Here is a 72,089-nt window from a genome sequence, read left to right as displayed (position 1 = left end):
ATTTTCGGTAGATAGTAGGTGGCTTGATTAGGCACATTCAGCTATTTCAGGAAATGGTCCCCAGTGAAAATATTCTTCTGTAACAAGGCTTGGGGTACCTCCATTTCAGCATCCCCATGCAAGTTGATCTGAGATTTGTGAGTATATGAGCTGATTTAGGTTGTCCCTGGGCTATACATCTGCTAGCCATTTTTTGCCTACTTGGTCTATAGACTGGGTTTTTTTTTCCTTTCCTCTCTGTGGTTCCAACAATAGAAATAATCATTTTTTAAAATGGAAACGAGTCCACTCCTTTTTCATAATCTCAGCTACAAATCTGCTTTTGATTCTGCATGTTTCATTTTGTTCCCTGAAGGATAATTTGGAGATTTGAGTAATTATCCCAAGACTCATAGGAGACTGTCTTTGGAAGGCGGGCAATTCTGCTGTGGTGGAGTCGGCTGCTGTCAAGCATTAACTTCTTAATAATGAAGTCTTTCAGGCCCTCAGCTATCACACAAAGATGCACTTGAAACCAGTGGCTTGGCGGAGTGTAAGCGGACCACTTCTATTCTTTCCCCGGACAAAATAGTCCTCTTGATCTCTGGGTCGGAGCTATTTTTATTTTAGTTCACTCCTTTTTTGCTTTTTAACTTGCCCTTGGTGGGCAAGTCTTTCACTCATATTTTGATCCACTGCTTAATCAGTTACTTTTTTTTTCTGCAAGAAGACCTGCAAAAAGCAAGGTTTCCAATACCCAGCAGTGTGCTCCTCCTTTCAGTATATTTAGAATCTTCCTCTTTTAAAGAGCAATGACTCAGCTTCTGAGCTACATGCACATTTGCTCCTCTGATCACAGTACACTTCCTGCTATTAACATGTAATGTCTCCGGCACAGCACTGGGGACAATCACACCTGCAATTAACAACCCAGTTAGAATGCATCTTTGCTTGGCAAGCGGGATCCACCAGAAGTTCAAGAACAGCTGCCACCCTCCCCTCTGATTCTCTCTCTGCTTTTCAAGCTCAGAGCAGCAAAATGAACTAGAATTTGGTTTTCTGTGCTATTTGCTAAGTCACTTCAGTCGTGTTCGACTCTTTGCGACCCTATGGACTGTAGCCTGCCAGGCTTCTATGTCCATGGGATTCTCCAGGCAGGAATACTGGAGTGGGCTGCCATGCCCTCCCCCTGGGGATCATCCAAGTTGTGTCTCTTATGTCTCCTGCATTGGCGGGTATGTTCTTTACTGCTAGCGCGACCTGGGAAGCCCCGTAGACCCTACAGACTACTGCAAAACTACATTAGTCCTTGTGAATAACTTGTTTCATCAGGCAGAAAAATCCAACAATGATATAATCCTCTATTTTATCGATGGAGATACTGCAAATTATTTATTTAATACTTTGCTAAAATAATGACATTCTGATTTTCAGAACCATAAAGCAGAAATGATGCTTCTATAGTTTCCATCTACAATTTAATATTACATGTCACATATAATTTTAACATTACGTGACTGAGGACTCATATGTTCTAACTCATTGTTACATTTCTTGTAGAGGCAAAATGTTTGAGTCTAGGGCAATGAAGTTAAATTTTGGTGACACCTTAGAATCAGTAAAGATAATGGTACTACACTGATCATAATAAAGTTATAAGCATGGATGGGACCCGAACAGGTCATTTCTTCAACCCTGTCTCCACTTAAGTCAGGCCTCAAATCTATCTTCATTTCCCTTAGGCTTTCCTTTTTCTGTGTGTAAATGACACCATTTTTTGAGTTGTCATGGACTTCTTAATTTTTAAAGTTTTAAGAACAGTGTCCAATTCCATTTCCTCATCTAAATTTGCCTTTTGGCCCAGATCTAAAGTAACTGGGTCTCTGATAAGTACTTAATGGCTAAGGGGATGTACAGAAGTGTGAGTCCTGCTCAGGAGCCCAGGGAAGGGCTCTGGAGCTGAAGGGCTCAGGAGCCCGGGGAAGGTACCACATCCCCTGACCACATTAATCAGCCATGCCTGTTACTATAATAAGCCTCTGGAGATATTTTACCAGGATCACAGAATCAATCTGTGATGCCCAGAGTGGAAGGAAAAAAAAACCAGCTCAGCTTCATAAATCTCACAGAAAGGGACTTTGCCTCCTTTACAGAATCATTCTTCTTATAATTTGATTTTTTTCAAAACCAGAACAACAGAACATATAAATAAAGCCTCTGTAACTCAAAATGAATTATGGAAATGTATTTCTCTTCCCAGTTGGGTAATTCAATTCAGCGTTCTTGTCCTTCAACAAAACCCTTACTATTATTAGCTGAAAGCGTGAGTTTATAATCATTTTTTTTAATTCTATGGATCTCATCCATGGAATTTGTTTGTTCTTCAATACCATCTTTCCTCTCAGGGACTCATTACTCATTTACACATCTAGAAAGTAAATAATGTGCCATTTACTGAAAAAAAAAATGCAGCCTCCAATTCATGGCACCAGGATATGCTTTTTCCCCCTCTTTCTCTCTCTCTCTCTGTTTTAAACAAGACAAGCATTTGGAAACAGAATACTTTAAAAGGAAAAGATCAGAACTTGTTTTTCAATGAGTTGAGAACAACAGGCACCATTGTAGCCCAAAGCAAGGGTCTTACATACAGTTCAGGGGCTGAAAATTCTTAACAGACTATTATATGTAAGCTCAAGATTTAGATTAAATATTCTTAGGTTCCAGATGGATTCCAATTTCTTTCTTAATGTGTATATCTATTTCCAAATTTAATCATGACTTTTTTTTAAGACCTCTATATTCTGATAAATTAAAAACACTGTTAATAATCATTTTAACTAGAAATGGGGGCATATTTTCACCACCACAGTTAACACCACAGGGAAAATTCTTCCCAGCATCCTCTGAGTTGGGGAACTAGGGCACAATCTGGTTTCATCGAAAGTGTATGGTCAAGGTCTACTCATCATAGCATCTACTCGGGATCTGCATAGAGGGCAGCGTGAACCCTGTCTGTGTATGACATCTGTATCAAAGGACAGGCATCCCTGGGCATACAATCATTAATCTTATAAGCATCTTCCGAGGGCAGATGACTGATTCCACCTGTGCTGATTGAAGCTGGCTCCACTGGGCTTCCCTGGAGATGAGAGTAGGAAAAGAGCTGCTGAAGCTGCCAAGCTTTTGTCTCATAGAGGACCAGGGATGAAGCGAAGAAGGATGATCCTATTAATAACATGAGGGCATATTCATTTCATGCTAGGCTCTGTTTCCCTCACTCTGTGCATATGAACACATTCCTAACAGCAATATCAGGGAGGCACATGAATATTCCTATTTTCAGAGGAGGGAATGGAGACACAAAGAATTAAAGCAATTAGCTTGAAACCGAGTAGTCTGACTTCAGAGGAGCATTATTTACAAAGAATATAATATGGGGCCTAGGTAATTTAAAATGATCCTCTTTCTCATTTTAAAAAGTAAACCAAAATAGATGAAATTAATTTTAATATGTTTTCTTTAGTTCCCTGGAAAACGGAATGGCTACCTACTCCAGTACTCTTGCCTGGAGAATTCCATGGAGAGAATTCTACAGTCCATAGGGATGCAAAGAGTTAGACATGACTGAGCTACTAACACACATCCCAGATTTTACTATTTCAGCGTGTAACAATATAAGAATTATTAATGAGATATGTGACATTTTTAATGTAACCCTTTGCCATCCACTGTGTATTTTATACTTATAGTACACCTCAGTTTGGAGTAGCCATGTTTCAAGTGTTTGATGCCACACATGGCTAGGGTCTACTATTATTTTTTTTAATATATTTATTTATTTAACTGTGCTGGCTCTTAGTTGCCATACACAGGATCTTCAGTCTTAGTTGTGGCATGGAGATCTTTAGTTGCAGCATGTGGGATCTAGTTCCCTGAACTTGGATTAAATTGGGCCCCCACTCCATTGGGAATGAAGAGTCTTAGCCACTGGACTGCCAAGGAAGTCCCAGGGTCTACTATTCTTAAGTCAACTTTCTAAATATTTTCATTTTATGGGTGATTTGCCCTGCCCTGCAGTATTATTATTACTCTCTGTGATTGGAGGTAGCTTCTAAATGCAGAACATAGTGGAGATAGGGATTGGTATGCAGTTTCTGGGAGAAACGGAAGAATCAGATCCCTTGCATATATTTGGAGTTTCTGTGGATGTTAGAATAAAGGCTGGCTCTGGGATGAGTCAGGCTGACAGAAGCAGCCCTCAGCACATGCAGTGGCCCTGCATCTCCTTCTCAAGCTCCCTGTCAGCTCACTGAAAAGACTCTGCATAAGACAGGAACACAGAAGAGGCTGCCCCTACAGACAGTTCTTGGTGTGGGCACTTAGCGAGGTTAGGCAGGTCCACCCTGGGGTTTCTGTTGGGAGGGAAGTGAGAGCAGGATCTTCAGAAGGCATGTCATGGGCTGTCCCTCTACCAGCAAGAGATGGTTTTGGAGAGAGAAGGATGTTCTGTGGGCTTATTACTGATGGCATGAGAAAGACACAGAGAGAGAGAGGCAGTCTCCAGACTACAAGTCCCAGGGCTGTGTAAGTTACTTATGTTTCTTCTGTCTTTCCCTCTTTCTGATGACAGTTCTCTCTAGGGCTACAGTTTCAGTATCTCTTTTACTCTGTTAACAAATATCATGAAAAGCTCACACACTGTTCTGCCTTCCAGGTGGATTGTAGACATCTGTCTCTCCTACCCAATCCAGGTGAATGGTAGACGGCGTTTTCTCCCCCCTGAGGTCTTGCCTCTGCAGGGAAGCAGATGCTCCAAGTGATCAGGTGGGCTTCAGAAGCCTCAGTAGTGGCCAGGGAACCAGGGTGGTCCCCCTAGTCTCCTGAGTGGCCAAGGGTTGTCTAGTGCAGGGGAGTGTCGCAGGGCTGTTGAGAGGGTTCCTTCTCATCATACAGAGTAGGACCTGTTACTGGAAAACCAGCTATTTCACATCCAGACACGCTCCTTCTATTCTGCTCTGAAGTTGTTTTGGAAACTGCAGTCTTGCCCACGATAGCCCACTCCTCAGCCTTGCTCAGGTTTACAGATGGAGGGCCGGAGCAGAAAGGAAAAGAGGATTGGGGTAGATGTATGTATATAGAAACATTTCTGTATTTGTACCCCAAAGAAAGCATTTTCCCATAGAAATCACAAGTCAATGTCATTCCAATTTCTTTGACCATAATTCACTGTGAGAAAAACATGTAACTTGGTACAACTACTTTGATATTTACCCAGTGGGGATATGTACATATGTACATATATCTAACAAAAGACACATGCTAGAAAGTTCACAACAGTACTATCTGTCATACTAAAAAACTGGAAACCCAAATATCGTCCGCAGGAAACTGGTTTAAAAAGTTATGTGTGGTCATACAATATATAAGAATGAGCAGACTACAGCCACATTGATTGTTCTCTCAAAAATAATGTTGAGTAAAAGAAGCCAGACACAAAGACATGAAAGATTATATGCTATACCATTTCATTTACACAAAGCTCAAAAACAGGCAAAACTAACCCGCGGTTTAGATATCAAGCTACTACATTTTATCTTTCAGTCGACGACATGAAGCACATGTATAATGAATCAAAAGGATAATGAGACAATTCTTATTTTACTGCACGTAGAGAGAGCACTTCTTTTTTTCTATTCTGTTTTTCTAAAGCCTAATTTGTTGTTTGTTCTTTAGTCGCTAAGTCATGTCTGACTCTTTTTGTGACCCCATAGACATAGCCCACCAGGCTTCTCTGTCCATGGGATTTCCCAGGCAAGAATACTGGAGTAAGTTGCCATTTTCTCCTCCAAGGGATCTTCCCAACCCAGGGATCGAACCCCTGTCTCCTACACTGACAGGTGGATTCTTTACCGCTGAGAATCCAGGAAAGCCCAAAGCCTAACTGCCACTCACTAAATGGATTTTATAATCTTTAATGAATTGTGACCTGAAAACACTGTTACTAATGCAGGTTAGGCTCTCAGAGTAACCCACAGGCTACCTAATCTCTCTAAACCTGTTTCCTCCTCCATAAAAAGGAGATAATAATGGTACCCACCCCACAGGGTGGCTGTGAGGATAGGATGAGTTAATGCATCTTAAGCACTTAATGCTAACAATACCTGGCACATGTTCACAAACATGCACACGCACACACAGAGGCCTGTTAATATTAATATTTTTATTGCCCAACACTGCCTGGTCTTTCCTTGGGCAAATAAACCTTTTAAATCCCTGCTCAATACCCATTGATCATGTGAACCGATCTTCTAGCAAAGACACAGAGTGACTCATTGCTACAGGGAAGCCAGGTTCCTCGTGATTAAGACTTCTGGCATTTCCACTAGATGTGAGCTTCTTTAGATTGTTTCTGTATTGCCACCCCACGTTCCATTGGACTGTTTGCTCTGGTCTTTTCGGCAGGGCCTGAGATCATCTGGGCATGTACAGTGTAGCTGTATTTGTACAATCCTTATTTTCAAAAAGTCATTTTAGCTTGGGAAGTGTTGGCCACTGCAAAGAGCAACCGTCCTATTTGGCCAGGGGGGGTCTGACCAGCCCCCATCGCTTCCTCCAACAACAAGGGCTTTATGCGCTCATGCAAAAAAGACCAGCTGTCAGCTTAAATTTCCCTAATCCAGCCAGATCCCAACTCGGCCAATCAACAGCCCCTATCTGGGGAAGCCCATCTGTGAAATGCAGCAGTCCCCTTACTGGAACGACATGTCATAAAAATTAGTTTGGGCACTAATCTAAGGAAGCTTTGTGCTGAGTCGAGGGACTGCGAGGTCCCCTTCAGTGTCCTTCTCTTTGCCAAAGAGCTGGACCAGATGAGCAGTGCAGGGGCTGAGATCATCTGGGCATGTACAGTGTAACTGTATTAGTACAATCCTTATTTTCAAAAAGTCATTTTAACTTGGGAAGTGTTGGCCACTGCAAAGAGCAACCATCCTATTTTCCTAGCTGGAAAATACAGCGAGCACCCCCACCTCTTGCCCCCTCCTATATGATGCTATCCTTGGGGCTGAGGGAGGAAGTCCCCACTTCCCAGAGCCCTTTCCTCCAGGCAGCTGGCTGCTCTGTCACGCAAAGGGGCTAAAAGGATGGGTGGAAGGAAATACATTGCTGGTGGGTTTTGTATGGGTTTGTTGTTGTGGCTGGCTGTTGTTTTCTGTCTGCGAGGTTGCATTACTAACCTTGTTGTTTAACAGATTTGTTTAAAAAGGACATACAAACTCATCTCACTAAGAAAGAATCTTTTAGTGTGAATTGTCTGTCTCACCTCTGGAAGAACAGTTGCTCCCCAAACATGTTTTTTGAACTACTGAGAAAATAAAAAATTCAGACTTCCATTTTATGCTGTGCTAAGTCACTTCAGTTGTGTCCTACTCTTTGTGACCCTGTGGACTTAGCCTGCCAGGCTCCTCTGACCTTGGTGTTCTCCAGGAGAGAATACTGGAGTGGGTTGCATTTTGCTGTATGTTAATGGCACAGGTAATATTTTTCCCCTCAGCCCACCTATCCTGACCTGTTTGCTTCCTCTCATTTTATACCACACTCTCCCACAACTTTTTCTTTTCTTTTCTTAGACTCTTTCCTCCTTTCAGCCCCATCACAGGACCACGGAGAGACTTGCTGCTGCTGCTAAGTTGCTTCTGTCGTGTCCGACTCTGTGCGACCCCATAGACGGCAGCCCACCAGGCTCCCCCGTCCCTGGGATTCTCCAGGCAAGAACACTGGAGTGGGTTGCCATCTCCTTCCCCAATGCATGGAAGTACAAAGTGAAAGTGAAGTGGCTCAGTTGTGTCCGACCCTCAGCGACCCCACGGACTGCAGCCCACCAGGCTCTTCTGTCTGTGGGATTTTCCAGCAAGAGTACTGGAGTGGGGTGCCATTGCCTTCTCCAGAGAGACTTGAGATGGGTGAATAACAGCTGGGCAGATGGCAGAACCAAAGCTGGCCTGCAGAGCGGTGCCAGCTCTCCTCTCAGGCCTGCTGTCTTGGGGCAGAAACTGACGGCGACCTGACTTCAAGGATCTTGCAGGGTGGGGTAGGGAATTGTTTGCCCACTTGTAAAAATTGTTAACCATTCACCCTAGAGTATGAATGCACACAGAAGGCACAGCATAGCAAGGGTTTGGGACCGCCGGCCCAAACCTAGATACAGTGTCTGGCAATTTTGTTTCCACTACTTCTCCATGTTTGAGAAACATTTATTCAGCTTTCCAGTGATTCTTATCGAGGTCCTCTTATGTACTCTACATCATTCCAGGTGTCTAGGGAAATGCTTCGTCAAAGACCATTCACCAGTCAGGCTACCTGCAAGTGTGCACTAGGCTGACTTTGACCAATTAAAATGTAAACTTTATAGACAGGCACTCAAAGGATCTGGAGCAGGTCTCTTTACATCCTTAATTGACTGAATAATGTGCTTCATCTGTGCCATTTTAAAAAATCACCACACCATGGATTACAAATTTTGAATAGTGTTTTCAAACAATCATGTAGACATTTTCACACTTGCCCATTTTTATGTAGTTTAACTCCTGCTTGAAAATATTTTGGAACTTTTCCTAAAAGTATAGATCTTGTCCTAGAAGTTTAGATGTGTGAATTCTATAGTGGAGTTTGGGGTGAGGGGGAATGGAAATCTATCACATTTTTATATTTTAAAAAACTATAGATTTTTAAAAAAATATATTTTTCTCATACTAAATAGGAACATTTTACGACTTATTTTAAATTTTAAAATAATCTTTGGTGTAAAGGGAATCAATGTATTGGCTGCATCTTTCCGCCAAGGCAACATAATTAATCAGATTCCAGTTTAGGTCAGCTCTGAGGGATCTAGAGAGTATTTTCTAAGAACTCTGTACACACGTTAAGTTAGACCAAAAGAAAAGCAGTCGTGTCTGACTCTTTGTGACCCCATGTACTATGCAGTCCATAGGGATCTTCCCAACCCAGGGATCGAACCCAGGTCTCCTGCATTGTAGGCAGATTCTTTATCAGCTGAGCCACAAGGGAAGCCCAAAGAAAAGCAATCAATCTGTTATTAATAGTTAAAACCACATGCTTATGCAATTTTACATGGTGAAATTTGTCTATTATGCCATTTAACAGCAAGTCATGAAGACTTTCTGGTAGAGGAATACATGGAGAGAGATTATAACACCCTCTAGGCTGAAACTCCAATACTTTGGCCACCTCATGCGAAGAGTTAACTCATTGGAAAAGACCCTGATGCTGGGAGGGATTGGGGGTGGGAGGAGAAGGGGACAACAGAGGACGAGATGGCTGGATGGCATCACCGATTCAATGCACATGAGTTTGGGTGAACTCCGGGAGTTGGTGATGGACAGGGAGGCCTGGCGTGCTGCGATTCATGGGGTCGCAAAGAGTCGGACACGACTGAGCGACTAAACTGAGCTGATCTGAAAGCAGTGGTCCCCAACCTTTTTGGCACCAGGGGCTGATTCCCTGAAGACAATTTTTCCACGGACCAGCAGGAGTGGGGGATTGGGGGCAGTTGTTTTGGGATGATAGAAGTGCACTGATCTAATGCCACCACTGATCTGACAGAAGGTACTGCCTTGTGGCCCAGAGGTTGGGGACCCCTGCTCTAAAGCAAAATTGAAATGAATTAAAGCAACAGAAAGGGCGTTGAGGAAGAGGAGAGAGCATGGTAGAATAGAAATCACAGTGAGCTTGAAAAAAGTAGATAAAAAGAAAATTTTATTCATTCATTTACTTGTTTGCTTCTTCATCAAATACCACTAAGGGCTCATTAACACAGTACCAAACGCTGTACGTGCATGCAAGCGTGCTCAGTAGCTCAGCCGTGTCCAGCTCTTTGTAATCCCATGGACTGTTGCCTCTGTCCATGGGATTCTCTAGGCAAGAATGCTGGAGTGGGTTCTAATATTTCTCCCAAGCTCATGTGATCCCTTTAAAACTACCTTTCTACTCTTCTCTATTATGTGGGACTCTCCTTCCATCCCAGTGAATCCCTTCCTCAACACTTCACACCGTCACTTCTAACTGCCTCCTTGGTTTCACCTGTCTTTGCTTCATTATTATGCAGTCCATTTCCCCAAACTCATCCTTCTTTTCCTAATATCATACTCCAGTACTTGCCTTAAACTAATAAATAATTTGTGTTGAGCTCCAACATGGAGCTGTGAGATTTATTGCACAAAACGAAGAACAAGATGATACAAGGAGCTATGATTCATGCTTACAACCCAGAGAATGTGGATAGCGCATCAAGGACCATTTGGCTGCTCCATGCAGTGAGTGTTATAGGAGTTTGCAAGATGGAAAACCGCTGGAAGTTTCTTAAGGAACTGAGACTGATGTCTTGAAAACAAGATTTAGTAGATGTAAAAGAGAGCAAAGACACTCCCCAGGGAGTGTGAAAAGATGCCCACCCCAAAAAAGCCCACCCCTGTGGCCATTGACTACTTGCTGCTCTGTGAGCGCATCCTGGGTTTAAACCTTCTCTCTGTCTTGAATGTATACTCTTAAGCACAGGCTTAAAAAAACAAGCCCTGGTGGCTCAGCTGGTAAAGAATCTGCCTGCAATGTGGGAGAACTGGGTTCGGTCCCTGGGTTGGGAAGATCCCCTGGAGAAGGGAATGGCTATTCACTCTAGTATTCTGGCCTGGAGAATTGCAGGGACTGTAAAGTCCACGGGGTTGCGAAGAGTCAGATACAACTGGGTTACTTTCAAAAAAACAAAGGTGGGTCAGTGTATCTATCTGACTTTTCTTTTTTTCTTCGTCCTATTTATTTTAAGCCTCCTGAGAAAAGGCTCATATCTGATCTTTAGTTTAAAGGGACCGGTGTACTCTGCCTCACTGACAGATCATGAAAGGGCTGGCAGGTTATAAGAATTTAAGGTCCCGGGAATATATTTGTGACAATCAGGTCAGTTGCTGTGAATAGAAAAATAGATGAAAGACTGGAATTGGGCTTTGTACAAAGAAAGTGTTCGAAATATACCAAGTCAATAAGTATTGACTTATCATACTAGCCATAATACAGTATAATTGTTATTTAGTTGTTCAGTTGCGTCTGACTTTCTGCGACCCTATAGCCTGTCCATGGGACAGCCCACCAGGCTCCTCTGTCCATGGGATATCCCAGGCAAGAATACTAGAGTGGGTTGCCATTTTAATGCAGCCACAGAATGAGAGAGAACAGCAAAACAGGGTCAAGATATGCAGTAAGGGTAAGTCGGGTAATTCAGAAGAAACAGGCTGACTGGGTCCGTAAAGGAGAGTCTGGAGTCCCTGGAGCCTGTTGTGCTGGGGACATGAATGGATGAAGAAACATTGGGGAGGGCATCTGCTAGTGAGGCAGGACTCAGATAATACTGAATGATGTCACTGGCAGCGCATCTGAAAGATCATGGGGCTGTAAGGGTGGCTGGGTTCAATTTCCTGTTTAATTTTAGGGTGGTTGATTTTGTGTTAATATCTATATTGAGGCAGCTTCTGTGAAGTAAGGGAAATCTCAACGAAGTTTTCCTATTTTTATTGTATTTATGAAGAGTCTCAACCGTGAAAAACAACTGCCAGCTAACTCAGCTTAATAAAAATAAAAAAACAGGACTCTTGCTAGGAAAGTCTGTGTATTCTTGCATCTTTCTCTAATATTCAAGAAAAATTATCGAGTTGTTAAAAATAAAAAAGATTTCTGTGTGTCTTTTTAATATGCTTGGTTAAGAGTCATCCTACACCCTAGGGGAAGGTAACACTCTCTGTCATAATAATTAGGGCCCAGACTCTATAAAATTAGATATTATAGAAAACTGATACATTGCAAATGGTTTTTAGAAAAAAAGGTAACTCCCATGGCTATGGCTTTGTTGCCTCATTGTACATTAACCAGTTTCATGTCTAAATTTGTGATCTTATTTCAGAGTTTTCCTTTCCCCATGTTGGCTCTCATATTCCTCTTTGAGTCAGCTTTGTCATCTCTGTCCTTCTATCATTAACAAGTTTAATAAATAAAAAGATGGTCACAAGTTGTATATTTGTATAAGAGATATGCTTTTAACTTTTTAAAAATTATAACTTGACAACTCTGAGAGTCTAATGAATTTATTGATTAACAAGCACCTGGATTATGATGCGACTCTAGTAATATTAAGGACTCTCAAACCTTGTAATTAGCATCAGTAATTTTATACAATATATTTTATCCATGTTTATGCACAGAAACACTGGAAAGAGAGAGGAAGAAGAACTAGCATTTGCAAGTCGTTGAGAAGTCCTGAGTAGGGTCAGCAACGGAACCAAATAATTTTCTAATTTGCAAGAAATGTTCTTCCCCTATGCTGCAGAACTGGTCTTCTGCAGAAGCACAAACCCATGCGATTGTGCAATTCTTGCAAGTTGTCAAGTCAGGAAGCATTTCAAATAGAAAGAGGAACTTAAAAAAATTGTATCCCTGGGGAACAATTATTTTCTCCTCCCCTACTCCAAAAGGACTCATAATTCATTTCAACTGCTTTGGATTTTCATGGCATCATCTTTTTTAAAAATGAAAAATTGAGACCTTATGGAGAGGTGTCAAACATAGGAAAAGTGTAATTTTCTTTTGAAGAGGTCTACCTAACTACTTTCAGTGTTTAAGCTCTATAAGTCTTCATTACTGTGGGAATCCTAAAACATCTGAATTTTTTCTTTTTTCTTAAAATTAACCTGGAATCAGCCAAAGGACCAACACCAATTACTTTAAGAGATCTATGACAGAACTGAGTTAAGCTCCCCAAATATCCTATTTCCAGTTTTTTTAGAACATGGTGAATTTCTTATGGTGTAAAATTACTGCATAATACAAATTCAAATTTGCCATGCATACACACACACACACACACACACACACACACACACGATTGCTGAGTTCCTGCTATATACAAGACATCAGATAGAAAGGTATAAGTTACTTTGTACCTGAAAGGACCTTACAGTTTAGTTGGAGAGGCAACAACCAAGTAATACCCTTTTGTAAAAGGACATAAGAATACCGTTTTAATGTTGCTAGAATGTAGTTTCTGTTTTAGCAGATGTTGTTCATCTTGGGGCTGCAACCAATTAAACTATAGTGTGTTTCACAGTGCTTGTGTGCAGTCTCATCTGACTCTTTTCGACCCCATGGACTATATCCTGCCAGGTTCCTCTGTCCACGGAATCTTCCCTGCAAGAATACTGGGGTGGGTTGCTGTTTCCTTCTCCAGAGGTTCTTCCCAACCCAGGGATTGAACCTGAGTTTCTTGTGTCTCATGCATTGGCAGGAGGATTTTTTACCACTGTGCCATTTGGGAAGCCTTAATTTTCTGGCCATGTCCCATGGCATGTGGGATCTTAATTCCCAAACCAGGGATTGAGCTGGCACTGCCTGCACTGGAAGTGCAGTCTTAACCACTGGACCGCTAGGGAAGTCCCCAAACTATGGTATCGCTCCTCTAATTAGAGTAAGGTGTGGTACAGTAGTCCGCGTGTGTGTGTGTGTGTGTGTGTGTGTGTGTGTGTGTGTTCTACTGTAGGGCTGATTTTTCATAGGGACTATTTGGAAGGTTGGAGAAGGAAATGGCAACCCACTCCAGTAGCCTTGCTTGGAAAATCCAATGGATGGAGAAGCCTGGTAGGCTACAGTCCATGGGGTCACAAAGAGTCCGACATGACTGAGTGACTTCACTTCACTTATTTGGAAGGTAAACAGAAAAAAAGTTCAAAGAAAAGAGTCTAAGACTGGTCATTTATCTCACTTGATCATTTATTTAGTAACCATATTCCAAGAACTAATAGATCTTATGAAGGAGGCAAAGCACCAACCAAACACCTGACACACAGTATGTATTTAATAAACATTCAGTGAGTTAAGTTACAGATATATCAGAAGTGAACTTTGATTTTAGTGAATTTATAGTATAGGAAGGAAGCTGAATTTTCTATTTAGTCAAATAATTATAATACCAAGGAGAAAGTGAATTCCATGAAAGAGATATAGATGAAAAACTTGAAGGGCACAGGGGTCAGCTTGTGTACCAGATTACACTTTGGGGATAAAGTGTCTGTGATTTGGACAAGGATGGGTTGGATATTGACTTATGGTGACAGAGGGACTTTGTAGGTAGAGGAGGAGCATGAGCCAAGACTGAGGGGAAGAATAGTGTGAGACCTGAATAGGTAAACTCAGTTTGGGCATTAAAAGATGGTAGAAAAGGAGCTTGAGAAGGTGCAGTAGGTTTAACTATTGATGGTTCTGATTAACTTATATGCAGAGTACATCATGAGAAACGCTGGGTTGGAAGAAGCACAAGCTGGAATCAAGATTGCTGGGAGAAATATCAATAACCTCAGATATGCAGATGACACCACCCTTGTGGCAGAAAGTGAAGAGGAACTAAAAAGCCTCTTGATGAAAGTGAAAGAGGAGAGTGAAAAAGTTAGCTTAAAGCTCAACATTCAGAAAATGAAGATGATGGCATCCGGTCCCATCATTTCATGGGAAATAGATGGGGAAACAGTGGAAACAGTATCAGATTTTATTTTGGGGGGCTCCAAAATCACTGCAGATGGTGATTGCAGTCATGAAATTAAAAGATGCTTACTCCTTAGAAGGAAAGTTATGACCACCCTAGATAGCATATTGAAAAACAGAGACATTACTTTGCCAACAAAGGTCCATCTAGTCAAGGCTATGGTTTTTCCCAGTGGTCATGTATGGATGTGAGAGTTGGACTGTGAAGAAAGCTGAGTCCCGAAGAATTGATGCTTTTGAACTGAGGTGTTGGAGAAGACTCTTGAGAGTCCCTTGGACTGCAAGGAGATCCAAGCAGTCCATTCTAAAGGAGATCAGCCCTGGGATTTCTTTGGAAGGAATGATGCTAAAGCTGAAACTCCAATACTTTGGCCACCTCATGTGAAGAGTTGACTCATTGGAGAAGACTCTGATGCTGGTAGGGATTGGGGGCAGGAGGAGAAGGGGATGACAGAGGACGAGATGGCTGGATGGCATCACCGACTCAATGGACGTGAGTTTGAGTGAACTCCAGGAGTTGGTGATGGACAAGGAGGCCTGGCGTACTGCGATTCATGGGGTTGCAGAGTCGGACATGACTGAACGACTGAACTGAACTGAACTGAACACCATACAGAGTTTGAACCCAGAGCTGAAGACAAAGAAATAATACTGAAGATCGTTTCCGTTTTTTGAGTTATAGGCTGCTGCTCCTAGAAGAGGAAAATGTTTGTATTGTAAGCTGGATTCCTTTAAGCAACCTCAGTATGTTTGGCAATATTGGTTTATTTTGGAGTAATCATGTCTTAGAATCCTATGGTTCCTTTGTTCACTTAGGATCACCCTCAGTCCGCAGGATTCTCTGATCCAGAATGCTCTGCCCACAAAGGATCCACATCATATCCTTCCAAGAAGGTTGCTGCTGATGTTTTGACTGTAAAAGACAGCTGGGGGCAGAGGGGGGAGTCAGTCATCCTTTCTAGTCTCTCCATGGATGAGACACTTCCCCTCTAGCTTGACTCCTTACATTGGGGTCTCTGACCAGAAACGATTCTTCAGTGATGGAGGTCAATTGTCTTTCACCCGAGGCTGGCTCACTGTGGACCTCTGCCAGCAGTGCTATTGGAGAGCCCTTGATGCCCTTCAGTTACTGTGCCACGCTGATTTACTCTTCTGCTGACTCTTCTCAAGCCCATGGTAATGAAATGTTGATTAAAATATCTGATTGAGAGGTGGCAGCAGCTGCATCGATATTAAATAACAACTGTTACTGAGTACTCACCATGTTCTGAGTTGCTGACAGAATGCAATCACCCAACAAAACTGAGACAAGAACTGTAATCAGAATCCCCATTTACCAAGGAGACAAGAAAGCTCAGCGATTGACGAACCTTGCCCACAGTAATAGAGAGAGGAACAGTTAGTCATTGGACCATGGCATTCTTTTTACAACTTTACTTTCTGAAATTGTATTTGTTTATTTTTAGCTGCACTGGGTCTTTGTTGCTGCACAAGGACTTTCTCTAGTTGTAGTGAGCAGAAGCTACTCTCTAGGTGAGGTGGGCAGACTTCTCACAGCTGGGGCTTCTCCTTTTGTGGTACACGAGCTCTAGAGTACAAGGGCTCAGTAGTTCCGGTGCACATGGGCTTAGTTGCACCAAGACACGTGGAATCTTCCCAGACCAGGGATTGAACCTGCGTGCCCTGAATTGGTAGATGGATGCTTAACTACTGGACCACCAGGGAAGTCCAGACCATGGCATTCTGATGTGAGAGCTTGGGAAGGTGGCCTCTGTGTAGACAGAGCTTTTCTCATTGTTGCCTTTAACCTACCCCTCATCCCCCAGTTTAGTTTCACAGGAAGGTAGATTGCACAACTAGAACACCGGCCTGGGCTTTGGGTTCCTCATCTTATCTGACAGCCAGTTATCACCTGTTTCTCAGGAATGTCTTTCTAGGCCATTGTTTGCATCATTTCAAAACCAGAGAGCTATGTAGTTTCTGTGAGACTCATTCCTGGGAGCTAGAGATTGCAATCCAAGGCTGAAATATGCCTTGATGGTCACTGTCAACTCATTCTTCCCTTTATTATCTACTAGCTTTGGGGGACTTTTAAACCTTTAGGTATATCTTAACCCTCTTTCCAAAGCACTTAACCTTATCAGATCTTCAAAGAACCTTATCAGATCTCTAAAGTAGTTTCATTCTTTCTTTTTCCTTGGCTATCTAAATTTGTACAACTAGAAATGTTTTCTCACACTCAGTCCTTATCACTCTTGGGATTTCATGGTTTTAGTGGATATTTTTCTGAATTCGTCTGATCTTTCCATATATCTCTAGAATTTAGACGATTGATGCCCAGTAATGTCTACAGCTATTCTAGTGGAGACTCTAGCAAGTATGCCCAAAGAAGGAACTCTATGTCCAGAACTAAATTCCTTAGATATGGCATCACATGGTAAATCTAACCTTCCCTGCAGCTCCTCTTCACATCTCTGTCCTTAGGATTCACTGTCATTCTCACCTTTCTTCTTTTGCCAAAATAAGATGGTATTTCTTTAGATTTATTCATTGAACTAATTAAATATATCCATGCCCCTAGAGTAGCACATAACTATACATAAAGGGAGTATACTAAATTAGGATTCAGACTCTACAACTGAAAAAAAAAAATAGTGGAGAACAGGAAGAAAAAATTAGAGATATTTCCACTAAAAGAAGGTCAGATGGAAAGTTGTCATATATCAATTCTGAAGGGTTTGCAAGCTCCTAGTCTGTACCATAAATCCTCTGCTTGATGCATAACACATTTAGAGCAATCGGAATGGGGCTTAGCTTGTTCATGAGATTATAGCCCCAATAAAGAAGGAAAACCTGTGCCGTGCGTATTTATAGTCAATGAAACTCCATTGCAACAGCCGATTTTCTTATAGTCCATGCTAGAATAATGAATTGGGTAGCCTCTCCCTTCTCCAGGAGATCTCCCCAACCCAGGGGTCAAACCCAGGTCTCCCACATTGCAGGTGGATTCTTTACCAGCTGAGCCACAAGGGAAGCCCAAGAATACCCGAGTGGGTTGCCTATCCCTTTTCCAGCAGATCTTCCTGACCCAGGAAACGAACCAGGGTCTCCTGCATTACAGGCAGATTCTTTACCAACTGGGCTATCAAGGAAGCCCATATTCCATGCCATCTGTGGATTAATCAAATTCCTTTCCCTCATTCACTCAGTAAAAAGTTTTACGTGGATATTATTTTCCAGAAGCTGTATGCTAATACTACTCAGTTCAAGTTGGCCATCCTTCCATTTTCTAGAACCTCATAGAATCTCAGTATTCTGAAACCCCTTCTAGATAACATAAAGGAAAAAATCAGAAAAAAAGTGTTTTTATTAATAAAGAGGTTTTAAAGATGTTTCATGGTTGGTTCCTATTCATCATAGTATTTAAAATGTCTTAATATTTGGTTGAAGGCTGAGCACTGAAAAATTGATGCTTTCAAACTATGGTGTTGGAGAAGACTTTCAAGAGTCCTTTGGACTGCAAAGAGTTCAAACCAGTCAATCCTAAAGGAAATCAATCCTGAATATTAACTGAAAGGACTGATGCTGAAGCTGAAGCTCCAATACTTTGGCCACCTCATATGAAGAGTTGACTCATTGAATAAGACCCTGATGCTGGGAGGGATTGGGGGCAGGAGAAGTGGATGACATGGGATGAGATGACTGGATGGCATCACCAACTCGATGGACATGAGTTTGGGTAAACTCTGGGAGTTGGTGATGGACAGGGAGGCCTGGCGTGCTGCGGTTCATTGCAAAGAGTCGGACATGACTGAGCGACTGAATCGAACTGAAGTGATTTTTGAATGAATATCTTCACATTAATGTTTGTAAGTTATCCTCCCTACTGATATGTAATGGGAGGCTGTTTCCACTATTTCCTTTTCATGTGCCCAGCTCCGTTGTCATTAGACAAGGCACTTGGCAGGATTTCACCCAGGAAAAATGTCAGGCTGGACTTAGAGCATGAGTAGGGACCAATGCCATTTTATCTAGCCATACTGTGGCTCCTTGAAGCCAAAAGGTTTTGTGTCACCCTTTATGAAAAGTTTGACAAAGACACAAAGTTGTTAGGTGGGACAAATTAGAGAACTAAAGTTTATGTTGAGGGTGGTAGTTTCATAATGCCAATTATTAAGGTTTCAGAAATATTAAGATAGATTTGAAAAAACTCAAGACAGATTTGAACAGTAAGATGGCATCTAAAGCAAGTATTTTATTAATATGCCTTCTTCAATTCTCTGCTTTCACAGCGGACTTGGGAATTATTTCCTCAAATTATATGTACCAGCTGCGTGGGCCGCTAGTTAAAAACACCAGGCCATTCAATGAGCAGAATGAAAGAAATGACAGAAATAGCTGTCTGGTATCCTGGTCTCTGGAAGAAAACAAGATAAAAAGCCTGGAAGGTACTCAGAAAGCAGAGGTAGATGTGAATTTCAAGAGGGTTAACATCTTGTTATTTCCATCTTTCTCCAACAGCGATCTTAAATAGACTGACTTTCAATTTCCCTAATTATCTGTGAAAACATTCTTAGGAGATAACCCAAGACTTAGAGGTTAAAAATGCGTTCTGTCAATGGAATGTGCATTGGCAGAAAAATGTTACGAGATAATTTTAGGTCCTGGAACTTAGGTATTATCCTGTGTGATCTTGGAAAATCATCTAACCTCTCTAGATCTCCATTTTCTAACATCGATAGGAATATTTTAAAATTGGCCCATTTGTCTCTAAACATAGATGATGGAGGAGGAGAGCTAATAGAGACCTATTTAAATAGCATATTTTTTTCCTTTTGGGACTCCAGCTCATCTCTGAGTAGAAGTAGTCAATAAAAAAGATTGAAAAGTCAGTTATGTAAAAGTTGGTTTTAGACATAAGAGAAGTCTGTCTTATGACAGGCAGCAAGCCTGCTGCTGCTGCTGCTAAGTCGCGTCAGTTGTGTCCAACTCTGTGCAACCCCATAGAGGGCACACATCCCCAGCCTTTTATTCCTTTTTCTGTTTGATTTTGATGAAGATCTGTTTGGGTGAGGTAACCTTACATGTTTGCTGTGGTAAAAACACATTGTGAAAATATCGTATTCTTTTATCCTGCCAATATGAGAACCAGAAGGAGGAAGTGAAGATTAGCTGGAATGATTTGCATCAGTAGATGTGAGCCAAGCTACTCAGAATCTTCCCAGTAAGTCCTGAAACCTTCAGTATCTATTTTACACACATACACTGTACTACACATATCTATATCTATCCATCCATCCAACCATCCATATATATTCACCTCCCACTATGTGCCAGATGTTTTTTGAAGCTTTCAGGTTATGCAGTTGAATGAGAGATACATGTTTCCTGCCTTCAGAATGCTTACATTCCAATGTGGGGAGAAATCAAATAATGAAGTCAGAAAGTAAATTGTTAAGATAAATTCAAATAATTACATATGCTATGAAAAAGCTCATAATAGTTAACTGGGGCTGAGGTTTGACAACTTGAGATACAATAGTCTGACAAGATCTCTCTGAGAAGTAGACACCTGAATTAAAATGTTAGTATGTAAATGTACCACACAAGGGACAATCTGGAAAAAGAACTGAAAGAGTAGTTGGAATGGCTTAGATGAGGGAAATCTGCAGGAAAATGGAGAGATAAACAAGAGCCTGACTATGTACTCTGTTAATTTGAGATTTATTCTAGAGTGAGTAGAAAATTGAGAGCTTCTTTGATGTGTGGGGCAATATCTTTCATCACCTTTGGACAGTTCTTCCTCATTACCTCTACAGATGTTTCTCTGCCCCATTCTTTCTCCTGTCTATCTGTGACACCAACTAAATGTATATTAGACAACTTGATAATGTCTCACACATCTAGAACATTCTGCTCAGTGTTTTTTCCCCCCTTCATTCCAATAATTTCTATTGAACTGTCTTCAAATTCACTGATACTTTCTTCTCCTGGGTCCAGTCATGTAAACGCACTAAATGAATTCATTTCTGATATGGTAGTTTTCAGCTCTGTAATTTCCACTTGATCCTTTTACAGAGTTTTTATTTCTATGCTGAAGTTCCCTTTCTAGCATAAAGTACTTTCCTAAAACATGTTCATTGAATGAATGAATTGGTTTTGATATCTTGTCAATAAGAAGGATATTATTTAAAATACAGAAAAATAAATTTATTTGAGCATTCAGATTATCACAAATCAGCTATCTTCCACTAAGATTCAATAACTTCTGGTATAAGCAGGTGACAGATATTATTATTTTCATGTTTTGTAAATTTCACCTTACTTTGAGGACAGCTAATGCTGCAAAGCACTTTCATATTATCGGGATTTTTTTTAAATTGAAGTATGATTGGTTCACAATGTTGTATTAGTTTCAGGTATACATATATATGTATATATGAATATATATATTCTTTCTCAGATTATTTTCTGTTATAGATTATTATAAGATATTAAATATAGTTCCCTGTGCTATACAGTAGGTCCTTGTTGTTGATGCATTTTATGTAATAGTCCACCTTTCTTTTTTGGTAACCATAAGTTTGTTTTCGATGTCTGTGAGTCTGTTTCTGTTTTGTAAATAAGTTCATTTGTATCATATTCTTAGGTTCCACATAAAAGTGATATCATATTTGTCTTTACCTATCTGACTTTCACTTAGTATGCCAATATCTAGGTTCATCCACACTGTTGCAAATGACATTATTTCATTCTTTTGTAAGATTGAGTAACATTCCATTGATTATAGGTACTGTGTCTTCTTTATCCGTTCGTCTGTCAATGGACATGTAGGTGCTTCCCTGTCTTGGCTGTAGTAAATAGTGCTGCGATGAGCATTGGTGTGTGTGCATCTTTTACAATTACAGTTTTTGTCTTTTCCAGATATATGTAACAAAGTTCCGTCTGGTCAAAGCTATCATTTTTCCAGTAGCATGTATGGATGTGAGAGTTGGACTATAAAGAAAGCTGAGCACTGAGAATTGATGCTTTTGAACTGTGATGTTGGAGAAGACTCCTGAGAGTCCCTTGGACTGCAAGGAGATCCAACCAGTCCATCCTAAAGTAAATCAGTCCTGAATATTCATTGAAAGGACTGATGTTGAAGCTGAAACTCCAGTACTTTGGGAACCTGATGCAAAGAACTGACTCATTGGAAAAGACCCTGATGCTAGGAAAGATTGAAAGCGGGAGAAGGGAACGACAGAAGATGAAATGGTTGGATGGTGTCACTGACTCACTGGACACGAGTTTGAGTAAACTCTGGGAGTTGGTGACGGACAGGGAAGCCTGGTGTGCTGCAGTTCATGGGGTTGCAAAGAGTTGGACACAACTGAGCCACTAAATTGAACTGAGATATATGTTCAGGGATTGTTGGATCATGTGTTAGCTTTATTTTTAGTTTTTTTAAAGGACCTCCTTACTGTTCTCCAAAGTTACTGCACCAATTTACAGTCCCACAAATACTGCAGGAGGGTTCTCTTTTCTCTATACTCTCTCCAACATTTATTAGTTGTAGACTTTTTGACAATGGCCATTATGACTGGTGTGAGGTGGCAATACCTTGTATTTTGATTTTCATTTCTCTAATAATTAATGATGATGTGCACCTTTCCATGTTGAGCATTTGGATGTCATTTTTGAAGAAATACCTATTTTGGACTACTCCCCATTTTTTTCACTGACATTTGATTTTTTTATATTGAGTTATATGAGCTATTTGTATATTTTGGGAGCTAATCCCTTATCAGTCTCATCATTTGCAAATATTTTCTTCTAGTCTATAGGTTGTTTTTCATTTTGTTTATGGTTTCCTTTGCTATGAAAAGCTTTTAAGTTTAATTAGGTACCACTTATTTATTTTAGTTTTTATTTCTATTATTTAGGACATGGATCTAAAAAATATTGCTGTGATTTATGTCAGTCACATAAATCTGTTTTACCTATGCTTTCCTCCATTAGTTTTATAGTATCCAGTCTTACATTTAAATTTTTAATCCATTTTGAATTTATATCTGTATGTGATGTTATAGAATGTTCTAATTTCATTATTTTACCTGTAGCTGTTCAGTTCACCCAGCACCACTTACTGAAGAGATCATCTTTTCTCTATTGTATATTTTTCCCCCTTTGCTGAAGATTAATTAATTTCCTCCTTTGTAGGTGTGTGGGTGTATTTCTAGGCTATGTATTCTGTTCCACTGATCTATACATCTGTTTTCATGCCAATACCACACTGTTTTGATTATTGTAGTTTTGTAGTATCAGAGGATTATGCCTTCAGCTTCGTTCTTTTTCCTCAGAATTCCTTTCACAATTCTGGGTCTTTCGTGATTCTACATATGTTTTAGGATTATTTATTCTAGTTCTGTGCAAAATGTCATTGGTAATTTGACAGGAGTCACATTATATCTGTAGATTGCTTTGGGTAGTATGGCCATTATATTAATTGTACTAGTTCTTCCAACCCAAGAGCATGGACTATTTTTCTGTTTCTTTAAATCATCTTTAATTTCCTTTATCAATGTTTTGTAGTTCTCAACATATAAGTCTTTTGTCTCCTGCTGCTGCTGCTGCTAAGTCGCTTCAGTCGTGTCCGACTCTGTGCGACCCCATAGACGGCAGCCCACCAGGCTCCCTCGTCCCTGGGATTCTCCAGGCAAGAACACTGGAGTGGGTTGCCATTTCCTTCTCTAATTCATGAAAGTGAAGACTGAAAGTGAAGTCGCTCAGTCTGTCCAACTCTTAACGACCCCATGGACTGCAGCCTACCAGGCTCCTGTGTCCATGGGATTTTCCAGGCAAGAGTACTGGAGTTGGGTGCCATGGCCTTCTCCATTTGCCTCCTAGGTCAGGTTTAATTTCTAGATTTTTTTTGGATATGATTTTTAAAAGGATTTTTAAAAATTTTCTCCTTGTGATATTTCATTGTCAGTGTAAAGCAATGCAACAGATTTCTGCATGTAAATCTTGTATCCTGCTACTTTGACGAGTTCATTTATTAATTTTTGTGGATTGGTATTTTTGTGTTTGGTCAGCTCCTTCTGGAAGCTCAGAGGACTAGACCCACAGGCACATGAACTTTGCTTAATTGTACAGAACTATAGAAACCATAATTAGTGTCTTCCTTTTGTGAATACTTAGAATAAAACCTGAATGTCTTTGAGTTCAGTTTTATCCCTAGAAAAGAAGATAAGCCATTCTGTTGGTAAGACATAGAACATGAGCAGATTACACATGATTAAAATTCTTTCTCTCCAGAGAATAGCTATGGAAAGTTTCTCTAAATGGAACAGTGAAAGGGAAATATGATTTTCACTGGGAGAGGAAAATCCCAGAGGTCTGTCCTTCAAAGGACAGACATTAAAGTGGTAGGAAATTCCAGAATTTAATAGTTCAGATTCAAAAGAAAAGTGAAAGTGAAAAAAATGAAGTTTCATATAGTACACTAAATGTTTCTGGAGAAGACAACGAAATAACAAGGCAAGGCTGTAGAATTCTACAATAAGAAAAACATGAATATACATTTTCCAGAAAGCAATGGACTCACGTTAGTTCAGAGATAGATGCCTCTGTCAGGGGTCATACATAAAGTTGCAATCATTGCTATGTTTTATTAGTGATCATTAATATTGTGACTAAACACAATGCCACCAGCTGCCGTAAGTGTGCTTTAAGTACAGGAAAAAACTGAGAATTCCTTAAGGTGAGAGACGCATATTGACATGTATTATGAATCTGTAACAACACTCACAGGCACACGCACCCCTGCATATACACAGACTCACAGGGGTACTACATTTTATCCTCTCGGTAGATACTGAGACTCTTTCATATTCGTCTGTACTTTCCAGACATTATATAGAGAGACAGACATCTGAATCTGGGCAGTGGCAGGGTTGCCCGGTGATTAATTAGATCAGCGCATGGCTGGGATATGCTGACCTTTCCTGTCCCTGCTAAGCCCAAGGCCTCTGCTTCTGAGTGCTTTCCTCTTTGCAAACTGTAGCAGCGGTGTTCTTTTCAAAGTGCTTCACAAACTTGACTTCTCATTGCCCTGAGGAGAGGCCTTTATTAGTCTCTCCACTTTACTGACTGGAAAGAACTGATCTGCTTAGGCTCCAGTGGGAATTTAGTGCCCAAACTGGAATTACAACTTCAGAGCCTTTGAATCCAGGCCAGAGCAATGGCCACTTAAGACAAATCTGTCTTGGCTCTTTCTCCCTTCTGCTCTGTCTCTGCAGGGGTAACTCACCCCAAGGATGCATTCTTATCAGTCTGTGAGTTTTGGTTTCGACATGCGTAAGGCATTTTTGATGTTGTCAAGTGTATTTGTACTATTCATGATGTGGACAGAGGTTAACTGTTGATTAAAGTTAAGGAGCTAGTCTGTGCCTGGATTTATATATCCCAGGACAAGCTAAAGTCAGACAGTTGGAGAATGCTAGGTATTAGGGAGTAGGATGTGAAGATTGAAAAAATCCTTATGCATGGCTGGTGGGAGAAATATTGTTTTTCCTCACACCTCACAGTAGGCCCATGGCTACATCTCACTGCAAGGCGGTTTTCAAATGTCATCTTCATTTCAGATAGCCACATGTCCAGCTATAATACACGGTACTTTTGCTATAGAAGAAGGAGTGAGTAGTACTGGAAGATAACTAGGAATTGCTGCCTCCCAAACTAGAGGGTTTTTTCCCTCAAATTATTACGAATAATGGAATAAATAACCACAGAGAAAAATGGGGTGGGGATCAGATGAAACTGTCATCAAATATTTACTTTTTTGCAGACCTTAGCATTAAAGGGAATATTTAAGATCTTTCATCGACTTTGTTTTTATTTAGTTTATGTTGTTGTTTAGTCGCTCCAACTCTTTGCAACCCCATGGACTGCAGCATGCCAAGCTTCTCTGTCCATCACCATCTCCCGGAGCTTGTCCATTGAGTCGGTGATGCCATCCAACCATCTCGTCCTCTGTTGTCCCCTTCTCCTCCTCCTGCTTTATTTCGTTACTTCATTTTATTTTACATATTTATGTTCGACCTCAAATAGAGTGTTGATTAAACCATCAGCTCGTTTTGACATTAACATCATCACTCACACCATGCTCGGATCTTGTTTCATTTAAAAAATGTGAATTTTTTTTTGGCTGTGCTGGGTCTTTGTTGCTGTGTGGGCTTTTCTCTAATTGTAGCAAGCAGGAGCTGCATTCTAGTTGCGGTGCGTGGGCTTCTCTTGTTGCAGAGCACGAAGTCTGTGGCATCTGGACTTCAGGGAGAAGGCAATGGCCCCCCACTCCAGTATTCTTGCCTGGAAAATCCCATGGACGGAGGAGCCTGGTGGGCTGCAGTCCATGGGGTCGCTAAGGGTCGGACATGACTGAGCGACTTCACTTTCACTTTTCACTTTCATGCATTGGAGAAGGAAATGGCAACCCATTCCAGAACTCTTGCCTGGAGAATCCCAGGGACAGAAGAGCCTGGTGGGCTACTGTCTATGGGTTCACACAGAGTCGGACACGACAGAAGCGACTTAGCAGCAGTTATGGTGCATGGGGTAGTTGCTTCGAGGCAAGGGGGATCCTCCCGGACCAGGGATCAAACCTGTGTCTCCTACATTGGCAGGTGGATTCTTTACCATGGAACCAACAGGGAAGCCCTCTTGTTTCATTTTTAAATGTCCTCCAGGCAAGTCCATCCCCATTTTAAGCTATACCCTGAATGTGTTTGATATTTATCTTTGAAATTATGTTTCTTTGTAAATTACCTGGTGTTTTTTACATGTATTTTCATTTTATATAAATTATATTGGGGCTTTGGGGCTTTGGTTCTTTTTAGAATGCCCTTCTCCATGCTAATCCACACACGCACACAAAATCTTACATTTTATTCTACTAGCTGTAGGGTATTATCTTCACATTTAGGTCTTTCATCTAACTGGAGTCTCACTTTATATTGGTATGAAGAATGGATCTGGTTTTGCTTTTTTTATATAGCGACACCAATTTCCTATTAACATCACTAAACAATCAATTTTTTTTTCTTATTGATCTGGACTAACACCATTATCATAGATCAGGTTCCCTGATACACCATGGTCTTTCTCTCTCCTCTTGGATTTCCATTCCATTCCATCTATTTGTCTTGACCTCTTGAACTAGTTTCATATTTTTAAGACCATATATAGAATACTGTGCTGAGCTTAGTTGCTCTGTCATGTCTGACTCTGTGACCCGCCAGTCTCCTCTGTCCTTGGGGATTCTCCAGGCCAGAATACTGGAGTGCGTTGCCATGCCCTCTTCCAGGGGATCTTCCCAACCCAGGGATCAAACCCAGGTCTCCCGCACTGCAGGCGGATTCTTCACAGTCTGAGCCACCAGGGAAGCAGCCATCCCCGCCAGCAAAAGCCTTTTCCCCTCTTAACAGGACTATTTAGGTTTCTGAAAGTGAAAGTGTTAGTCACTTAGTCATGTCTGACTCTTTGTGACCCCATGGACTGTAGCCTCCAGGCTCCTCTGTCCATGGGATTTCCCAGGGGAAAATACTGGAGTGGGTAACCATTCCCTTCTCAAGGGGATCTTCCCAACCCAGGGATTGAACCCAGGTCTCCTACATTGCAGGTGGATTTTTTACTGTCTGAGTCCCCAGGGAAGCCCATATAGAGTACACACACACACACACACACACACACAAACCGCTGTATGTGTACAGTGAAGTATTGTCCTAATGACTGACTGAACTAGACTGACCTGGAAAGTGTGACCTGGAAATGTGATAAATGACTCTGTGCACCATATAAATGGCAAGAAAATGGCAAACCAGAAGGAAACCAGGGCTCCAGCAATTATGTTTGCCCCCAAGGTGATGTGTATGATGACTACAGCCAATTGCAACTTGCCTCTCTGCCCTTCTATACTTCTTCTTGCTCTTTGTCCATAAATGTATTTTTCTTCATCATAATTGCTCATTCAACCATGTTTCATAAAAGATTTAGAATGTCTTACAAAAAATGCAATTAACCAAGCAAAATATAATAACACCAAAAGGGATGAGAAAAACAAGCCAAGGGAAACATTAAAGTTGTGCCTATTTTATTTGGAGCCCAAGTTAGTTTATAGTAACTTCAACTGACCTTGATCTTTCTTCCATGTGTAGTTTCTCTCTTTCTGGGTTTCACAAGGATATTCAACTTTTGGGTTTTTTCACTGTGGTATTTAGGACAAGAAAAGAAAACTGCTGGACAAGAGGAAACAGGTTTGGAATAAAGAGCTCTGGGTGGATGGTTGGGGGGGGCGGGGAGGGACGGGGGTGTAATTTCCTAGACCCTGTGAAATTATCTGATAAAGATAGAAAAAGTTTAGTAGAAAGAGCAGAGACTGAGACCCAGAAGGCCTGGACTCTTGTCCTACTGACTGGCTGTGACCTTGACTCAAGCACAACTCTTCCTGGTTTATCGCCCTCAGCTGCCAAGGAAGGAGGCTGCCCTAGGTGGTCCCAAGGTCCACCCACTGCCAACATTCTCTGATTCTGCATGTGTTTTTCCTCCAGGAGAATTAATCATCATCTCTCTCCAGGGACATTTTACAACTAACGCATACCGGGACAGCTATTAGTCCTATAACTGAGAAAGGTCACTCCCAGAAGGCTAATTAGCCTCCTCCATTGGTTCAGAATAATTGCTCCATAATATTCACATCAGTTTTTTACACCAGGACTTCCTATCCTGTGGAAGGCCTAACAGATGTATCTGATGTATAGAAGAGGAGAAATAATAAACGCATTCCACAGCTTAGAGGAAATAACTCCCATAAACTGTAGTTTCCAGTAAATATCCAAAGAAGCTAGTCACAGAATTAGAGAAGACCGTTGTCACCCAACTGTCCCCTGGTGCTCTCATCTTCTTGAGTTATCCCTTTTTATCAACAACCAAATCAACTAACTGCATTGACGGCTAGCATTCAGGCACCTCCCAGTTACACATGAGATCCATCAGGGAAGAGGCTCTGATTATCCCCTAACATTGCTTCAGGGGCTGCCCTTGGCTCCTCTGTCACCCCAGCTATTTCACGGTGCTCTAGCTTCACTCAAGGTGACCATCACACAGAGTGATCTTAGAGTTTTATCAAGGCTGAGGCATGTCAGAGCGGAAATCATGCCCAGAACACAGGAAATGATTCAGGCCTAGAACTACTCAGAGAACCCACTGGCTGTGTATCATCATAGAGATTCCCTTACTGGCTGTGACTTGTGTCCTCTTAAAATTCCCATGCTGAAACCCTAACTCAAAAATGTGACTGTATTTGGATATAGGACAACCAAAGAAATAATTAATGAGATCCCCAGGATGGGGTTAATGACAGGACTATAAGAAGAGAAAACAGAGAACTCGCTTTCTCTCATTCTCTGTCTCTCTGTCTCTCTCTCTCTCAATTTCTCTCCTTTCTCAGTAAGAAAGAGGCATCTACAAGCCAGGAAGATGCTCTCACCAGAAACCAAATTGGCTGGCACCTTGATAGTGGGCTTCTCAAACGCCAGAACTATGAGAAGACAAATTTCTATTTTTTAAGCCACCGATGTGCAGCCATTTTTGTTTTGATGGCCTGAATAGACTAAGACACTGGCTTTCTCTCTTCTTGGCCTAGGTCTGTTGAATCTACCCTCAGAAAAGTCCCTCCTCCATCACTCCTCGTCCTCTGCTTCTCTCAGCTTGGCCTCCAGGGCCCATGTGATCTGATCCCTGCTGTCCTCAGCAGCTTCGTCTCCCACTTATCTCTCCTTCACCCAGGCCCTGCAGCCACCTGGGCCTTGGGTAGTTCCTGGAGAGGCACGCTGGCCCTCCCACCACAGGACTCATGCGCGTGGTGCTCCCTCTCACTTCTGTGCCCTGCTCCTCCTCACCCATCACCTGCTTCACTCCTCTGCTTCATTAGATCTTGCATCAGTCAGCACTTCCCAGAGAAAGCCTGGGTTTAGGTCAGCTCCTTTTCTTACATGCTTGCACAGAACCATGTTCTGTTCCTTGTACACCTTTAGCAACACACAGAAGTCATAGAAAGTGTCTTTTCTTTCATGACATCTCAGGTCTCAGGTGAAATTCTAAACCAGACCTTGGTAGTTAGATTCCTGTGCTTCCTCTAACCTGAGCTAACTGAAAGGTTAGTAAATATTTTTCCTATTGTTCTGCCTTATGGTATTTCTTTGCATAACCCAGTGCTCCAAATGATCATATTTTAATCAATTTGTAGATTTCTGAATTACTGCAGTTCCTAATTATCTAATATTTATGTTCCAAAAGCTATAAAATCGAAATTAAAAGAACATCTTTGCACATCTGGAGAATTTGTTTTTACCTTCCAGTGCTTCTTTAAAACTCTAAATCTTTCATTTTATATACTGAAGAGTTTATACCAGCATGGAAATTTGGCATAAATCATTTAGTATTTTTATTACTATCACTAATTTTTAAAAATCCTTCTTTTTATGTATACTTTTGCTCTTCATTATAAAAGATAGACCAATATCCTGAATCTCCATACACTGTTATTCTCATTACCCATCAAAATCAGTCATCTCATGGCCAATGTGGTTTTATCTACACTCCAAAAAAATACTGTTTTCAAACAGTTTATTTATCTTTAAAACAGGCTATTTTGCTGTTTTGGATCAAAAATGATAATACATCTCTTAACATCTTCTCTTTCTCTATTAACTGGATATCTGCCCTAGGAAGTAGACAACTTAGACTTATCTCTATAGGTCGAAAGACTGAGAGGACTGTTGCTATGAAGGAAATTGAGTCTGGGCTGACACTCCTGATTGCTTAGCAGACAAACAATCCCCCTTTGTCCACTCTGCTCAGGTGTTGGGAGTCAGTGTAGCAAGGAAGAGCAACTGCTCCCTGGGATAAGGGAAGGCTCAGACTGTGGAAGCCTTTGAGGGTGATTCCACTCCTCTGCACCATGATTAGTGTAGAGGGATCATGTGATCCACTTTGGGCCAATCGGGAATAAGGGGAAGTATCCTGAGCCTTCTGGGAAAAATTCCTCCTGACGAATGACAGGAAGTGCTCTGCTCCTTGCTTTCTGCCTTGCGTGCAATTGCTGAGGAGGTAGCACTTGGAGCTGTGGCAGCCATGCTGGGACCAGGAGAGGAGAGGGTGCTGATTTACTGAGGAATGAGCAGTGGAAAAAGGGGAAGACCTGACTCCTTGATGTCTTCATCAGGCCTTGGAAGAATATGGAGAGAAAATTCTTGTGTGCTAAGTCACTTTGGTTGTGTCCAACTCTTTGTGACCCTATGGACTGTAGCCAGCCAGGCTCCTCTGTCCATGGGATTCTCCAGGCAACCACACTGGAATGGGTTGCTGTGCCCTCCTACAGGGCATCTTGCTGACCCAGGTATTGAACCAGAGAGAAAATCGGTTCAGTTCAGTTCAGTTCAGTTGCTCAGTCGTGTCCGACTCTTTGCAACCCCATGAATCGCAGCATGCCAGGCCTCCCTGTCCATCACCACCATAAGCCCCTCTATTTAAGCAACTTTTAGGTAGGTATTCTGTTTCTTGCACTCAAGAGCAAATTGATAAAGAACCAGTACCAGTCTGTTTTGCTTATGAAGATGACCAGTAAACATAGTGTCTGCTCAAAACTGAGCAAGTGATAGTTACACTGGTATCAATGGGAAAAAGAATGTGGCCTGCCACATCAGTAAACACAGGATGTTGCAACCAAGTCACTATGTCTGTCCCAGATGTGAGCCCTGAGGGAACTCAGGAAGGAGACAAATAGACTTCTGGCTGCCACGCCATCAGTCCTACAGCCACACCCACCCCCAACAATGCACCCTGAGGAGACTAAGGATGGGAAAGTACAGGATGCTGGCCCCAGATAGCTGAGGTGCATATCAAAGGAAAGACTTCTGTGAGTCCAGACTTTCATATCTTCCCATATACAGACAAGCACTAAATTCCTTGAGATATCTGGTTTTCCTTAATTAATAGTATCTTGTGAGGTTGCGACTACCTGGTCTTTGTTGCAAAAACTCCTATGTATCCTGGCTCCTCCCTTACCCCTTTGGAACAGCTTTTCCGATCAATCTGAAAGGCTGTGTCCTGGGCTTAAGTTCTCAGTTTTGTCTGCCAAATTCTCAACTTTTAGGTTGTGCGTTTTTTTGTTTTTTAGTTGATAACTTACTCAACATTTACTGAGCACTTACTATGAGTCATGGACTGTACTAGGTACTGGAAACTTGAGTATAAACAAGGAACAATTTCTACTCTGAAAAACTCTTATTTAGTAAAAAAAAAAAAAAAAAAAATTAAAGACCTGACATTTCCAGGGGTTATTGTATTTTCTTGGGAAAATAAGACAGTTCGGCCACCAAACAGTTGGATTTAGGGTGGGGAAGGATGCTTGTAGTGTCAGACTTTATTTTTTTGGGCTCCAAAATCACTGCAGATGGTGACTGCAGCCATGAAATTAAAAGACGCTTACTCCTTGGAAGAAAAGTTATGACCAACCTAGATAGCATATTCAAAAGCAGAGACATTACTTTGCTGACTGAGGTCCGTCTAGTCAAGGCTATGGTTTTTCCAGTGATCATGTATGGATGTGAGAGTTGGACTGTGAAGAAGGCTGAGCACCGAAGAATTGATGCTTTTGAACTGTGGTGTTGGAGAAGACTCTTGAGAGTCCCTTGGACAGCAAGGAGATTCAACCAGTCCATCCTAAAGGAGATCAACCCTGGGATTTCTTTGGAAGGAATGATGCTAAAGCTGAAGCTCCAGTTCTTTGGCCACCTCATGCAAAGAGTTGACTCATTGGAAAAGACTGTGATGCTGGGAGGGATTGGGGGCAGGAGGAGAAGGGGACGACCGAGGATGAGATGGCTGGATGGCATCACCGACTCGATGGACATGAGTCTGAGTGAACTCCGGGAGTCAGTGACGGACAGGGAGGCCTGGCGTGCTGCGATTCATGGGGTCGCAAAGAGTCGGACATGACTGAGCGACTGATCTGATCTGATCTGAAGGATACTTGAGAAGTTATAGGACCCAGAAATAATAAAAATCATAGATAGTGACGTTCCATAAGGAAGGCTGGTCTCAGAAATAGGCTGATTGGAAAGTACATACATGGCATGATTTCAGAAACTCTGGAAAGGGCTCTTACCACTGAAAAATTCCTCCTGGTACCTAAATTCCGTACCTAGAGACTCATCCCCTTGGATCAAGGATTTGTCCCTTTCTAAATTTCAAGTACCCTGGAGAAGCGACACATTACTATTTCCCCATCATTTAAAAGGAAAATTAGAGCCTTCAGGAGAGTTCTGGGAATTGAAGAAAGGTGAGTAGAAGTGGAGGGAGGAGAAATGGGTCCCCTAAGGAGACTAGGGGACAGTGAAGTGACTCACATGTTAGCTCAGGGTCACCTCTGAGCCAGCAGAAATAATCCCCCGAAGGGCAGCTGATCTGAGGTTTTTCCATTCCTTCCTTGACTTCACTTTTCTTTAGGAAAGGTTTGTAGAAAATTGAGACTCCATCCCAAAAAATGTGGAATTTTTTTACATAAAGATCCCATGGGCCACTCTAGCATGGAAATGAAGTAGGGAAGGGTCAGGAGAGAGTCCTGTCCTGCTACTCATAGTTCTTCCAAACGCATCCCCAGGGAAACAATGGGAAGAAGAGAAGCTCTCTGCCTTAGTGACCCAAAACTGAAAATACATAATTATCCAGAAAATGTAAACAAAAAGTGGGCTACTGAAAGGAAGGCCTAAGAGTGGTTTCTCTGTGCTTGGAGATTCTGGTTGGGCACTTCCAAGTGTCTCAAGATTCCTTGTGGAGCACTTCAAGGTTGTCCTCCCCACCACACTTCCTTCTCCCTGACCCTCCCCCCTGGTCTGCAACCCTCCCTTCCTGGCAATTCCCCTTGTTTCCCAAAGAAGCTCTGCCCAGTGTCTCTACCACAGCTTCTGACTTCCTCCTAGACTGTCTGGTCTACAGAGGGGTTCAGTGCTAAAGGTTTCATAACCATGGTCAAACTGAAGTAGAGAGATGAAAAAATGCCCGCATGTGAGGATAAGAACAGCACTGACCTTTCTATGCAAAAGTGAAGTTTTGTCTTGTTCAGTCACTAAGTCATAGCCATCTCTTTGCAACCCCATGGACTACAGCACTCTGGGTTTCCCTGTCCTTCACTATCTCCTGGAGTTTGCTCAAATTCATGTCCAGTGAATTGGTGATGCTATCTAACCAACTCATCCTCTACTTAACATTGCATATCATCTTATGCATGCGTGCTAAGTCGCTTCAGTGATGTCCAACTCTGTGCGACCTTATGAATTGCAGCCTGCCAGTCTCCTCTGACCATGGGATTCTCCAGACAAGAATACTGGAGTAGGTTGCTGTACCCTCCTCCAGGAGATCATCCTAACCCAAAGAACAAACCTATGTCTGTTATGTCTAACCTGCATTGCTGGGCAGGTTCTTTACCACTAGAACCACGTGGGTAGCCCATATTGTCTTATACACCTGAATAATTAATTGTCTTTTTTTTTTTTTTTTGCTTGTCAGGAAGCTCTGACCCTGGTTATTTATTTCCTACTGTAAGTATTTCCCACTGGGTTTCTACTATGTGCCAGGCAGCAAGGTGAGCATGGAAGGCAAAGTGGTAACTCCTGTAGACACAGCCCTGCCTTCTTGAGCGATTTTCATTCTACTGGGGAGGCCACTAAAAGAGTGGGAAAGACTTAGAAATGAAGATTCTTGGAATGTACATCAGGGAAACCCCACAGAATGGGTGATGCACAATTCCCCAAAGAATGAAGAGGTGACATCTTCAGAAGAAGATGGAAAGAAAGATCAGATGACTAAAACAACAGCCAGCAGCTATCTACTGTAGTGAGGGGTTGAGACAGTAAATGTGGACAGATTTAGCTGAGACAGCATCCAGCTAGAGGGCTGCTTCAGGGAAGTGGACTAGAGTTAAGGCAGAGCTTGGCTTCCCCAGAGTGGGAAGGGGAAGCTGGCAAGGCATGGGGGGAGGGGGTGGTGGGGGTGGTGGTGCTCCATCCAAGCAGGAGTAAGAAGACTAAGGAAAGCAGAGATAGGAACTAGCACCTCATAGTGGGGGAAATCGAAGAGGCCTACACAAGAGAATCCCAGGGCTGGCACTGAGGAGCAGTGGGAAACAGTGTGGCATGGTAAGTACAGGCTGTAAAAACTGTTTCTAATTCAGTCCTTTGCAAAAATTGTGTAACTCTTCTTAATTGGGGACAGTATATTCATGACCACAGTGTCTTTTTATTGTTTTAATTGGGATATAGTTGCTTTCCAATGTCATGTTAGTTTCTGCTGTACAACAAAGTGAATCAGCTATATGTGTAAATATATCCCCTCCCTTTTAGGCCTCCCTTCAACCCCAGTCTCATCCCATCCATCTGGGTCATCACAGAGCACCGAGCTGAGCTTCTGGTGCTCTACAGAAGCTTTTTATTAGCTATCAATTTTACACATGGTAGTGTGTATATATGGATATATGTATTAATTTCAATCTCCCAATTCATCTCAACCCCTCTTTTCCCTCTGTGTCCACACATCTGCTCTTTATATTTGCATCTCGATTCTTGCCCTGCAAATAGGTCCATCTGTACCATTTTTCTAGATTCCACATATATGTGTTAATATCTGATATTTGTTTTTCTCTTTCTGGCTTACTTCACTCTGTATGACAGTCTCTAGGTCCAACTCTATGAATGACCCAGTTTTGCTCCTTTTATGGGTGAGTAATATTTCACTGTATCTGTGTACCACAACTTCTTTATCCGTTCATATGTCAGTGGACACATAGGTTGCTTCCATGTCCTGACTACTATAAATAGTGCTGCAATGAACACTGGGGTGTGTGTGTGTCTTTTTGAATTATGGTTTTATCAGGGTGTATGCCCAGGAGTGGGATTGCTGGGTCATATGGTAGCTTTATTTTCAGTCTTTCAAGGAACTTCCACACTATTCTCTGCAGTAGCTATATCAATTTACATTCCCACCAACAGTGAAAGAGCGTTCCCTTTTCTTCACATCCCCTTCAGAATTTATTGTTGTATATTTTTTGATGATGGCCATTCTGACTGGTGTGAGGTGATACCTCATTGTAGTTTTAATCTGCATTTCTCTAATAATTAGTGATGCTGAGCATTTTTTCACGTGTTTATTGGTCATCTGTATGTCTGCTTCAGAAAAGTGTCTATTTAGTTCTTCTGCCCATTTTTTGGTCTTAATTGTTGGGTATAGAGGTATTTGTTTTTTATCTGTGATGACTCACTAACAGTATTTATCAGCGATTTCATTCCCACATACCACAGACTGGCAAACAGATAAACAGTCTCATATTTTATCCTTCCCCTTCGGGACAGCAGAGGGTGAGAGGCGTGGGGAAGCCCAGGAGGAGTAACAGGAGTCCCGCTTCAGCCTGGCCTCTGGCTCTAATTAGCCACGGCCTATCTTTGAGAGATCTGCCTTTTAAAGGAGCATAAACAACACTGTCCAAGGCCCCTAAAGGCCATTAAGACATTTTTTTAACTTGGAAACACATAAAATATGCACATTTTATAAACACTAAGAAAAACATGATGAGAACCAGAACTTTCAGCAAGAAACTCCATTCCACCCTAATGCTAAACTGCCTTTCTAAGAGTTCCTGGATCTCCCGCTCCCCGGGGGAAATTTTCATGAAGTCTGAGTGGGCTTTCCTGCAATATACCTAGAGGTCTACTCTGGCTTCAGGAGTTCATGAGTTAAAGTTCTTTAAGTATGCCTGGGAGAAAGTGAAAGTGTTAGTCTCTCAGTTCTTTATGTTGTTGTTTAGTCTCTAAGTCACATTTGACTCTTTGAGACCCCATGGACTACAGCCCAGCAGGCTCCTCTGTCTTTGAAATTCTCCAGGCAAGATTACTGGAGTGGGTAGCCATTCCCTTCTCCAGGGGATCTTCCTGACCCAGGGATCAAACCCAGGTCTTCTGCATTGTAGGCAGATTCTTTACCATCTGCAACAAGGGAAAGCCCACGTACCAAGCAATGAGAGAAAATTTGCTCTTAGGAAAAGGAATAATCTAGCCCTGTTTCAATTACAGAGAGTTTTTTCATAATTAAACTGCACAGAGGTCTAACTGTGCTACCTGGAGTGCCAGGTCTGTGGGTATGTGGTTCTGTTCTTGCCCAGGACTTTCTCATGGCCTAGGGATTCACGTCTCTTGTTATGTGGGGTTTAAAGTCAGTGGTATTCTTTAATAGGTTGGAGATGATTTGGGGCATTGAAAGGTGATAGGGACAGTGGAGGCTTTGGGGACCTGAGACGGAAGACAAGGATTTCTCTCAGGCTTAGGACACCCTTCATCCCTTAACAATATTAGGTAGGAGACAGGCAAAAGACTTGTGACAGCTGTTTCTGAAGCTGACTCTTCCAGTGACTAGCTTAGCAAGTCATTTCACCATTCTGGGCCTTGTTCCTCATTGAAAATTTTCCTTTAGACTAAAGGATGCTAAGTTTCCTTCTAGCTCTAGCATGTTCAGATACTGTGATCTTGAAGAAAATTTTAGAGATACTGGCAAGAAGGGGCAGCCTATATCCACTCCACCATGAGTGGGCTCAGAACAGGAGGTATTACCAACTGAGAGGCATTTTCAGGCAGTGGGAGTTGGTAAGGCTATGAAACAGATGTAAAGTATTACTAGATGGTGAAGGTTTAAGAAGGCACCTTGCTTCTGTCCTTAAAATGTCCACCTGATGTCTTTTGTGTGCTGACACCCACCTGGGCACATCCAGTGTCTAAAGCAGCCACTCCTGAGGAAGTGGGCATCAAAGGCACCTTTTATAGTGTGAGGGCTCCTGAAAGCGTGCCTCTGTTTCCCATCAGCCTGAAGAGCTTGGCTTGACACACTCTATCTTTTCAAAGGCCCATAAACATCTTCTACCTCCCTCTTCCCAGGCCTGACATTATTATAATAAGAAGACTCCCCTTTTGGAATTATCTCCCTCTGACCCCTCTGAAAACCAGAGAAATACTGAAGACCAAGGTCTCAAAGGGCAGCTGTCACTTTAATGTCAGTCCAAGACCTCAACCCCATTTAATTTGTACTAGAATAGGGCAATCATTTTAATCAGTTATCAGGATGAATATAAAGAGAGTCTACCCCCCATTTTACACCCCCCCCCACCAATTGCTAAAAAAATATTGCAAGTAGAGGAATTAAATCATAAACCCTGGGTAAACTCTCCCGCTGCCTCATAGTTTCCTTATTTAAATCTTTTGGCCTTCTTACTCAATCAAATAAGACCTCAGCCTAGGTCTTGGGGACTTCGCAGGTGGCTCAGTGGTAAAGAATCCACCTGCCAAGGCAGGAGACACATATTTGATCCCTGGGTTGGGAAGATCCCCTGGAGGAGGAAATGGCAAATCACTCCAGTATTCTTGCCTGGAAAATTTCATGGACAGAGGAGCCTGGTGGGCTGCAGTCCATGGGGGTCACAAAGAGTCGAACACTACTGAAGCAACTTAGCATGCACACATGTTAGGTCTTGGCTCTTTGGGGGAGAGAAGACCCCTGGGCCCATATGTTCCCTTAGTGAAACCCAGTGAAGAATCTCCAGTTAGCCACACAGACCAGATGTATCTTCTTTCAGAGGCAGAAGTGTGCACAGGTTTAGGGGCAGTGGTTTGTTCATTCCCCAAAATCACTAGGGTGAGTTTTTATTTTCTATGTGCCTATAATAGTCAATAGTCAATAGTGAAAGTAGCTCAATTGTATCCGACTCTTTGCAACCCCATGGACTATACAGTTCGTGGAATTCTTCAGGCCAGAATACTGGAGTGGGTAGCCTTTCCATTCTCTAGGGGAACCTTCCCAACCCAGGGTCGAACCCAGGTCTCCCACATTGCAGGTGAATTCTTCACCAGCTGAGCCACAAAGGAAGCCCAAGAATACTGGAGTGTGTAGCCTATCCGTTCTCCAGCGGATCTTCCTGACCCAGGAATCAAACTGCGGTCTTCTGCATTGCAGGCAGATTCTTTCCCAACTGAGCTACCAGGGAAGCCGTGCCTATAATAATTAGGCTTAAATATAGGTGAATCCACGGCAGACTGCAGGATCACAGTGGTGGGTGCTGGGGAGACATTTTTGAGACTAAACAAAAAGGCCGCTGCTCCTGAAAATACTTTCACTGCCTCCAACGTTGCTGGGTTGGATGAACCCTCCCCCTTTAAGCCTTTGATCCTCATCACAAAACAATTGCACTTAGGGCATTGTTGAACAGACCTCTGCACATGGGCCAATTCAAGAAAAACAAGATGCTTAAGAGTCAAATACATATGTATTTTTTAAAAAATATATACACACAACAGCAACAGAACTTTAAAAAAAAACTCAGAAAACATAATTTTCTTGCTGCTACTCTTTGCAAGAATTTGAGTTTCATCTTATAGCTAGAATCTCAAGAACCACATGATTAGCCTGCACTGCAGAATCTGACTTTAATATTGCACCTTTAAATAAATTTGATTGCAGAGGAAGACATATTTGAAGCAGGTTTATTTTGTCTTTCCATATTGACTTCATGAACTACTTGGCTCCTCTCTTTGTGCCCCTAAATTTTGTGCTCTCTCATTGTTAAACACAAATGACTACATAACAACATCTTTACTTCCGAAGTTCTTGGGCCCACTTATTCTGAAATACATAATTTTTATTAGTTGTTTTTCTTTTCTTGTTGGCAAGCATGCTGCTGCTGCTAAGCCTCTTCAGTTGTGTCCGACTCTGTGCGACCCCAGAGATGGCAGCCCACCAGCTTCCCCATCCCTGGGATTCTCCAGGCAAGAACACTGGAGTGGGTTGCCATTTCCTTCTCCAATGTATGAAAGTGAAAAGTCAAAGTGAAGTCGCTCAGTTGTGTCTGACTCTTAGCGACCTCATGGACTGCAGCCTACTAGGCTCCTCTGTCCATGGGGTTTTCCAGGCAAGAGTACTGGAGTGGGGTGCCATTGCAGGCATAGCAGGTATTTAAAAAGTTATTCAGAGAAACAGTCCTCTCGATGCACATCAATGTGAATATATTTTTCCTATTTCTCAGATTAACTGAATAGGTCTTCACCACCTTGTGGAGAGATGGAATGTACCTTAGAGTTTCATTCATGCTGCCAAATTTCCCTCCATAGTTGTGGTTCCAATATATGCTTGATCTGTATGCATAAGTGCTCCTGTTTCCTCACATCTTTCTAATTTTTGTTGTTGTTTGTAACTCCCTGATTACTTGTGAATGAAGCATCTTGTCACATATTTATTGACCATTTTTATTGCCTCTTCTGTGAACTGTTAATATCCTTCTCAATTGGTTGTTGTTATCACTGTGCAGTCTTTAAGTCATGTCTGACTCTTTGTGACCCCATGGACTGCAGCAGGTCAGATTTCCCTGTGCTTCACTATCTCCCTGAGTTTGCTCAAATTCATATCCATTGAGTCCGTGGTGCTGTGCAACCATCTCATTCTCTGTATCCCCCTTCTCCTCAATCTCTCCCAGCAATGAGGTCTTTTCCAATGAATCAGCTCTCCGTATCAGGTGGCCAAAATATTGGAGCTTCAGTTTCAGCATCAGTCCTTCCAATGAATATTCAGGGTTGATTTCCTTTGGGATAGACTAGTTTGATCTCCTTGCAGTCCAAGTGATGCTCTAAAGTCTTCTCCAGCACCACAATTCAAAAGCATCAAATCTTCAGTGCTCAGCCTTCTTTCTGGTCCAACTTTCACATCCTTACATGACTACTGGAAAAACTATAGCTTTGACTATATGGACCCTTGTAGGCAAAGTAATGTCTCTGCTTTTTAATACACTAAGTTTGTCATAGCTTTTCTTCCAAGGAACAAATATCTTTTAATTTCATGGCAGCAGTCACCATCCATAGTGATTCTGGAGCCCAAGCAATTTGTTACTGTTTCCAATTTTTCCTCACCTATTTGTCATGAAGTGATGGGACTAGATGCCATGATTTTAGTGTCTTGAATGCTGAGTTTTAAGCCAACTTTTTCACTTCCCTCTTTTACCCTCATCAAGAGACTCTTTAGTTCCTCTTCACTTTCTGCCATTAGGGTGGTCATCTACTGTCTTGATTCCAGCTTGTGATTCATCCAGCCCAGCATTTCACATGATGTACTCTGCATAGAAGTTAAATAAGCAGGGTGACAATATATACCCTTGATGTAATCCTTTCCCAATTTTTAACTTTTCCATTGTTCCATCCCTGGAGGAAGGCATGGCAACCCACTCCAGTATTCTTGCCTGGAAAATCCCATGGATGGAGGAGCCTGGTGGGCTGCAGTCCATGGGGTCACTAAGAGTCGGACATGACTGAGCAGCTTCACTTTCATTGTCATGCATTGGAGAAGGAAATGGCAACCCACTCCAGTGTTCTTGCCTGGAGAATCCCAGGGACGGGGGAGCCTGGTGGGCTGCCGTCTGTGGGGTCACGCAGATTCGGACACGACTGAAGCAGCTTAGCAGCAGCAGCAGGATGTCTCCTAGAGCCTGTGCTCTACAACAAGAGAAGCCACCACAACGGGAAGCCTGTGCACTGCAACAAAGATCAGCCACCACTCTCCACAACTAGAGAAAAGTCTGTACAGAAACATAGACCCAGCACAGCCAAAACTAAAAAAAAAAAAAAAAAAAATTACATTTAAAATGAACTTCTTAAAGTAAAAAAGAAAGTTTCTGCTATTTTAATATAAAAATAACGTTCTCCTATGTTTTCTTCAAAAAATTTCAAAGTTTGTCTTTTTTACATATAAATCCTAATAAAACTGAAATTTATTTTGTATGTAAGAAGACGTAGAGATCTAATTTTATCTTTTCCATCTCGTTCATTCTTGTTTTTAAATGTGTCTTTTTTTTGTGGTTAGGATTTTTTTTTATGTCCTTAATCACAAAATTATTCATGCTAATCACATTATTGATCAAACTATTTGTTATGCCCAGAGTCCAAGTCCCCCAGACTGAGAGAATAAGACGTCCACAGCAATGCAAAAGCATGAAGAGGTTTTATTTCTAGCTCGAGCTAGGGCTCCCACTACATCCAACACGGTGGAGTGGAGCAAGGAGCCCTGAGCCCAGATTTACAGCAGTATTTATAGGTTTTAGAACAGAGAGTTGGCAAGGGCTGATTGGTTGCAGGAGTTTCCTAGTATTTACTAATTGGCTAATCTTTATTGGCTGCAGGGGTTTCCTGGTACTTACTAATTGGCTATTGGCTGTAGGGGGATGTCTTTTATGTCCCGATAAACTCAAACCAGGTTACGGGGAGTATGCTGATTAGACAAGTCCTGGCATCCGCGGGGATGACCTCACTGAGCAATGACTCAGCCTTTCCCATGAGTCCTACCTTAGTCCCTGAAGCCTATCATGGTGTTTGTTAGGTCCCAACAAATCACATTATTGATCAAACTATTAAGTTATTTGAAGTTCTTAGGTCCTAATTCTGCTGTTTGCTTTGTTCCTAATTCTAACTCTTAGACGATTGTTTCCTTGATAGTCTAATTTTAGATTGTGAGTTCATCTTCAACAGAACTTTATTTGTGGATCTGTGTAGACTGGCTTTTCTTTTGCTTCTGTGTGGTACCCCTGATATACCACATGCCTAAGACTAATGTTTAACATAATTTCTCATCCAGAGTTTCTAAGCCTGGATAGGTATAAAAATAGTTAACCTCAAACTTATGAAGTAGGGACTTATGAGTACAGATCATCAGGGAAACTTTGTCTTTTCATGGAACTCTGGCAGAGAAACACAAGCTTCCCTATGCTAGTTGGTGGACTTGTTGTTGTTCATTCTTCCACTGAGATACAACCTTTTGGAGTTCAGACTACTCAGAGTTGAGAATATATTTACAGCAAAAGCACAACCACTTGGTAAAGTGATGGGCACATAATTAAATTACCCAAGGGCAACCTTGATTGATGCGCAATGAGCTAAACAAAGATTTTCTGTCTCATAAATTAAGAACTAGTAATCGTATTGTCAGAAGCCACATTCCATGGCTTATTGCTAAATTCAGAGAAGGCTTGCCTCTTGGTATAAAATGATACCAACATCCGCTTTATTGCTTGAGGATTATGTAGTTTATGGTGGAAGGGAGATGTTTGCACTTTTTGTGCCATCCTCCAGCTTCTCCTCATCCTCCAGAAACCTTCTTCCCCATCTGCCATGCCATGATGAAAATGCTACCAGAAACACTCAATAAGAGGTTGCTTAGGATAAACCTGAGAACCTGTGTCCTTGCTTGGGTATGAGAGAGTGTATACAAGCGGGGCTACCCATCCGACCATCTCTCCTGGAGGTACACTCCCTGTTCTCTTAGGAGCTTATTAATCACCTTTATGCTCTCCTGACTCCTAATCACAGGCGTTTGCAGTGTTGTGAAAACACTGCCTGCCTACATCTGTTTTGCCTATTGGCTTGGGTTCCAGGGAATGTTTGTGAGAGAGGGAGAGAACAAGAGATTGACAGTCTTATGTTGACACTGTGGGGCTGTTTGGAAATGAGAACAATCCAGGTCTGATGTTGTAATTCCTCCTTTTATGGGCAAAAAAAGCAATGTCTCAGCATGAATGAGTATAACTAAACACACAGGGACACACCCGAGACACAGTATGCACTCCCTGGACACTCACCACGTTTTTGCTGTTACCACTGTAGGAAAAAAGCAGAAAGACAATCTTTGCTTTCCTCTCCCAAGTCTACTGCCATTAATGAAATGAATAAAAGATGAGACTTACAGAGAAAAAATTCCTGACTTATGTATATTTCTTTCATTTTCCCCTCCTTCTTTTCAAGCTATAATTCTAATTCAGCTCAGTTCACTTCAGTCACTCAGTCGTGTCAGACTCTTTGCAACTCCATGGACTGCAGCACGCCAGGCCTCTCTGTCCATCACCAACTCCCGGAGTTCACCCAAACTCATGTCCACTGAGTTGGTGATGCCATCCAACCATCTCATCCTGTCGTCCCCTTCTCCTCTTGCCTTCAATCTTTCCCAACATTAGGGTCTTTTCAAATGAGTCAGTTCTTCGTGTGAGGTGGCCAAAGTATTGGAGTTTCAGCTTCAGCATCAGTCCTTCCAATGAACACCCAGAACTGATTTCCTTTAGGATGGACTGGTTGGATCTCCTTGGAGTTCAAGGGACCCTCAAGAGTCTTGAGTCTTCTCCAACACCACAGTTCAAAAGCATCAATTCTTCAGCACTCAGCTTTCTCTATAGTCCAACTCTTACATCCATACATGACTACTGGAAAAACTATAGCCTTGACTACATGGACCTGTGTTGGCAAAGTAATGTCTGCTTTCAAATATGCTGTCTAGGTTGGTCATAACTTTTCTTCCAAAGAATAAGCGTCTTAATTTCATGGCTGAAGTCACTATCTGCAATGATTTTGGAGCCCCACAAAATAAAGTCTGCCACTGTTTCCACTGTTTCCCCATCTATTTGCCATGAAGTGATGGGACCAGATGCCATGATCTTAGTTTTCTGAATTCTAATTACTACTCATAATAATAATGGATTCATTTTAATTATATAAGTAACATATTTTCATTGATAAAAATTAAAACAATAGGGATAAATCAAAACATTTCTTTGCCTACTCTCCTAAACCTACAAAGCTCCCTCATTGTGTGTATCCTTATTATTCATCCACTATGTATCCTTTTAGACTTTTTCTAAAGCATATACATTCATATATATATATATATATATTCACAAGTAAGAAAGCATATATTTTGTTTGGTGGGAGTTTTCTTTAAGGCATAAATTGTGTCATATTCTGTACATTGTGCTACAGCTAGCTTTTCTCACTTAAGGATATATGCTGAACACATTTTTCATATCAATACCGATTTATGATCTTATTCTTTTTAATGGAAGCATAATCTTCCATAGAGTGGATGTATAGTGGATGTAATTTGATTATTTTCAAAAGCTGGACATTTGGATTATTTAAAATTTTTTCACTATTGCAAATAATGCTATGATGAATTCCCTTGTATGTATCTTTTTGGGCACATGTGCCAGTGGTTTGTCTAGCAAAGGTACTGAGAAGTAAAATTTCTGGTTTTAAGGGTAATGCTTTCTTCTTTAAAACAATAAAAACTATGTATACATGTACATATGAACCTATCTATACAGTCATCTTGGCTGCCATAACCTAGTATCATAGACTGAGTGGCTTAAAAAACATTTACTTCTCATATTTCCTGTAGCTGAGAAGTCCAAGATCAAGGTACTGGTAGATTCAATTCCTGATGGGGGCTCTTGCTGGTTTGCAGACTGCTGTCTTCTTGCTATGTCCTCATATAGTGGAGAAAGAATGATCTCTGGTCTCTCTTTCTCTTCTTATAAGGACATTAATTCCATCATGGATAGCCCATTCTTATGACCTCATCTAAACCTAATTATCTCCCCAAAGTCCCACCTCTAAATACCATCATATTGGAGGTTAGAGTTTCAACATATGAATTTATGGGAGGACACAAATATTCATTTCATCATCTATCTATTTACCTAAATAGAGAAAAAATTCCTATGAAAAAAACAATTTCAAAGTCAGGATAAAGTAGTCATAAATCCAAAAGCAGTCATATGTCAATTCAAACATATCTATAAAACATTAGATGTGAGTGTTCTAAACATACCAATTAAAAGAACAGTAATTGTCAGGTTGTATTAAAAGGAAAAGAAGCAAGATTCAACTATATGCTACTTACAAGAAACCTGTTTTAAATTTAAAGACATGTATAAATTAAAAGTAAAGGAAGAGAAGCAAACACTTATCAAACACTAATAAAAAGAAAGTTAAAGTGCCCATATTAATATCATTCAAAGCAAACTTAAGAACAAGGAATTATTACCAGGGATGAACAGATATTACATTATGAGAAAGAGGTTGATTCATAAAGACTTTGCAGTCATAAATGTGTATGCATCTAATGAGACAGCTTCAAAATACATGAAATTAAAGCTGACAAAATTGAAAGGAGAAATAGACAGATCTGTGGCTGGTGTTTTTTTAATCATTTTTCTCTTGGTAATCAGTAGAGCAAACAGAGAGAAAATTAGTAAAGATGTAGATGGCCCATGTAATACTATCAACCAGCTTGATCTAACTAACGTTTAGTAAAAGTATCTGCCTACAATGCGGGAGACCCGGGTTCAATCCCTGGGTCAGGAAGATCTCTTGGAGAAGGAAATGACACCCACTCCAGTATTCTTGCCTGGAAAATCCCATGGACAGAGAGAGGAACCTGGTAGGCTACAGTCCATGGGGTCACAAAGAGTCTGACATGACTAAGTGACTTCACTTTCTTTCTTTCTTTCTTTTTCACCTAAAACAGCAGTTTAAAAATTGAAATCATTGAAGGTATGTTCTCTGACCATGACAGAATTAGATTTTAAAAAATTGATTACAGAAAAATATTTTTAGGATCCCCCAATACGTGGAAATTAAACACGTTCTAAATAACATATGGATCAAAGAAAAAGTCAGAAGAGAAACTGGAAAGTATTTTGAATTGAATGGAAAGTAAAACACAATAGATCAAAATTTGTAGGGTGCAGCTAAAGGAGTCTCTGAGGTAAAGGTATAGTGGTAAATTCTTACAACAGAAAGGTTATTGGGAAACTCACAGAACTGAAAGGAAGATTGGAGAAACACAACCGGCAAGAGCAAGGGAGGAGACAATATCTAGGCCCACAGACAATATCATACTTCCCACCCATCCTGTGAGAGCATCATTGCATGAGTTGTAGGCCACTGACCACCACAGGCTGCCTGAAGTTTTTACTGGCTCTAGAAATTGGCTCTTGTCTGCTACAATGCAGATCCTGGCACACGCTTTACACCTCTCCATGATCAGCTCCTTCCAAATGACAGGCTGAGATCTCTTTGGTTTGGTGTTTTTTTTCCTGAGTTAAATAGAAAGTTCTCTTTATTTCCTCTCAAGTGAATGTACTAATATTTTTTAAATTAATTATTAAATAAAAATAACAGTAATATAAGCAGACTCTTGGCAGAGATAGCTCTCATACCAGCTATTTTTGACCTCAGGCAAACTGTAAACTCTTTTGGACTTAACTTCATTGTCAGTAAATTGTAAAGTTTGGACAGAGTGGTCTCTGAGGCCCAGCTATTAAACTCTGTGATCCTGAGTAATACCCTTGAGATACCTGATACTGCTTTAACCTTGGAGGGCATAGATAACTGTCTTTCACTTCTCCCCAAAGTCTCAAGATAGACCATGATTTCGAGTTTTACCTTGTCTCTCCATTTATTCTCATCTTCCCAGTACCAAAAGCAGCATTACAAATAGAGTAGATGCTTAGAAGACTAATTACTGAATATGTAATGTGACACCACCACTGAACGAGGGACAAAATCTGATCTTATCCATCCATCATCCCCTATAACTGTGTGCAGGTCCCGCCCGCATTTAGGTTCTAGGACATTTATTCCTAAGAAGCTCCACTTATCCTTATGGTTAAGGAATTGAAACAACCCTCCTGATTCCATTCTCTCTGAAGAAGTTACATAATTTTTATTAATCACTTGGATTATTCTGTAAAGTATGGTTTATCAGAATAAGTAATTTGCTCCTTAAATTTTTTGTTAGTACATACTCTATAGTCCTTTAAAAGCTTTGGAGGCCTGAAAAACCCAAACCCTTTCACGGAAATCAGGCAAAACCCACTTTAAAGTTTGTCTTCACCATATATGAAAGTATTTTGGAAATGCTACAATTTTCCTGGGCTTTGTCACCGAGGGTAAAATACAGAGCCCTGGGTCTCGATTGGACAATGGGTTATAATGAAGTGGGTAACCTTGCAACATAGTGAAAACAACACAGGCTTTGTCAGGTAGCCCAAGATGTGACTCACACTCTGCCTCACTAGCTGTGTGGCCTCAAGTTAATAATACTTTCTTATCAGGGCTATTAAGAAAATTTAAAAATTGTATGTAACACTTCTGTCCTATGGTAGTCTTCCAATAATGGTAGTTGTTAATACGATTACCCACGCAAAGCAATGTTGATGAATACAATAGACATTCTAGAGTAACTGGTATCCAAACGGGACGAAACACAAAGTCACACTACGGGAGGGAAGCACAGCCCAGACTAGGTGTAAGGAACTTCTCTCTGATTTCCACAAAGCTGGCTGAACGGAATCTCCTGACATCAGCTCATCAGACACAATCTCCATGGGCTTTTATCAAAGCCAGTCATGCTTTACTGCAGTCCACTAAAAAGCTGTTCATTGTCTCCTGACATGACCTCTATGCCAAGTGATACTATCAAGAATACTATCGGTCTCTTCATGCAGCGGTACATACAATGTGCTGGATCCTCCTGGAAGGTCTCCTTGTCTTTTATTCCACGAGACCAACGACTCTGCATCCCTTCATCTCCATCCTAGCTCTGCCTTGGCTCGGGTTGTTACCTCCTGTTTCCTGGACTCTTGCACTGGCTTTATCTCTAGTCTCACTCCCCTATAAGCCATCTTTAATCTTGCTGCCAGGATGATCACTCCACTGCCTCCCTATCATTTGAGGGATAAATCATACTCTTCTGTGACACATATGAACCCCTCTATCATCTCTCCTGCCCACATCCTGCCTAAATACCCATTGCTTCTTGCTGTCCTCCCCCATTCACCTTCCCAGTCTCCCAAGAATAATGATCTAGCTACGTGTCTTGGAACACCGCATGTTCTGTGTGCACATGCAGTTAGTTTCTCCTGACAGGAATGCCCTCTGCTATTAATAACTTGTTTACCTGAGAACATGCTCAGCTTTCCTGAAGCCTTCCCTGACTCCTTCACTTGGCTTAAGGCTCTCCTCCAGAGTCAATCCAGCCTCCAGACAAATGTTGCTAAAGCAATTGGCTTATTGCAGTGCACTTGCTCACCTATTTATACCTCACAATTGACTCATAAGGCCCTTGAAGGCTCTTCGATAACAAGAAATACATGTGTTTCCATATTTACATCCCAAGGACCTAGCACAGCGTCTGGCACATAGTATGTGCTCAATAAATGATGATACCTGTTCATATTAGTTAGGAATGAGTTTGGCTACAGGTGATGGAATACCTAAAAGTAACTTGAAGAAATAGGGAGCTGTTTCCCACAGATAACAAGACTTCTGGAAGCAGATAGTTACTGGTGTTGTCTTATCTGTTTACTGATGCCATCAGAGGCCTTGGCTCTTTCAGTGTTCCCCCTCTCAGTCTATTCTCAACACAATCTATTCTGACTTCTGCAAAGCCAGAGAGATCTTGTTAAAATGTGAGTCAGACAACATCACACCTCTACTCACAGTCCTCACATGAACATTCAAGGTACCACCCAGGGTGAGTGCCTGCTTTTCTTTTCTCTATAGTGCTTACCACTGTGTGTGACATACCACATCCTTTAGTATTATATATAAATATAATTAATTATCTTTCTCTCTTATCACCACTAAAACATAAGCTTCAAGGAAGCAAGGGTGTTTGTGTGTTTTCCTCACTTCTGCATCTCTAGCAACAATATCAGTGCCTGGCACATGATAGACACCAAGTATCAGTTTAAATAAATGAATGAATAGATCTTTCTGCTCCACCTCTCGTAGAGTCTTGGCTTGTCTTTGCATTTGTTGCCTCATGGTTATATGGTGGCTGCTATCTTCCAGACATCATGCACATGTCCAAAGCAAAAAAGAAGAGGGGGATGGGAAAAGTGGTACCAAACACATGGGTCCCCTTCTATCAGGAAAGCAAAAACTTTCCCAGTGCCAAGCTGACTTCAGCTCACATCTTACTGGCTCAGGTAATGTCATAAGTTTCTGCCAGCAGAGAGAGCAGTGAGGAAAGCAAGCAGGTAACCAGGCATGTTGCTATCCTGAACAAAACTGATAAGAAGACAGGGAGTTGGATATAGGATGAGTAACTAACAGGGTCTGCCATGAAACTGCTGAAGGAAGGACCCACACCTTGGGAACCGAGTGGGAACTATGACACCCTCTCCTCAAATCATCTCTCTGCATCTCATTTTCTCAGATGGCCACAGGAGTAACACAAAAGGGGCAGGCAGCCTGTGGTCTGAGCCCCAGGGAGTGCAACAGACACTGGTGTCTGCTTCCTGGAAGCTTACCGGAAGGCTGGCATATAATACTGTCCAAATGATTGCATTACTCAGGCTCACAGGCATGCTTGGCCTTGTTCGGGCAAAGAGTGCCTTCACAGCCTCTAAACTTGGTCACCATAGATTAGCACTGTGCAATCTTTGGGTCCCCAGATGCACACTGATGGAGAAGCCTTGGAAGCTGCTGAACTGCCTGCATGCGGACTCAGTCAGGCAGAAATATCACGCAGTATCCTCCAGGCTCTGTGTGTGCTCTTCTAGAAACAAGAGGTTAGGATCAGAACCTCTCTCTGCCTAGTGGGGCCGCACTGCTCTACATCCTCCAAGATGCGACTGAAGCTCATATGAACCCGAGGGAACCAGTGCGATGGTGGCTCAGGTCATGGATCACACGGCAAGTGTAGCAGAAATGACTCCAAGGAGAACAGACAAGTCTCAAGAAGGTGCCAGGACCTTGACAGTTAAGGCCTAAGGCAAGGAGTCATGATGAAATTTTCTTCACTTACTCTAGCTCTCACCTTGATTCCATCCTGATAACCATCACCTTGCTCCTCGCCAGGTGAGGGGCTCCATGAGGGCAGTGGTGACGCACGCATCCTTTTTGTACCCTTAGCACTTAGCACACTGTCTAATGAATAGTAAACAGACACTGAATAAATGAATGCAAGATTCTCTGAAAAGAGGATATGACAGAAAAATGGGGGAGAGAGACCCAGAGAGAATCCAACGCACCCTGTGGTTGCACAATCCTTCTCCATAGTCTTTGCATTGCAATCTAAAGGTTTTAACTAACTTCATGGCTTAAATATTTAGAAAGATCTTCTTTTCTACTGTTTGTTGAAGAATTGATACTTTTGAACTGTGGTATTGGAGAAGACTCTTGAGAGTCCCTTGGACTTCAAGGAGATCCAACCAGTCCATTCTAAAGGAGATCAGCCCTGGGATTTCTTTGGAAGGAATGATGCTAAAGCTGAAACTCTAATACTTTGGCCACCTCCTGTGAAGAGTTGACTCATTGGAGAAGACTCTGATGCTGGTAGGGATTGGGGGCAGGAGGAGAAGGGGATGACAGAGGACGAGATGGCTGGATGGCATCACCGACTCGATGGACGTGAGTTTGAGTGAACTCCAGGAGTTGGTGATGGACAAGGAGGCCTGGCGTACTGTGATTCATGGGGTTGCAAAGAGTCGGACATGACTGAGCGACTGAATTGAACTGAAATGATTGAGATGATCATATGGTTTTTATCTTTCATATGGGTCCTAAAGGAAATCAGTCCTGAATATTCATTGGAAGGACTGATGCTGAAGCTGAAACTCCAATACTTTGACCACCTGATGCAAAGAACTGACTCTTTTGAAAAGACCATGATGCTGGGAAAGATTCAAGGTAGGAAGAGAAGGGAACAATAGAGGATGAGATGGTTGGATGGCATCACTGAGTCAATGGACATGAGTTTGAGTAAACTCTGGAGTTGGTGATGGACAGGGAAGCTTGGCGTGCTGTAGTCCATGGGGTCACAAAGAGGTGGACACGACTGAGTGACTGAATTGAACTGAACTGAACAAAAAGAGGGAAAAAAATGCAAGCTTGTCCACAGGGTTTAAAAAATTATCAAATAGTTTAATATCAAGATAGATAATTCACGGCTAAGAAATTCCATGATTCTGTGATTCCACCTCAGCTCTTTACTGTGAGAATATTTATCATCAAAAGGATGACCTTGACCCAAGGAAGTTTGTTGATGTGATCCCAAATATTTCTCATTGAACATGATTACTTTTAATAAATAAATGCAATATCTTTAGCAGCTAATCATCTTCTCATTTAATTAAAGTATCTGTCATCTCAGGTGTGGCATCCCGAGGCTGAAAGTCCCCAAAAGAAAGAGGCCATTTCCCCTGCATCACATCCTGGAGTGTTTAGAAGCTTATAATGGTGGAAAGGAGATCCCTCTTATCTCTGATGCCAGCCAGTAGTATTCTACCCAGACTATTCCCACACACTCCCAACCAGATGAATTGTATTTCAAGAGAATAGGTCCTTAACCTGTGCACCATCTGATTTAGAATGCTGGCTTTTCCTGGCTTAAGAATTCAGAAAGGAAAAAAGAAAGAAGAGCTATAATTATAATCCCCCCAGCTCCCGCCCCTGTTGTCAGTATCCACAGGCTTGGGAAGTTTGTCAATGTGGTGGAAGAAGATAGTTGCTGCTCAATAGCTGCTGCATTGGATATCCATGTGGCCGCTGCTTCTGCTATTGTTCCCCTCGGCCGTAAGGAAAAGGTGCATATGAAGTCACTGGCTACACAGGACTGTCCTATGTGATGTGATGCCGTGATTCGGCCACGTCTCACAGTACGGCTTTTCATTCCAGGATAGTCCATTGTGCTCCTGTTTTGGAAGGAGCTTGGCGTGAGCACAGAAAGTCCATACAGCCACCCACAACTTGATCTACTAGTTGTGAACGGAAACTTTTGAACACGTTCCACCAGCAGCACAATGGTACCATTTACTACTTTATTCTCAGGGGAAAACGTTTGCTGTGTGAATAATACCAGGGACTTATGTAAGCCTCTTCATTTTCAGGGAGCTTTATGGGTGTTCAGCAAATTCACACAACACCCTGGTAAGGTAGCAAGGCATTGTCATGCCTTCTTTATAGAGAGAGAACCCAGATCACAGCATCGAATTTTCCCAAGGCCAAATGGACAATCAGTGGCGTGGACTTTCTCCCAGAGAGACCCATACTCTTCTGCTAGAGAGCACAAACAATTTCCCACCTACAGAAAAACTCCACAGGGTTCTATCCTGGATGTAATACTTGACCATAACTACTTTGCTTGTTGATACATCTCCTAATGTTGCCTTAAATTGGGTTTTGTTCACATGGATGAAAAGGACACAAGACAAGTGGGGGTACTCATATAGGATAGTGGTGAAGGTTTTGGCATTTCTCACTTGTCTTGCCATTGAGGAATTGTCCAACCTATGTTCACAGCATTTGGGGAGAGGAGCTGAGCATTCCTAAAACCTCGTAATAAAAAGCAAAACAATTCTTCCTACAATATAGGACAGCTTTGTTGATTTCAACTGCTAGTTAAGAAACAGAGGGAAAGTTTTCAGTATTAAGGACAGGAATTTACAAATATTTTCCATAGTGAGTTGGACTGGGGCCTCCAAAAAGATACCTCTAAGTCCTAACCCTCAGGACCTGTGATTGTGACTTTATTTGGCAAATCAGTCTTTGTGTGTATAATTAAGGATCTTTAGATGAGATCATCCTGCATTTAGGGTAGGCCTAATTCCAATGACAGGCATCCCTAAAAAAGAAAGGCACAGAGAGATTTGAGACACAGACATGAAAAGGGGAAGACCATGTGAAGATGGAGGCAGAGACTGGAGGTATCCAGCTACAAGCCAAGGGAACTCTGATGATTGCTGGCAATGCAATGGCTGGATGGCATCACTGACTCAAGGGACATGAGTTTGAGCAAACTTCAGGGGATAGTGAAGGACAAGGAAGTCTGGTGTGCTGCAGTCCATGGCGTCGTGATGAGTCAAAGATGACTTAGCCACTGAACAACACCATCAGAAACTTAGAGAAAGGAATGAAATGGATTCTCCTTGAGATTACGCAGAAGGAGCCAACTCTGAAAACATCTTGATTTCAGACTTCTGGTCTCCAAGACTGTAAGGGAATAAATGCATGTTGTTTTATTCCAACCAGCTCGTGGTAATTGGTTATGACAGTTTGAGGACACCAATACACCTCTTCAATTTTTTCTAACCAATCTTCAGAATCATATGAATTTTAATTCAATTTAGCTAAATACATACCATACCATATCTTTTAGTGTGTGTGTGTGTGTTAGAGAGCAATGTAGCTCTAAATTGGTTGATAATTACTCTTCTAGATAAACAACAATAGTGGATGAAGAACTGCATCACCCTGACTTGCTCCATTGTGAAAGAAGAGAGGTACCATGAAGGGAAGAAGAGTCAAGAATCAGTGGAGTTTTTCTTACTGACTTATTCTACTCTGTAGTATCAATGCATATATATTCCACTCTTCCAGTTTATCCTATCCCCACTCTCTTCCTTGGTGTCTATATGTTTGTTCTCTACATCTGTGTCTCTATTTCTGTTTTGCAAATAGGTTCAAGTGTACTATTTTTCTAGACTCCACATATACACATTAATATTACAGAGTGCTGCTGCTGCTGCTGCTGCTGCTAAGTCGCTTCAGTCGTGTCCGACTCTGTGCGACCCCATAGACGGCAGCCCACCAGGTTCTACCGTCCCTGGGATTCTCCAGGCAAGAACACTGGAGTGGGCTGCCATTTCCTTCTCCAATGCGTGAAAGTGAAAGGTGAGAGTGAAGCTGCTCAGTCGCGACCCTATGGACTGCAGCCCACCAGGCTCCTCTGTCTATGGGATTTTCCAGGTAAGAGTACTGGAGTGGGATGCCATTGCCTTCTCCCATTACAGAGTGAAGTTACCCTTAATAACAAAATATATTGTTACCCTTAAAAATACATCCCAGTATACATTAGGTACAGATAAATACTGGTTGATTCCACTTATTTGAGGTACCTAGAATAGTCAGATTCAGAGTCAGAAAGTATCATGGTAGATGCCAGGGGCCTGCATGAGGGGTGGGGTTATGGGAAACTAGTGGTTAATGAGGATAGAGTTGATGGATAGTGGTGAGAGCTGCACAACAATGTGAATGTACTTAGTACCACTGAACTGTGCAGGTAAATATGGTTAAAACAGTATGTTTTATGTTTGTGACTTTTACCACACACACACACACACACACACACACACACATACACACACAAATTGAAAAAAAGAACCAGTTGCGTGAATTCAAGTTCTAATCACAAAGCAATGGTTTTCATACCTTCTTTTCTCCAGGCCACTGCACCAGGGAGCACGCATGGCAAGGTGGGGCACAATATGTCTTTTAATAATCATAGTTATTATTATTATTAATTTAATACCATATGTTACACAAAATTTAACTATTATAAAAATTCATAATGTGGAAAATGAATATGCATATGGTACACATCACCCTGATTTTCTTCCTCTGAAAATATATGTGCTCTTTCTCTCTCCCCCTCACCCATCCCACCTCACCCCAACCCACCCAGCCTTTTAAAAACTGGAATGGAGAACAGGTCTTTAGGACAGCTTCTAGTTTTTTGGCCTATTTCATTTTCATGAAAGGAATATTTACTGACTGTTCTGAGATGTAAGTCTTGTTTCTTGCAAGCTTTGGGTCAGGTATAAAACTCTCACTAAATACATCTGACGTGAGGTTACATTTTTGGTTAAAGGACATATGAATAAGAGACTTCCCAGGTGACGCTAGTGGTAAAGAATCCACCTGCCAATGCAAGCAGACTTAAGAGAAGCAGGTTTGATCCCTGAGTAGGGAAGATGCCCTGGAGGAGGATGTGGCAACCCACTCCAGTATTCTTGCCTGGAGAATCCCACAGACAGAGGAGCCTGGCTGGCTACAGTCCATAGGGTTGCAAAGAGTCGGACACAACTGAAGCAACTTAGCACGCATGCACAGATGGGTAAACTTTTTGATAGTAAGTATTTCGGTTTCTGTAGGTGTGAGGTCTCTGTTGTTACTACCCAACTCTGCAGGTGCAGTGTGAAAGCAGTTACAAACGTGTAAGCATGGCTGTTATACTATTCTACTGTGGCACAGCAAATGATCATAAACTTAGTGGCTTAAAACACTCACTTATTATTTCTGATTCAATAATAGGTTAGAAGTCCAGGTGGGCTTAGCTGAGTTCTCCATGTAGGGTCTCACAGGCTGACGTGAGAGTGTTGGCTAGATGGACTTTTATCTGCAGGCTCAGGGGAAGAGTTCACTTCCAAGTTCATTCAGAGTGTTGAAAGAACGCTAGTTCCTGTTTGTTAGAAGACTGAGGTCTCAGTTGCATTGCTGCGTATTGGCTGGGGCCATGCCCAGCTCTTAGCACCATCTCTCAGGGCCACCCTCCTGGTCTCCCCTGGTGCTGCTTGCTACCCCTTCAGAGCGTGACTCAGAGGTTATACCCTTTCATCAACACAGGGTCCCACCAACTCTTCCACAGCTGTGGGTGGGACAAGGGAGGAACACTGGGGCATTTCTTGTGGCATTTGCACTCACTAGGCTTTCTCCTTTTTTCACTGTTAAAACCCATTTATCAGATCTGCTGGCTATGACTGACTGTCCTCTTTGTCACTACTCCTACCTGACTCACTCTTTTTGCTCCCCAGAGCCACTGCTCATGAAGCCTGTGGGACTACACACCCTTGGGTAAGTTCAGAAGGTCTTATAAAATGACATCATGAAGTCACCTGCAAAGAGCTGCCTCGTTGCTGAACAGGGATTAACTCCGCTGTCTGCTTGCTCAGGTGGGACCTCTGCCCCTACCCCCTGCCCAGGGCACCACCAATGAAAATGCAGAAGCAGCCTCTGTCCCTCTTCCTCCTCACACACTTCACAATTGTTTCTTGAGGAACTTCCATATTCTCGAGGGGCTTCCCTTGTGGCTCAGACAGGAAAGAATCTGCATCCAAAGCAGGAGATGAGGGTTCAATCCCTGGGTCAGGAAGATCCCCTGGAGAAGGGATTGGCAACCCACTCCAGTATTCTTGCCTGAAGAATTCCAGGGACAGAGGAGCCTGGCAGGCTGCAGTCCATGGGGTCATAAAGTCAGATACGACTGAGCAACTAACACTTTCACTTTCATTGCAGCCTCCTTCCTAAATACAGCTCAGCAGGCCAGGCCCCTTTCTGAGGCCCCTTGCTGGATTCATTGCCCACAATCCTCTTTCTCTTCCATTTTCTTAGGGCAAACATGTGTCCATGCAATGAAGGCGAAGCCTGTGCTGTTGAAGCCACGGCTGTCTTCACTTATAATACTTAACCTTCTCTTCCTGACCCTGGATCTCAGGCCCTGAATATGTGGCTCCTACCCTGGCAGGGGTACGTGTGTCCCAGCTCAGTCATCTCAAGTTGATACTACTGGAAAGATAAAGGGGTTTCCTGTTATTATCTGTGCCCAGAATTCTTCTGAGCCTTGGACATTTTTCTTTCCCTACGTCATAAACAAAAGTGTTATGTCTGACCACCCAAGAAAATCCTGACATGAGCCACCAAGGAAGATGAGACCTCCACCCCTAACTGGGGCCCTCTGTGGAGATTCATGGTGCAGATTCACCCCAGCAAAGAGAGCTTATCAAACTTTACCTTCTTTGCTTATATTATGAGAACGGTAGCCTTATTATTGGTTCTCAAGTTATGGCATTCTGTTACAATATGAAATAGTGTTTCAAAGTATACATGTATTTCCTCCTAGGAATGCTGATACACATCCTTAGAAACTTTCTTTCCAGCCTTTAGAAAGTGAACGCTATAAAACATAAGGGGAACAAGAGGGAGGATGGACCAACTCTCTGGGATTTAGAGAGAAGCAGAGAAGAGTTCCACTGTGAAGCTCCTTTTTAAGATGTTTTCCCAAGCTGAACAATGTTCTCAGAAATGGGTATGTGTTCTTTCTCAACATTACACCATGCCCATTATATTTGAAATAGCACAGCTCTGTATATTATGCTGTATAACTTCTGAAATGAAAAAGCTCTCACCTCCACACCTGCTTAATAAATTTATTAATAAAAGCCCTGCTTAATAAATTTCTTGTTTCTTATGCAGTTAAGTCCATATGACTCTCTTCTGCACCAGGCAATCCATTTTATCACTTGCCATTGAGGATCCTTGAGGAGCAATGTAATGTGGCTCTCTAGTCCACAGAGCCAGTTGCAGGAATACGTGTGAACTCAGACACCCCCAGCCAGTGGCCGGGGAGGGCTCTGCATGTGCATTTTGGGTGTGGGAGTGGACCTGGCGGAATTTTGCCAGAGACACAGAGATCACAGCTAGCAATGCTCTCTTTTGAACTTGACCATTTAAAAATTTTGCCTTTCCTTGAGCAGTATTGAGAGCTAATAAAATGTATCATAATCCCAGGGTGTGAACAACCATGAGACTTCCATCACTCCTGCTCAGCAGAAGCAAGGAAAAAAATAACAACATGACAGCCCGATCGACATATAAGAACAGGCATCATTCCCCAGGCAGCTCAGCTCTGCGTGGTCTTGTCTGGTTTGGTACTACAAAGTGCCACTGTTCAGTTTAATACAGCTGATCTGGCCTTTCAGAGGCACATGCAAACACAGGCTAAGACTGTGCCCGCCAGGACTGACCTGAAAGAAAGGGAGAGGAAAAGATGGTATTACTGATTCCCTTTCATGTCCACAGAATCCTGTGAAAAAGGAGCAGAGGGCTTAGTCATTGTTTCAAGCCCCTGAATATTACTGTGACCAGGATATGTTGGGTTCTGCTCAGTATTTGATTTGAGTTTCAATTATTTTAGCAGTAAACAAAGTAATGTCTTGATAAGGTGAAAGAGGAATATGAAAAAGTTGGCTTGAAACTCAACATTCAAAAAACTAAGATCATGGCATCTGGTCCCATCACTTCATGGCAAACAGATGGGGAAACAATGGAAACATGAGAGACTTTATTTTTTTGGTCTCCAAAATCACTGCAGATGGTGACTGCAGCCATGAAATTAAAAGACACATGTTCCTTGAAAGAAAAGCTATGGCAAACTTAGTGTATAAAAAAGCAGAGAAATTACCTCGCTGACAAAGGTCCATATAGTCAAAGCTATGGTTTTTCCAGTGGTCATGTATGGATGTGAGAGTTGGACCATTAAGAAGGCTGAGCACTGAAGAACTGATGTTGACACTTTTGAACTGTGGAATTGGAGAAGTCTCTTCAGAGTCTCTTGGACTGCAAGGAGCTCCAACCAGTCCACCCTAAAGGAAATCAACCCTTTAGGGGTTGAATATTCACTGGAAGGACTGATGCTGAGGCTGAAGCTCCAATACTTTGGCCACCTGAGGAGAAGAGCTGATTCTTTGGAAAAGACCCTTCTTCTGGGAAAGACTGCAGGTAGGAGGAGAAGGGGGTGACAGAGGATGAGACGGTTGGATGGCATCACTGACTCAATGGGCATGAGTTTCAGCAAGCTCCAGGAGATGGCGAAGGACAGGGAGGCCTGGCGTGCTGTAGTAATGGGGTGGCAAAGAGTCAGACATGACTGAGGGACTGAACAACAACAAGAAGACAAAGCAAAAGCTGAGTGAATCACATGCATTGCAATTTTGAAAGCCTTTCCCAACATAAAGATAGCTAGTAACTTTTTAGCCTACATTTTATATGAAGAAAAACAAATGCTTCAATAAAGTGTCCCAAATTCTTAGAAGAATCAGAGACACCAGTGACTTCAGTGTCTCTGGCCCAGTTTAGCAGTTTCAGCCTTGGCAGCAGTCCCACTGACAGGACAGAGGGCTCTTTGGGAAGACAGAGGCTATTTGAAAAGCGAGTATTATTCATAAATTATCTACAAATGGTCCAATTCCTACAATACCCAAGTTGCTTAGATTTTCAAAGGGGAAATTTTAATCACAGATCATTTCAGGTTGATTTTGTATAAGCTGAGGACAATTTTGAGAATTCAAATGACCAAAAAAAGGCAAAACAGTCTCTCCTGGGACTGCTCAGGAGACTTGTCCTTGCTTGTGATGCGTTAGTTAATTACCATCTGCATTTTGCTTTACAATTCACAAAGCCCTTTTCTCGGACTCTCAGAGAGGCCTCACCCTCTGCACCTGGGAGGAGCTGCCGAAAACATCCTCCAGGGAGAGAACTAATGGTTAATTTACTGTTGGAGCATACCTAGCTAGTTAGCTGTTGGCACAGGTTAGGTATTAGAGACTAAGTATTAGAGTTCCAATTCTACCTGTCCTCCCTAAGCATTTCCCCAGATCAGAAGCTGTGTCTGATCTACATGTAGCCATCTCCCTGCCTTCCTCCTCTCTCCCTTCTTTCCTCCCTCCCATCCTTTTTCTCTCATCCCTCTCACTCTTCCCTTCTTCCATCCTTCCACCCTTCCATCCCTTTCATTGTTTCTTTCATTTATCCAATAATTGTTTACTTGGCTTTCACTATGTGCCAGCTGGCTTCCCAGATGGCTCAGTGGTAAAGAATCCACCTGCCAATGCAGGAGACATGGGTTCAATTCCTGGGTTGGAAATACCCCTTGGAGGAGGAAATGGCAACCCACTCCAGTATTCTTTCCCAGAGAAGCCTATGAACAGAGAAGCCTGGCAGGCTATAGTCCGTGGGGTTGCAAAGAGTCAGACACTACTGAGTACTGAGCACGCACACACATATGTGCCAGCCATGGGATTAGGTGCTGATCAGAGATCAAAACACAGTTCCTTCAGATGACAGTGGAGGAAAATTAGGACCTGAACCGAACCCTCCCTTATCACTGAGCTCTGTGGAAGCTCAAAGATTTTAGCCCATGAGAATTCATATAATCAAAGGAAAAATCCTCTACCATTTCTATTTCCACAATGATGAATATAAGACTCTATTGAAAAATGATCTGCCTGAGGTTATAAAACTACAAGCAAAGCTGGTGGGGAACTCTCTTTTGGGCCTTTAGGCAGAATGGCCATGATTCTTCAGGGTATATTTTTGGTTTAGTTGAGGAAAATGGAAGAGACAGAGGGATGGTCATGTATTACCAGGCCTGGTCAATGAACTGCAGCTGAAGGAATGGCTTTGAATCATAGACAATGTTTGCTCAAAGTAGGCATTTGATGATTTTAGAATAAGTGATCCAGAGGATGGTTAAGAAAGTGTGTTAATCCTTGCCCTGGTTCATTGACTCATATGCATAAAATACATAAAAACAAGCTAAGAAACATTTACCTACAGGAAAAATGACTGATATAGCAAGAAAATCATAGGAATATAGGTATGTTATTTGTTTAGAAGGCCAATTGCTGGCCCAATATATACTTGTAAAATTGATTGACAAATTAATTCTCTTGGATGAATAATACAGTGGTGATTCTAGTAATGTTGATTGCTACAGATATTAGAATGCAATAATAAAGAAAGTAGAACAAAGCTAGATAACCCCAAGTCTCCCAGCCTCTAGCATATATTGAAATTACCTCGAGGGTTTGTCAAGACTTGCATGAGGAGGCTCACCCCCAGACTTTCTGATTCAGGAGGTCTGAGAATTTGCATTTCTAATAAGATCCCTGGTGGAGTTGAGCTGCTCCTCCATCTGGGACCACAGGGAGAACCCCCGAGTAGAGATCAGCTTGAGAAAGACCATAAATGGCCAAGGCAGAGCAAAAAGAACATGACTGAGTTGGAGGGGCATCTGGTGACGGGGACTTTGAAAAGTACAACTCTTGTGAGGTACAACTCTAAGTGCCAGAGTTAGAAAAGAAAAGATATTTTCAAAAGCAACAAAAAGACATTAAACATTTTTGATGAGAAGCAAGGTGGATCTCAGAGGAGGGCATGGCAATCTACTTCAGTGTTCCTGCTGGAGAATCTCAAGGGACAGTGGAGCCTGGCGTGCTGCAGTCCATAAGGTCACAAGGAGTCAGAACTGAAGCGACTTAGCATATGTGCATGCATGGTGGATTTCACAACCCATGTTTCAGAAAGATAACTCTAATGACAAGGTAGGGGCTCTAGGTGTTTTTGAAAGCAGAAGAATTTATCTGGGTGGAGTGAGTGTAAGTCACTCAGTCGTGTCCGACTCTTTGCGACCCCACGACTATATATATGGTCCATGGAATTCTCCAGGCTAGAATACTGGAGTGGGTAGCTGGGGTCTATGGTTATTCTGTATAATTTTGATACAGTAAACTAAATGAGATAGAGAAATTAAGTGACATGATGCAAAATAAACTGATATTATCTTTTAAAAATACTCTAGTATTATCATATAACAGTACTATTGATTTCTTATTAAAATATTGTAATTTAAGCTATATATAGATATATATATACTTTTCATAAATATTTTTGAAAATACAAAAAAGAGAAAAGAAAGTCAATAACCCCAACTTCCACCACCACCAGGGAAACACTAGTGTATTGTATTGCGTATTGTCTCCATCTTTTTAACGTACAAAAGAATTTCATTCTCTGTTGTGACCATACTATAGATAAAAGGTTTTCTTCCTATTACTTCACAAAATTTATTTTCTTAAGTCACTGTAAGCTCTTGCTAAACACAATAGTTGCACATGAGTATGCTATAGCAGATACTGATGTTTGCCTATATAACAGTCATATTCCAGATTTTCCCATGCCTGATTTCCAACATTGTTAGGCCAACACTTCTATTATTTGAATTAAGCAAATCTTGATTAGTATTAAAAAAGAATCATGGTAGTTCCTTCTTGCTGGTAGTTGATTTAATGGCTGTTACTTTAACAAAGTTTTTATTTTGACAAAGTTCTCCAAGATGGAAGCTGCCTGAATAATGATCCCCAAAGTCATAAGATCCTAATCCCTGGACCTGTAAATGTTACATTATTTGGAAGATGGCTCTTTCCAGATGTGATTAATTTAAGCATCTTGAGATAAGTCAGTTTCACTGAATTATATGGGTGAGCCCTAAATGTCCTTACAGAAAGAGGTGTCCTTACAAGAAAGAGGCAGAGCTTACCTCTATAGCACATGTACTAAAATCAAAACAATACAGAGATTAGCATGGCCCCTGCGCAAGGATGTCATGCAAATTTGTGAAGCATTCATATTTTAAACAAGGGGTGGGGCAGGCAAAGAGAGATTTCACACAGGCACACAGACGAGAAGGCGATTTGAAAATGGAACGAAGATGTATGGCAAAACCAATACAATATCGTAAAGTAATTAACCTCCAATTAAAATAAATAAATTTATATTAAAAAAAAAAGAAAATGGAACAAAGAGAGATTTGAAGGTTGTAGTGATATGGCCACAAGCTGAGGAATCCTAACAGCCACCAGAAAGTGGAAAAGGAAGGAAGGGGCTCTCCCCAGAACACCTGGAGAGAGTATGGCCCTAATGACACCTTAATTTTAGCCTAGCGATGCTGATTTTGGACTTTTGGTCTCCAGAACTGGACAGAATACATTTCTGTTGTTTTACATCACCATGTTTGGTGTCAGAGAAGCTGCAGGCAACTAACATAGATCAAACCCTTCTTGAAATGTTCTGTCCCAGTTCTGGTTAAATAGACATGGTCTAGCAGATGGAAGGGTCTTCCTGGAAAGACTGTCTTACTCTTAAAAGGAAACACATGGTGGGAGGGCGTCTTATTTCTTCTTCCAGATGTTGTTGCCCCTACATACAGCGTTAGAACTGGGGCAGCCACCTTGAGACTGTGCCGCTGGGACACAAGCCAATGCGCCAAGGATGGGAGAGAAGAAAGACGGGACAAACTTGGGCCTTGGATGACAAGTTTTGTTGGATCCCAGCCTCAACCACAGACCACTGCCTATGCTCTTTAGCATCACAACAGCAAAGTTAGGTAGTTGTGAGGGAGATCAAATGGTTTACAAGCTTAAAATTAGGCTATCTGATACTATAAGAAAAAGTTCATGAGCTTCTGCCGTTCTTGAACACAACTATCCCAACTGTCCTTTTATTGTTGGATATTGTTTTTCTAGTTTCTCCAAAAACTGTCTTTTTTTTAAAAATTTTTTATTTTTTTTAATTTTAAAATCTTTAATTCTTACATGTGTTCCCAAACATGAACCCCCCTCCCACCTCCCTCCAAAAACTGTCTTTTTTACACAGGCTTTGATCCACAGAGAAAGAGTCAGATAAGAAGATAAATAAGCATGCATGGAAACAATTCACGATAATCTCCTAGATCATCTGGGGCTTCCCCAGGGCTCAGTGATAAAAAATTCACCTGCAATGCAGGAGATGCAGGTTGATCCCTGGGTCGAGAAGATCCCCTGGAGGAGGGCATGACAACACACTCCAGTATTCTCACCTGGAGAATCCCATGGACAGAGGAGCCCAGCGGGTCCATAGGATTCATAGGATCTTGAACAGCTGGACACCACTGAAGTGACTTAGCATACACGGTTAGATCATTTGTAACCTTATCAAAGTCTGTGAAAGATTGTGATCAATGTGTGAGATAACATTTTCCACATATAAATAAATATAGGTGATCACAACAACTTAATTTAAAATCGCAGGCTAGTCTAGAAGGATAAGAAAACAAGCTTTTCTTTTCCTATTTTAAGTTTAAATCAGCCAAACCAAACTTCCTCCTGGGTTGAAAGATGTTGGTGGGACTTACATCATAGTGAATGTTATTACAGCTGAGAGAGAAAGGGCCCTGAACCCGGTTTCCAGTAGGCAATTTTGAAGCACCCACACTTCACAGTTACAGCCTGTGCAGGGGAGATAACTATTGTTCAGTATTTAAGGCAGGACTCAAAGTGTGTCATGTAAATAGAACCAACTGTACACTTATTGATGTTTGACTCCATGCCTTTTTTTCCCCCCTCTTAAAGAGGAAAATGGTCACTTCTTTTTAGAAAGTTCCCCTCAGCTAAGCTGTGCTCTGAAGGCACCTTCCTTAAAGGGATCTGAGGGTTAGGCAGTCCTATAGTTAGAATTGTGGCTGCGCAAAAGCAGGTTGCCGGAGGGCGTGACTGACCAAATAACCCTTTGAACTTTGTGAGAAAGTAGAGCTGCAGCTGTCCCAGCCAAACACTTCTACTTTCTTTCCTAGAAGCCGTTTAAGGAGGTCTCTCTTGGTGCAGAAAGAACAAGATGGCTGCAGCGTCTAAATTTTTGTGGGTACTTTCAGGTCACCCCTGGGAGCAAATAAACCAATGAGGTGTATAATGATCTGAAATATCCTTGAGGATGAACCGTACCTTGTCCGTCTGTCGGAAGGAGCCATCTAGGATGAAGCTGGCAGCCTGGAGTGAGTCCAGAGTTAACAGCCCCTGAAGGTAATTTTCCATAAATGCTTAGGATCTGGTGATACTCCTAACACACACACAGACACACACAGACACATACACATGGCAGCAAAAAAAATCACCACCAAATCCTCAGAAAATCACTGATAGTAGTGTCAGACGCAGAATACAAATAATATGGGCAACTATTCAATTCCACGAGGACTCAACAAGAATCAATAAAAGTGCTTTTGGAAAGAGCCCATTTGGAACTTCCAGCCTATTCGGTGCTGCTTTCTTTCCAAAATATCTGATACAGGAGACTTCCACTTCCTTTCCCGAAGAATGCTGGATGAGTGTTAGGTTTTCCATATCAACCTGGCAAAACAATAAGGTTCCCCTCCTCCGCCTTTTCTTAACTGAGATAGACATTAAAATCTGTGAGTGCAAAAGCACTCATTATATTGAAGGTTTTTAACTCTTCTGTAATATTTAAAGTAAAAATGGTAACAAAAATAACTAAAAGAAATAAAACTTTTTATTTGCGATATTAGGAAAACAGCATTTAAAACTTGGGCACCTTTCCTTTAATAACTTGGAAAGATTTTTGTGCGTTTATCTGCTATCTCATTTAAACTTTGATGTATTCAGTTGCTCAGTCGTCTCCAACTCTTTGAGACCCCATGGATTGCAGCTCTCAAGGCCTCCCTATCCATCACCAACTCCCGGAGATCGCTCAAACTCATGCCCATCGAGTCAGTGATGCCATCCAAACATCTGGTCCTCTGTCGTCCCCTTCTCCTCCTGCCTTCAATCTTTCCCAGCATCAGGGTCTTTTCCATGAGTCAGTCCTTCGCATCAGGTGGCCAAAGTATTGAAGCTTCAGCTTCAGCATCAGTCCTTCCAATGAACATTCAGGACTGTTTTCTTTTAGGATTGACTAGTTTGATCTCCTTACTGTCCAAGGGACTCAATATACCTCCTATAAAATGAGCTAGTCAGGCTCAGGGTGATTAAATGACAGATTAAGTTTGCATTGTTTTCTTATTAACCATGTTTGTGATCATTATTAGTCTGTGCTTCTAAGCATTTTAAAACACAGAAAGCTAGAAAATTATTCGTTAGTTCATAATGTGAATAAAAATGTCAACCGAATAAAGGACCCTGATTTGGCAAGGAGGCATAGATTTTACCATCAAACAGATGTATGAAAGCAGCTAGAGCTTCAGAAAATTTTCTTATCCATGAAGTAGGCATAGCAATATCTACCAAACAGCACTGTTACAAGAATTAGAAATAAAATTTGGGACTTCCTTGGTGGTCCACTGGCTAAGACTCCGAGCTTCCAATGCAGGGGACCTGGATTCAATCCCTGGTCAGGGAACTAGACCCCACATGCCACAACCAAGATCCAGTGCAACCAAATAAAATATGCAAAGCTTCTGGAAAATGGTAAAAACTCTTTCGCTGTCAGGGATAAATGCACATAGAAACAAAAAATCAATAAAGCAAATATTCAGCACACAAATAGATTGGAGATATTGCGAACTAAAGTGTTTTATTTCTTTGCAAAAATGTCATGTAGAGTAATTAGAACAGTGCTTGCCTTCTCGTCATGTAACAAAATACAGAGCAAGTACCTTTTCTATGCCTTGGTAGATTGTCCATCTCTTTCGTAAATTTGGATGTTTCCACCATTTTATCCTTTGTATTTTTAATATCATGATGTATCCAAGAATCCTTTTAATATGTGTGCATGGGAGGGAGGGCTAGGGGAGGGATTATTTTATTTTGGTGGTGGTGTCACTTCCCCTGAGACATCATCTTTTTTCATTTTCTGCACTTATGGCAGTAAGTTCCTGAATTCCTTTGCTCTTTGGTCACTTACCAGAGTGGCTCCAATGTCAACATTCCCATGCTCAGCTGGATTTTCTAAACGTAATTTACGTTTGATTTGAATTTTCCTTCCTGAATTATCACTTTTGTTTCTTTCTTCGCTTTCATTTTTGTTGGCAATTCATTCCATTGATTATCCATTTGTGTAAAATGGCACACAGGTGATCACTGGAAGACAAGGAGGCAACCCAACAACACATTTTGCTGTTTGTGGGTAAATGGAATAACAAATGCGCAGTGACCAATCACTAACAGAGGGTGAAAGGAGTGACACGATTGTGATGGTGAGGTGCATACTGAGGAGGTGATGAGCTCCCTAAATATGTGCACTGATGAGCTAGCAGCACACTTTGTACTTCATGCAGCTACCCACAGTTCAGATACCAGGGTGACTGAAATCTGAACCATGTTGCTAGAGGGGACTGGTTTTATTTAACTAAACTCAATTGTGGCAACTGAAATTCACATACATTGGAACCCTACAAAATGCGGACTACCTGTAGTATCTTTGGGTTTCTTGGCACTGGGACTTGCACACGTGTAACAGTGAAATGGTTGCACATTTTAAAGAAGCCAACATTGATTTTATTTTGCCAAGTTGTTTTTTTCCCCATTGTGTAAAATAGTAGGGTGTGGCCACAGAGAGCATTATTGTTTAATCATTTCATTAACAATCCAGCCCACGTATCTTTTCTCCTCACCCCATGGACCTGCTCTTTTAGGATAATTCCATCTCGCTCATCAAGTAGTAGTGAAGATATTTCCTGTCTTCATGAAAAACACTTCCATCTTCTCCCTGCCCCAGGAAGGAAATGCAGAGAATGCTTATCCATCACAACAGGATGTAGAGCTGTGTACCTGGGTCCTCCCCCATGTTTCAGATTTAATGCAGTCACAACCCAGGCACAATTCTAAGCAATATGCCATATGTGCGGTTCCCAAGAGAAATCAGAAAAAATCTGCAGGAAGTTAGGCAGGGCGGCAAGCCCTAAAGACATTGAATATTCTTTGCCATAATATTCCACTTCCTTTGTGGTTTTCATGGAATTTAGTATATACCTTTGTGTGGGGGGTGAGGAGCGTGGGGGGAGGTTTGAGGAGTGTGGAATCTGTATTTGTCTCATCCTGGTGCAGATGTTAAAGAGAGAAAAAGAACATCAAGAGCTAGAGGTGCATGAAAAGGGAAGAGCTAGGGCTGTCAGGATCAGAGTGCATCCTAAGATCATCATGGTTGGACAAAAGTGTGTAGTAAGAGGAATGTGTCTTAGGGGGCATATCCCAGAGGCTGATCCTGAATGCAAGTAGTTTATGTGGGTGGTCACACCAGGAAGACCAGGAGGGTGGGGAGACGAACCATGGGAAGCAAGGAAGCAATACATAATATGTCAATGAGCTGGTTTCTAATGTGGGAAACCAGAGCTCCATCACCCTGGGGATGGACGTCTGTGGAACCGTAGAGAACACATCTCAGGACTGTCTCTCAAGAGACAAGATAGCTGTTGAAGCCAGCTCAGCCTCCTGGTTGAGAACAACTGGCTATCTTTTAAATTCTCAGCACTTATGATCTGCCCTGCATGTAGCAGAACACATCCTGAGAGGCCAGAGGAAGGCTAGAGACAGAGTCACAAATGCTTGCAAAAAATACTCATCTGAAGTTTATGAAGGTAGGGTATCAAGAGTACCCACTATTGGGCTCTAACTGTGGTCTAGGCACCGTTCTAAGAACTTCACACGTATTAACTCACGAATACAGGCAAGCCTACAACAAACTGCAAAGTGGACACTATTATCATCTTTTTATAAATTAGGCACAGAGAAGTAACTTGACCAAGCTCACAGTCTAGGAAGTTGCAGAGGAAACAATGATAATGAGTATGCCAAAGCTTCATGTAACCTCTATACCATATTGCCAACGCCCCCTGCGATGACTGCTTGATTGTCTCTATTTCCTTTATTTTTCCACAAACTCTCTTGGATTTTTAAGGCTTTACTGTATGGCTGTGGAATAGCTTCATTTTTTAATAGGATAAATGAAGAACATTTAGTGGAGCAAGGCATTTTACAAGCAGGGTCTGCAAGGTACCAGCCGACTCTGGACAGGATACCAGAGCTTATATATTAGAAAGAACCACTCTTTTCTTACTGAAGCCACTTTGTTTGGGAATCTTGTCATCACAGTGGCCCAATCTATATCGTAACTAGCACACAGGACAGTGTCGGAGTTTTAGTTACAGCTCCCAGACACCAAACCCAAAAGAAGAAAGGTGGGCCCAGCACTGCCTGAGACCTCACACTGGAGGTGCTGAGTTAGCATCTGTATACTGGCGTTCCTGCCCTAGTTGGGCTGGTCGTGCATGTCTCCTCTCCTGCGTTGACTAAAAGAGGGCTCAGCCTCTTCTAGAATTTCCTTTCCTTGTGCAGGGAGCTGGTACAAGAGCCAACACGATTAAGCTCTCCCTGGCTTCTCCACGAGTCACTGCTTGATTCTGAGTCTGCCTCACCAAACCAGTCCTGAGGTCTCTGTGCCCAGAGCTGTCAGCAAACCTCCCACTCCCTGTTTGTGTTGGCTTGTCTCACCGTGCCATGCTGGAGTTGTCGGCTAAAGCTGTTTACTGGCTTCATTTAAAAACACCTTAAGGTGTTCTTAAAATTCTGCTTTGAGCAGCGATACAGACAGGGACGTCAATGAGGCCAGAAAGTAATGGAGATAAATAGAACATAACAAAATTGTAATAAAACCAAAGAGGAAAACACACAGGAACTTGTGAAAAAAAAAAGTGGTATGTTATTTAAACCCAGTTTTACACAAACACACATATATACATATATGCATGTGAGTCCTTGTATGTGTGCGTGCTCAGTCACTTCAGTCATGTCCAACTCTTTGCAACCCCATGGACCGTAGCCCGCCAGGCTCCTCTGTCCATGGGATTCTCCAGGCAAGAACCCTGGAATGGGTTGCCATGCCCTCGTCAAGGGGATCTTCCTGACCCAGGAATCGAACTGTGTCCTTTGAGTCTCCTGCATTGGCAGGTATATTCTTTACCACTAGCGTCACTTGTATATATGCACACATATAAATGTATACGTACACCAGTGTATAATTTCAGGAGATCTTATCATTTTTATGGAGCTCATCCTTCCATCCATACTACAGGACATGTCCTAGGCTAAGTGCAACTCCACAGCACATACTTTTAGGCTAAAACAACAACTGAAAAACAATAGACAAAATATTCATTTAATATGCTTGAAAAATAACAGCAACTAAAATCAGATTCTTATTGCAACAGCCACACATGAGCTTCCCTGCTGACTTCTGTAGGGCCAGTGAACTCATGACCGAGAGACATGGGCAGAACCAGACCCACACACAGCAAAGGGCTCAAAATCAGCTCACAAAGAATTAGCAAACAGCCGAGTTTAAATGGCACTTGTCCAGTCTCCAGGAAACAAAAACTCAAGGAGAAGATCACAGAGCCAGTTGGTGGGAGACTCCAGGCCCATTGCTTAGGTCTTTTACGCTGCACGGCACTCAGTGGTCTCCCTGCGTTAGTATTTCTTCTTTATGCCAGTTCACCGCACCCTGCACTAGCGGGACACTCCTGAGACTTCTGCTCCCTCCCTCTGCACCACCCTCATATTTCCTAGAGTCAGGTCACTCAGATACCTGACTCACCCAAATCTGAACCACAGGGCCTGCCCACCTGTCTGCCCTGATGTGGGCGGGGATTCGTCAGAAGGGAAAGTAAGGGGGAGGTCAGGAGAGGAGTGGGGCTTGCTCCTCTTGGCAGGTGGGGAAACCCAAGTAACAAGACAGGAGAAGCTGGCTCGGCCTCCTTTCTGCAGCCCAGGAGCAACCTCTAGGCATCAGCATCTCTGCCTCCCACAGTCTGACACACAGCCTCTTTGTTTTGGATTGAAACTATCATCGCTAGAACCTACTGTCTACGTTTTATTTTTTTCTTAAGAGTTAAATAAATTAAGGAAGTGTTTCTGGAAGTCACTTGAAAGGGGGGGCTTGTGAGCCAAGCAGAAGTGTGTTGTGTGGGTTCTGATCTTCCTCTGGGGTGACTATAGGAAGGCGGCTTGTTGGAACCAAGGCCCTGACACTCTCCAGTCCCCAGATAGGCACAGATTCTCTTTCCAGAGTTCCCCACCAAAAACCAATATTGATGGTGCACGAGTTCCTTCTACCTGGAAAAGAAGGGTCTTGCTCCTGATGAGATGGGAGGGGACAGGGAAGGAGTGTAAACAGTCCTTGGCTTGTGTTCAGATCTGCAGCAGCATCTGTTCCCAACCCTCACTCCAGCAGCTTTTCTTCATGTAACACTGGATCATTGCTTAAAGAGATTACAATTCCAAAAAACAGCAGCTTGCGATCATGATTACCATTCAGTGGTAGCTCTGGCTTATAACTTTAAAATGTAACCACACTGAAGAAAACAGTACAAAAGACAAGAAATGGAGGAGATTAACATGTGGTACGTTAGCACTGGTCTTCGTCTAGTTTTGGTTGTGCTGTTCTTAGATGCTCGGTTGTGTCCGACTCTTTGCGACCCCACAGACTGTAGATCACCAGGCTCCTCTGTCCATGGGGATTCTCCAGGCGAGAAAACTAGAAGGGGTTGCCACATCCTCTTCCAGGGGATCTTCCCAAGCCAGGGATCAAACCCAGGTCTCCCGCATTGCAGGCAGATTCTTTACCGTCTGAGCTACCAGGGAAGCCCAAGAATACTGGAGTGGGTAACCTAGCCCTTCTCCAGGAGACCTTCCCAACTCAGGAATTGAACTGGGGTCTCCTGCATTGCAGGTGGATTCTCTATCAGCTGTGCTACCAGGGAAGCCCCTAGTTTTGGTTACATGTTCTCAAAGTACTTTTTAGGGGGAACCAAAGATATGTGAAATGTTTACAATACCACAGCCCTTAATCCTCTTATTCTTGGTGATGGGGCAGTAGGCTGATCTTCAACCCAGGTATACTTGAAAAATACAATTAAACCACTGCTTGGGGAACTCCTGAGACTCAAGGGGCCTTAATTTCCATTGTCTGGTGTCAGCATTAATCTTCATTTTAGAAAAATATCTTAAATCTCCTAGACTTGAAAGAACAGGAACTCTGAAACCAACTCTTATACTGGGGGCTCCTGACCCTCTCCTCTCAAACTGTATTTTCATCTTTCCCTGGGAAATCTTTTCCTTTGATTTCTGTCACAATTGCTGTGCTGAGCCCAAAGGGAGGTATTAACATTCTGGTCTAAGCCTCAACAAAACCCCTTTCCCTTGAGATATTTGTTGAACAGGAATTGCCTGTCTATGTTTATTTAAACATATTTGCCACATGATTAATGAGCAATGTGAAACGCTTACACCTGAGAATCATTAAACAGGTAATCTCCATTTCCCTTGCTTACCCTGACCTTTCCTCAGCTTACAGGTGCATCAATATACATCCTGTGTCTGTAATACCTTTTATGGTTGTGTTAGTCAGAGGAGG

This window comes from Capra hircus, chromosome 20 (genome assembly GCF_001704415.2).
Source record: "Capra hircus breed San Clemente chromosome 20, ASM170441v1, whole genome shotgun sequence".
Classification (NCBI taxonomy): domain Eukaryota; kingdom Metazoa; phylum Chordata; class Mammalia; order Artiodactyla; family Bovidae; genus Capra; species Capra hircus.
The sequence above is the reverse complement of the archived record's forward strand: the minus strand, read 5'-3'. Positions refer to the sequence as shown.